This window comes from Vombatus ursinus, unplaced genomic scaffold, assembly GCF_900497805.2.
Source record: "Vombatus ursinus unplaced genomic scaffold, bare-nosed wombat genome assembly UNPS02000582.1, whole genome shotgun sequence".
Classification (NCBI taxonomy): domain Eukaryota; kingdom Metazoa; phylum Chordata; class Mammalia; order Diprotodontia; family Vombatidae; genus Vombatus; species Vombatus ursinus.
The window spans coordinates 11247130-11314513 of NW_020940360.1; the positions used below are offsets into that span (position 1 = coordinate 11247130).

General features: G+C 37.6%; 1 protein-coding gene across 1 annotated transcript; it reads right to left on the reverse strand.

Moving 5' to 3' along the window:
- Nucleotides 1-37375: 37375 nt before the first annotated feature.
- Nucleotides 37376-57954, reverse strand: CNR1 (cannabinoid receptor 1). Its single transcript, XM_027856350.1, has 2 exons — nucleotides 57791-57954; nucleotides 37376-38890 (listed from the first exon to the last, which is right to left on the reverse strand). Exon 2 carries the CDS (start codon nucleotides 38826-38828, stop codon nucleotides 37407-37409), a length of 1422 nt encoding a protein of 473 aa, XP_027712151.1. The 5' UTR covers nucleotides 38829-38890; nucleotides 57791-57954; the 3' UTR covers nucleotides 37376-37406.
- Nucleotides 57955-67384: the final 9430 nt, after the last annotated feature.

Here is a 67384-nt window from a genome sequence, read left to right on the forward strand (position 1 = left end):
AGATTGTTATATAAAATGTAAGAGTATTAATATTGAAACTTCTTGGAAAGAAAGGCTACTTATCAATCAATCGATCAATCAATCAACAAGCAATTATTAAGTGCTTCCTACATGCCAGAAGCATTTCCAGAGGGGATTGTATAAATCTGTGAAGGGCTGCATGCATTTTTAAAGCCTTCCCTGATCTTCTCCTAGGGGAAATGATCTTTCTTCAGAATATGTATGACAATTTGTTGATGCCTTCCTTATGAATTTATTTTACTGTACTTTGTATTGTAGCTATTTTTATACGTGTGGGAACTCCCCCATTAAATTGCAAGGCTCTTGGGAGCAGAGAGCATCCATTACTCATCATTGTATCTCTCTGCTCCTCAGTACCCAACATAGTACTCTACTCATAACAAGAGTTTAATAAATATTTGTTAAATTTAATTGACAGAGGAACATATTTTGAGTCCAGATGATACTGATGAATTGCATAAGGGAATATAGGGATATATAGTATAGGAACAGAAGGGGAAAAGAAAGTATATCGAAATAGGCGGAAACACAAAGAGAAGGGCATCACAAATGTTCAGTTTGCAACAAATGGTGTCAGTTTTTTCTAAGTTGCATAAGTTAGAACTTACTTTTCTTCTGATTGTTTCATTTGAATCTTATTTTTCTCTTACTTTTCTCCTCTTCATCCACAGTACCTAGTACAGCAATAGACTTGTAGTTGATTATCAATAAACTCTCTCAATTGATTTTATAGTATTTTCAACTTTTGAAAGGTTTTTTTTAAGGAATAATTTAGATATTAAAGACTTCATTTCTTAAATTAAACCTTTATAAAAAAATCTTCTGGAACAAGTCAATAGCTAATTACATGCAGCTTGATTTTTCCCTCCTGCTTATCCACAGGGAAATTGAAATAAGCCACCGTCATCTCAGTACCATGGTTAGGGAAAGCAGCAGAGACCTGTGAATTGAATCAACACTATGGCAAGTCTGTGGCAGCACACCATTATTGGTGTCAGGGTCGTGCATATCTTTGCATTATCCAAAGGAGAAAGAGCAGTGATTGCTGCTAGGAGATAATTAGATTAGTGAAAAGGTAGATTTTCATATATTTGGTTGCTCCCTAAAGTTCTCTGAAGCCAATCCCTTCCTCTTACAGATGAGGAGCTGAGAACATGGGAAATGAAGTGACTTGCCCAGGGTCACGCAACAAGTAAATAAATGTCAGAGGCTGGATTAAAGCCTCCATCTTCCTGATTAGAGGTCAAACGTGCTGTCCAGAACTCCACACTGTTTTCCTCACTTCCCTGTCCTAAAAAATATCAGGAAAAATCTATGTAGCACAGTTTGAAATAAGAAATTAACATACTGCCATCTTTTCACATTCTAAGGGGTAGAACTTAAACAGGCATCATTTTGTAAAGTTCTCATAGGTTAACGACTATGTGCCTGCAAAGACCTTGATCCATCCAAAATCAATAAAGACAAAGAAGTTTCCTGTCTCCAAGGGAAAGCCTGCTTCCTTATCCCTGAGCTTCCAGAATATGTGAAGCTCTCCACATAGAGAGTGACTGAAACTTTCATAATTTCAGGTGAAAAACCAAACTGTCCTGGGTAAACACTCTTCCATAATTCCCTTTAAAATATAGAGTAACACAATTGAAGGACTGTATAAAACATTTCTAGTTGTCCCTTTTGCACAAAAGATTTTATTATTATTATTATTATTATATATTTCCAGGAATCCCTTTCACATGTAAGATAATCTCACTGGATGCCCAGACAAAATTTTACTTTGGAGTTCCATACTGAAGGATGCTCAAAGTTGTTTGTGGGGATAGTTGTCAACAAGGGGGAGAAGTATAGCTATATGATGGCTTTCTAAGGCAAAGTCCCATTCTCCTGGTATTAATTACAGCTCTGCCACTGAAAGAAGATGACAAAAGCTGAGCTGGCAGTAGTAATGAGGAGCAAAGAGTGTGCTGGTACCTCATCCTAGTCCAATGCTTTAAAAGGTAGCAGCCAGCACTCGAGTGATTAGGAATACAGCATCTCCTAGAGGAAGCCAGACCTCCATGACCTCAAAATGTGAAGTATATGAGAGGAATGGATATAAGATGAAGGAAACCATAAAAACATTGAGATTTGGCTTCTACTCAAGGTTTCCCCTGGCAACATCAAATTTTGACTTGTGCTTAAGTTTCCGTGACAAAAGGGACAAAATCTTCAATTTCCATGTAAGCACTAAACCTCAGTGAAAAATTACTTTCATCCAAGTCTATGGACAATCAAGGCAACTTTTCATCCTTCTCTAGGGGCCTTCCACATTGCCTTAAGAATCTACAATCCTCCAGATTTATATTGCAATATTTTAGAGTTAATACATCCCCATAAGGGGGAAACTCAGGAATTTGATAGTCAAACCTTCTCTGTCCACTGAACCTTGCCTTCCAGGTACATGTAGTTAACATTAGATTTATAGTATTGCCCTGACTACCCCTTCCCCTTCAAAAAAAAAAAAAAAAAGGATAGAAATGACCCTAGGTCAATAGGAAACCACTCCTCTTCCCACAACTATGAAGCCTCCATAAATCCAGGAACTCATCCAAAGCAAGTCTTCCTGATTCTCCTTGTGGCTTCCTTTCTTGCTACTTCTTCTCTGAACCTTTCATCATGAATATCACCACAAGGCCTAGGAACTTGGGCCTCTAAACTGGTAAATACCTGGTGATCTGGTCCCTAGAGGCCTGACAGAATTAACACTCATGTCTATTGTTATTTCTCCTTCCAAGATGACAAGGAATGATCCATCCCCAGAGCATACCTTGCACACATAGCATAAACTTGGGGGCCTAGTGTCTTAGCTTCTGGTCCTGGACAGAATCTGTCTAATGAGAGACCTGGAGCTTAGGTTCCTGAGGGCTGAGATATTCTTGTTTATCTTACTTGGTCCAGTGAAGAAAAGTTAGGCAAGTTAAATCTCATCTCCATGCATGACAATAGGTTTAGGGACAACAAAACCTCCAAACCTAGGCCCTGGGGCTCAGCAACAATATAGAATTGAGGTATCATTTATTTTTCAGACATTTCCCAATGCAGATTACATATTTATTCCACCAGAGGTCATGGATTCCCTGACAAGAAGACCTATGAATCTAGTCCCAAAAAAGAAACAAGGTTGGAGTAGCCCTCTCTTATGTCCAGAGATAGGAAGGGATATTTGCTGGAACGGGAGGCCACATGTCAGAAGCTGGCCCCTGAGTGATTGACAGCACCTTCCCACCTGTGCTGTCTAGTTGTAGAAGACTGATGGAGAAGAAAAGATATGCTGAGACAGGAGCCTCAGTGGCTGCAGCAGTCCAAGACTGTGACTCCATTTCAACAGTAAAATGGGGATAATAATAACACCAGCTTCTCAGGATTAAATGAGGTACTTTTTGTAAAGCACTTAGTACAGTGCCTGGCACATAGTCAGCACTTAATAAATCTTTCTTTCCTTCCTTCCTTCCTTCCTCCATTCCTCTCTCCCTCCCCCCTCCCTCCCTTCCTTTCTTTTCTTTCATCCTTCCTTTCTTTCTTTCTTCCTTCTTTCCATCCTTTCTTCTTTCCTTCCCTCCTTTTCTTCCTTCCTGCCTTGCTTCCTTCATCCTTCCTTCATACCTTCTTTTCTCCCTTCCTTCCTTCTTTCCTTCCTTTCTTTCTCCCCCCTCCCCAATCTGGATGCTTGGCAGCTTCCTCTGACCTGGGTGTTTGGCAGTGATAGAATGCTTCAACCTTGTGGGCATGCCACAGGACAGAGTAGATGCGACCTCCACACCTGACAACTTCTTACTAGGTGAGGAAAATTCTAAAACAAACCAACTTCCTAAAAAAAAGCCAAGCCTGGAGTACCCACACACCCAACTAGGGTAAAGCAATGATTTTGTGGTTTTAGAGTTACCTTAGAGATCATCAATTCATCCCACTGCTCCCCACCCCATTTAATAGATGAAGACACTGAGGCCTTAGACGTGACACAGGTATTAAGTGACAGAGCCCGAATTTGAATCCAGATCCTGTGATGTGAGATCCAAGGCCCTTTCTGCTGCTCCATGTTGCCAGATGGGAGTTTTGCTCACACTTCCCTCCCTGTCACCATCACATATGCTCCACCAGGATGTGACACAGTCTTTATGCCATTGTACTGCATGCTTCTAACAGGACTGTGTCTAATCTCTGCCAAGGGCAGAATTTGCCAAGAGTACTGTGATCCTTTAAAATGTGAGGCAGTGCCCCTAGAAACTCAGCTTTCCAGGGGGCCTATGGTTTCTCCCCATGTGTGTGGCTGGCAGATATATTGGAGGCTCAGCAAACACCAGCTTTGATGAAATGGGAACAACACCTGCAAAGTGAAATTCAGGACACATACCAATCTTGAAGGGAGGTACAGGAACTAAGAAGACAATTGGGAAATTTCAATGTGGAAACTAAAGGCCAGGCATTATGAAGATTTTCAAAATTGTCCAATCTGCAAGAAAAAAAATAAACTCTGAGGCAGGGCTCTGAGCCAAGGGCACTTAATTAAAGGGTCCATAGTCCCCTCTAATGAAATGGACCTCAGATTTTCCTTATGATCTGAGATGCCCACTTCTCCAAGGCCTTCATTTTATAGTGCTTGATAACCAGACGGTGCAGGTGAAGCAGACCAAAAGTACAGAATTCCATTGCTTGATAGATCTTGCCCTTGGCCTTCTAGGAGGGTCTACACAAAATATGGAATCCCATTGGTTGACAAATGGGCTAATGAACAGACCCTAACAGACCTACCTTGACCTTTCAGGAGGTCCTACCAAACCCATGAGCAGGCTCATGGGGCTGGGCTGATGAGCGGATATCAAAATATCTACATGGGCCAATGGGCTGTTAGAAGGGCAGGCAGTAGGCTGGCAACCCTGGTCACTCATTGGCTATGTGCTCATGGTCATCTCCACATTTTGGGCAATAGAGGGATGACAAAGGATGGAGGGTCAACAAAAATAGCTGGGGGCTTTCCATGTAATTGAGTCACCTTTGTCATGCTGGGCTTGGTCAGCATAACAAGGCAAAACAAGAGTAGAGGTTTTCTAGTTAGCTTCCAATGATTAAGCAAATGAACTTACAATCTTTAGTTCACAGCTCTGAGGTCTACTATCACAACTTATAATCATCATACCTATGTAATCATACCAAACTGATTAATACTGATTGGAATAAAATAGGGGTCCAATTGATCATCTATCACAGTATAGCTAGATTATTTGCATCCTTCCCTCACTCCCAGCTACTTACCACCCATCAAGACAGTAGAGAACCTGGTAGAACAAATGTCTTAAGGTTCCTTTTCTCCCAGCCTCCCTGCCAGTTCCCTCTTCCTTTGCCCCCTGCCCTTCTGGGCTTAACTCTGAGCCCCTCTCTTCTATCTTTACCCTTGAAGAGGAAAACCAGAATCCTCTTCCACTCAGACCCTGAAGTCCTCTTTCCATCTCCCCAATGGTAGTTACTAAGGTCTTTTTGGGATTCCTCCCCTGTGAAGTGGACACCACTTGACTCTCACACCACTTGGATGACCAAGGAATACCAATACAAATCCTCTCAATAAGATAGAGGATCTCTAGGCTTCGGAATCTGCAACTTCATCTTAAGGTCCTCTGGGCCTTTATCATTTGCCCTGCCTTCCAGATCCCCTGGCATTGTAATCAGACCCCTAGATGCACATTAAAGACTTCTAGGCCTTGCCATCCACCCTGAAGGTGAACTCTCCCCCACTTTGTTGTCTCCCCTGATTCAAGAGTGAGCTCTTTGAGATTAGGGACTGTCTCACTTTTCTATTTATATTCCCAGTGCTTAGCATATACTAATGGCTTAATCAATATTTTTTCAATCATTGATTTACCTCTCAGTATTCAGTCCCTCCTGTAAAATAGATGACAAATGTTCAGGACTGTTGTCATCACTTGGTGAAAGCCTAGAGAGTTACGAGCTAGCACCACCACAGATCTTGAAGATTCGACTGAGTTTTCAAATTCCATAATTCAAATTAATCTGTTTTCATTAAACTCTCAAAGCAACAGGAGGAATTGTCTACCTTTCTATGGGTGGAATGACTATGCAGTGCAGGAAATTTTGGATTTCTGACAGAAAGGTAAAGTTACTTATTTAAAAATTGTACAACCCAGAGGACCAATTAATTAAGAACATGTAAGCCCCTTCCTTTTATAGGAATTATTACCATAGAAAGGTCTTAATAACCTGAAATAGTGAAAAGAATGCTGTGTCTAGAGTCAGCTGACCTGGGTTTAAATTCCACCTTTAATGTTTACTAGCCATATGACCTTGGGCAAGTCATTCGATATCCCTGGGTCTAAGTTTCTTCATCTCTAAAATAAGAGGTTTGAACTACATGGTCTCTGAGATTCCCTTCCAGATTTGAATCCACAATCCTATGATCCATAGGGCTTTCAGGTAGCCCAACTGCTCAAAGTGAGTGCTAGACTTGGAGTCAGGAAGACCTAAGTTCAAATCCAACCCTAGACACTTAACAGCGGTGTAACCCTGAACAAGACACTTAACCCTAGTTTGCTTCAGTTTCCTCCTTTGTAAAATGGGGTTAATAATAGCACCTACCTTGCAGGGTTGTTGTAAGGATCAAATGGGTTAATATTTGTAAAGCACTTAGTACACTGTCTGGCACATAGTAGGTGCTATATAAATGTTAGCTAGTGTTAATATTATTGTCATCATTAATATCCAAACGAGGCAAGCTGTCTTTTCTTTGATTGCCAAGGATCTTCTTGTCCCCCTCCCCCATACCTACCTCAAAAAAACCCCCTTCAAAGAGTGTTGGAAAGGGGATATTGTCAAAACTAAAGCTAGGGGAAGCAGTGGGACTGGTGACAGTTGGGCCATGTTGTGTTAACATCATTGGTCTGTAAGGATGGCATATGGTTCGGAAATTTGAGAAGAAGCATGGTGATTGTTCCTGGATTCTGTTACGTGTGGTTAGAGATTCAGATCCAGGTAACGCTTTCTGAGGTTTGTGAAATACGTAGTTGTACTGTTTAGAATCCAATATCCAACACATTTATTAAGAGCCTTCTAAGTGGCAGATGTTGGACTAAGTGCTGGGAATGCAATTAATAAAAAGACAGGAAATTTCCCCATTAGGGTACATCTTTCCAGCATGCCAACCTGTGGGAAGGCAGCCATGAAACCAGAACATGTTGGTGATGTTTTCCACTTTCCCTCAAGTACTTCTTGTAGTCTGGCTGCATTTGGTACTTGCTCTGAGAGCTGAGGGTTAATTTTGCAGTACAGGTGAGCGTGTGATAATAAAGTCATTCTCAGACAGCCTTGGCTATATCTCTAAAGAGACAATTATCTGAAACTCTCCTTCTTCAACCTTGTACCATGTGTGAGAGCCTCCATTCTTACTCCCACAGAGATTCTTCTCAGAGATTCTCTTGTATCTCTGTAAGAATGAACAAAAACCTGACCTCATCCATACCCCCAGTTTTCATGTACAGTTTTTGCAGGGCAATGTCATATGTGAGCAACTGTTTGCTGATAGTGCTGGGGATGGAATGTGGAAAACCAGGATGGTATGTTCTTCAGTATCACCATTGGCTTGCCTCTGATTTTGTACCTCCCCCCAAATATTGTATGCCTCATGCATGTGTGCAAGCACAGACACACACATACAGGCATGCTGATTGCACACAATGTCATGGGTCAGATTTTGTGAAGGAAAACAAACTCCTGCTTTAATATCATTACAATGTGCTGGTCATTCCAGCATGTTTTTCTGTGATTCCTTTTCTCTCCTTTCATTGGAAAAATAGGTGATTGTAGATCTATTTTTAATGGCACCATATTCTAGCATTCAAAGTATTTTGTGGACATGATTTTATTAATTTTCCCAAGTTCAAGAAGTAGATATTCTTATGCTGGTTCTACAGATGTGTAACAGAGATACAATGAAGTGAACAGACTGACCTTATTGACTGGACTCTAATTCAATTTTTAAAATGTATTAAGTTCTTCCTATGTGTATTCATCTATCTATCCATACACACAAATATATGTATACGTATATATATATGTATGCATGTATGTATATGCATATGGGTATGTATGTGCATGTGTATGGTATGTATAAATATATCGTGTGTACACGTGTGTATGCATGTAACTACACATGTGTATATATATATGTATATAACATTTTAAAGTTTTCAAATCAGTTTTAAGTGTGTTAACTCGTTTGATCTTCACAACAACCCTGTGAAGTAGGTGCTATCATTATTTTCATTTTACAGTTGAGGAAACTGAGACAGAGGAAAGTGACATGTACAGAGTTGCATAGCTGGTAAATGTCTGAGGCAGGACTAAATCTCAGGTCTTCCTGACTCCAAGTCCTAAACCTTATTGTACTATACTACCTAGTGGTATAGTGACCTACTACACAACCACCTACTATATTATGCCATCTAGTTGCCTAAAGAAATGAGGAGGAAGTGAATTCCAGACGTAGTGAATGGCTTATGTAGATATATGGAGCGGGTGACTGTGTAAAAGTTCAGTTTGGCTGTAATGTCTGTAAAGGAGGATAGTATGAAATTAAGCTAGACAGGTAGGCTAGAGATAGACTATCAAAAACAATAAAGTCAACCCTAGGAGTTTATATTTTATCCTATAGACTAGGGGAAACCACTTAAGGTTTTTGAATAGGAGATTGACAAGGTCAGTCTTATGACATAAGAAGATTATTTTGGCAGCTGTTTGCTGGATGAATTGGAGAAGAGAGAGACTATAAGCAGGAAGGTCAATTACTAGGCTATTATAGTAGTCCAGGTGAGATACAATAAGGGACTAAATTGGATGGTGAATAAGTGAAGAGAAAGGAATGGATTTGAGAAATATTACAAGGGTAGAATCAATAAGATAAGACAACTGATTGGATAAAGGGTATGTTCAAAGTTCCATAATAATTTCTAAAATGGAATGATATTGGATATTTCTGAAGTAGGATTATAGCTCCAAAGTTATGGATCTTGATGCTTGGGAGGATGGAGGCACCCTGATAAGTTCAGATGGGGAAAAATGATGAGTTCTACTTTTGACATGTTGATTTTGAGATACCTATAGGACATCTATAGAGAAATATCTAATAAATAGCCAATAATGAGTGACTGGAATTCAAGCATGAAATTAGGCTTGGATATATAACTTTGGGAGTTATTTGAGTAAAACTTCTACTTGAACCTATGGCAGCTAAGAGAGTAAGACAGCCCAGGATGGAACCTTGGAAAATCCCACACTTAAAGGAGAGGTGATGGAAGATAATCTAGCAAAAGAAACTGAGGAGTGGTCAGACAGATGGAAGGGACATGGGGGAAAACAGAATGATGAAAATTCAAGGAAAAAAGAGTTTCTAGGAAGAGGGGTGGTAGTTAAAAGTATCAAAAGCTACAGAGTCAAGAAGGATGAAGTCATTGGATTTTACTCTTTGATTATCTTAGAGAGAGCAGCTCCTGTTCAGTGATGGAGTAGGAAGCCATATTGCAAGGGATTGAGAAGTGACCCAATGATGTGGAAATAAAGGCAACAAGTGTAGATCATTCTTGCTAGGAATTTGGCAGTGAAAGAGTGAGAAGATATGGGATAACTTGAGGGGATGGCAAGATTAAATAAGGGCTTTCTATGGTTAAGGTAGACCTATCCTTAAGGTTTTAGGACAGAAGGTTTGGTAGAGCCACTGAGAAGAGTGGGATAGGAGAATACAGAAAGAAAGAATAAAAGTTTTCAAAGTTTTGATGTAAAACAGTGAGTGCCTCTTTGAGAGCAGATGTGATAGATCTGTAGTAGACCTCATAGCAAGGTTTTGTGACTTCTGCTAGTAGTGTTACAAAGCTGAGGAGTATAGAGTGAAGAAAGCACAAGGCGGCAGTGATCCAGAAGATTGGTATCTGTGAAAAGAAGTCATGTGTGGAGGACAATTTATAGTTGATGGAGTCAAGACTAAAGCGAGCAAAAAGAGACCAAAGGAAGATTGAGAGTTGGCAAGAATCATTTTGGTTAGGATGAAGGAGAATGAAGAATCAGTCTTGGTGCATTGAAGCAGAGGGAAAGAAGGAAGGATAAAGGGTAGGATTCAGATGGGAATTTCTGAATTCAAAGTCAAAATAAAAGTATGTAGCCTGCTCAGTTTTCTTGGACTACATTCACTGCTTATCTTGAAGTAATGTGGGATTCCAACCCTATGTGAAAATTTTCAGCAGCAGCAGTTCCCAGCTGCCTGTGCTTTCTGTGTAAATATCACATTCTTCACTTATATAGGCAGTCCCAAACATACAAGCAGGATGAAGTTTAAAGTTGATTTATGTAGTGGTGATATTGTCATGATTTGGAATAGGGAATATATTTTCCCACAGAAACAATGTGAGACTGGTGATATTTGTGCTGGCCAAATGCCTCATAAACGTCAGCAATTTTCTTGTTGGGAATTATACATAATAAATGAAGGAATGTGAAGTAGAAGAAGCAAGGTTGGAGGCCTTTTCACCTAAATTTTTATTCTCACCTCAGCTTCATTTGCATGACAATCAAGGAGGATCTTGGGAGTAAGAGGAGGATCATTACCCCAGTCACCACACAATTCCTGTGGGACTTGGGGGGAAAACCCACAAAATGACTATTGGGGGTACAAACTTATAATGAATAATTTAACAGGAGTCCAGTGGAATTTTCTAGCTCAAATCAGATAGTTATTTAACACCCAGGACCTCTGTGTAAGCATGTACTCCAACCAGAGAGACCCTTCATATATTTCCCTTCACATGTTTCCAGACCACATGTGTTCTCCACGTGTATGCTGTCTAAGTATGTCCCCTGGTATTACATGTTTTCTGTATGTGTGTACTTCCACATTGGTGATGTGATAGCCTGTAGGACAGTGTATTTTATATAAGCATGGCATGGGTTGAGGTAGAGAAATCTTTTCTTGTCACTATTTACCAGGTTATCTTTTGCTTTGGACTAATTCATCCCCCAGTTGACTGCTCAAAGTAAAGCTTTTGCGGGGGGACTAACTAGCTATAACTTTCAATGGTTACTTAGTCATAGAATACCTTAAAACTAGGGTAACTTTTCTGGGCCCACATGCTATAGAAAGAATGATGGTTGGGTTCACAGTCTACCTGTCAATACACACTGAATTCAGTAAAGAGACATGCCATTTCCATTGCATGTAACCACCATTCATAGCTTTGTTTCTCTGGGAAAATGTATACCAAGTTCCAAACCAGAATACCAGGAAAACATCTCTATCCCTGCTTGATGAGGGTGCCAAGAAAGTAGTTGGGGACGGGGGTGTAGAGAGATTGAATGGGGAAGAGGACAGAGATTCCTTGGCTCTGATAACCTATTCACTTTCTTCATCTCTAAATCCATAGATTTATTTGCATGTAAGAGGGATCATTTTTTGATCAATTACTCTTCCAAAATGCCAAATGAGGAAATAAAGATTAATCACTGGGGGTGGAGACTGAGACTTCTCTGACACATCTTGTAGCTGAAATGGTCCTTAGAAATCTTCTAATCCAATACCTTCATTTTACAAGTAGCCCTTCTTGGTACCCTTAAATCTAGTGTCTTCTCTCTGTCGAATATCTCCAATTTATGTTGTATGTATCTTGTTTTAACATCATTGTTTACGTTATCACATCCTCCTCCCCCATTATATTGTAAGCTTATTATGAGCAGGGATTGCCTTTTGCCTTTGTTTGCATTCCCAATATTGAACATAATGCCCAGGCACGTAGTGGAGGCTTAATAAAAGTTTACTGATTGACTCTATGAGGAAATTGGAACCTATAGAGGTGAAAATGACTTGTTCAAGGTCCCCTAGATGAGCCAACTGATAAATAGCAAATCGAAGACTCTAGCTCAGATCTTCAGACTCCAAGCCCAGCACCTGCCACCATGCTTCCTTAGTTCCGTGTGTGCTGAAATTGGGCTGTGATCTTACAGTTAAGGTGGTAGAAACTTTGTACCTTAATGCCCAGTGATTCACATTTTCCATTGAAAATGCCAGACTCTGGTGTTGAGTTGTCTTCGGATGAGCAATCAGTAATATAATATTGCTCAGGCTATGTGGCTGTTCATCTCAATTATCTTAGCCTGCCCACCTGCCCAGTACTCCACATAATGTACCTGGCATGAATACAGGCTCAGTGACCATGGCACAGGCCACTTGGAAAGAGTAAAAGCTGCATGGGTTTGTCAGTAAGAAAGCAGAAACAATTTGCTGTTTAATCTATTATACAGGACCAGAAATATTGTTTTTGGACAGACTGGAAATATTACAGCAAAATGTCAGTAACAATCTCAGAAAATTGTCTTACATTTGGGGCTGATGATTTATAAAACTCCCTAATGCATTTACTTAAAGTCTCTTTCTTTTCCTCTTCCTTCTATTCCTCCTTATTTTTCCTCCTCTTATTTTCCTCCTCCTTATTTTCTTCTTCTTCCTTTTTATCCCCTATTCTTCCTCCTGTTTCTCTTTCCCCACTCTTCCTCCTCCTCTTATTCATCTTCCTCTTCTTTTCCTCCTCATCTCTCCTTTTCTCTTCTTCCTCTTTCTTTTCTTCCTTACTCTTTTTCTTTCTCTCCTTCCTTTTCTTTCTCTTCCTCCTTTCTCCCTTTCCTCCTCCAAATGTCTAGGTCAGTTAGTTTTTCTTGATTACCACCACAAATTGCTAATGTGAGATACTTCTAAGAGAAATCATGATTGAATTTGTTTAACCCCTCCCTTAATTCCTTCCACTTTTCTAGCTAAATTCTGCCATGCTGTGATTGAATCAGATGAAAAAGAAGCGTGAAATTAAATGAATCACAGAATCTCAGAGTTGGAAAGGACTTTAGAAGACATCTGATTCAAGTCATGCCTGAAAAGGAATCCCCAACAGGAGGCCATTCACTTTCTGTCACAGTCTTCCAAAAAGGGGGGGAGAACTCACTGTATTCTGAGGTAGCCCATTCCATTGTTGAATAGCTCCAATTATTGGAAGTCTCCCCTAACGTCAAGCCTAAATTGCCTCTTTGAATCTTCTACCAATTGCTCATAGTTCTCCCCCACTCCTACCCCCCACCCTTGGTCAAATAGAAAAAAAATTAATCTCTTTTGTATGTGGCAGCTCTTCAAATAATTTGACAACAACCCTCCCCCCCCAACCCCATGTCTTCTTTTCTGACATTAACATCCCAAGTTAATTCAGTTGTTCCTTGTATGACATAAACTCCAAGCCCTTCACCATTCTGGTTGTCTTCCTCGAGATAATCTACAATACTGACCTTTCTAAAATGTGGCACACTGAACTGAACACAGTGCATCAGATATGGTCTTATCATAGCAAAATATAACAGTACTATTGCTTTCCTAGTCCCGTACACTAATACCTTCTTTAATGTGACCTAAAGGAATGTGTGGTAGCCAGCCCAACCTAGCTTTGGTTAGCTGATTATTAGATCTTCAGTGTGAATATTTACACTGAAGAAATAGGCAATCACTACAAACTGATGTTTGATTATTTTTTTTAATATTTAGACTTGAGAAAATGTTAATAATGAAGATTAAACTTGAAGTATGTCAAGTTGTTGTTTAATTGTTTCAGTCATGACAGATCCTTCATGACCCCATTTTGGTCTTTCTTGGCAAAATAATGAAGTGTTTTGACATTTCTTTCTCTAGTTTATTTTACAGATGAGGAAACTGAAGCAAACAGAGTTAAACTATTTCCCCAGGGTTACGTAAGTAATAAGTGGTGGATTTGAACTCAGGAAGATGAGTCTTCATGATTCCAGGCCCCATACTTTATCCACTGCTCGACCTAGCTTTTAGAGTATGCTATGGTTGCATTTTACTTTTCCTCTGGAGGACCAGTTGTTGAATAAGTGTTGTTGATCAGAGCGTCATTGCCAAAGATCACATTATCTTTCTTGGTGGCTGTCTCCTAGTGTTGACTCATATTGATCTCAGAGGCCATGAAAACCATCAGATATTTTCTTTACATAGACTACTCTCTAGCCAAGTTTCCCATATTTTATAATTTCAAAGTTGTTTTTTGAACCCATGTAAAATTTTACATTTATTTAAACTTCAGTTCAATATATCAGAACCAATGTTCTAGACTGTCAAAATCTTTTTTTTTTTGATCCATGGTCTGTCAATCCCCAGGTTAGACATCCCTTCTAGCTCTGTATCATCTACAGATTCATGAAACATGCCAAGGGATTTGTAAAAATGTTAAAGAACACAGGCAGAAGCACAGATTCCTGGGACACTTCACTAGCCTTCTAAGTCAATGCTGGAATATAAGTTACTCTTTTTAGTTCTAGTCATTCAAATGATTTTTGTATCTACCTAATTGGGCTATCAGCTTGTTCCCATATCTCCATCTTGTCTGTAAGAATTACATGAGAAACTTAGTCCAATGTTTTGCTAAAATCAAGATTTAAACTATATCTATGCCATTTACATGATCTAGCAGCCTAAGTAACTAACAAAAGAGGAAATGAAGTTAGTTTGGCATAAGCTTTTCTTAATGAAGTCATGTTAACAATTCTTAATCATCACTTTCTTTTCTAGATGTTCACTAACCATCTCTTTAATATGTTCTAAACTTTAGTCAAGATGATTGGCCTATAGATTTTTTGAAAATAGGGACAGCATATTCCCTTTTGTTTCTGTAGTATTACATCATTTCTCTATGGTCTTTCAAAAATCACTGATGGTGGACCAATAATGATATTTGTTAGTTCCTTCAGTACCTTGGATTATAGTGCATCATGATCTGTTGACTTGAACTTATCAGGGGCAGCTAGGTGCTCTTTTACTATCTTCCTATTGGCACAGTGGGTAGAGTGCTGGGCCTAGAGTCAGGAAGACATGAGTTCAAATCTAGCCTCAGATACCTACTAGCTGTGTGATCCAGAGCAAGTCACTTAACCCCGTTTGCCTCAATTTTCCTCATCTGTAAAACAAGGTAAAGAAATAAATGCAAAATATTCCAGTACCTTTGCCAAGAAAAGCCCAAATAAGGGGCAGGTAGGTGGCACAATGGATAGAGCTCTGGCCCTGGAGACAAGAACATCTGAGTTCAAATCTGGCCTCAGACACTTGACACTTATTTGCTATGTGACCTGGGGCAAGTCACTTAATCCCATTGCCTAGCCCCCCCCCCAAAAAAAAGCCCAAATGAGGTAATGAAGAATGAGACATGACTGAACAACAACAAAAATTTACTTTGGCTTCCAACTTTCTATTACCCATTTTTGTTTAGCCCTTTCTAGTCCAGAGTTTATTTTTCTTGATGGAAAAAAGAAGACTCAATTGGAAAAAAAGAAGTTGAGTATCTCTCCCTTCTTTCAGTCATCTATTATCACTATCCTAACCACCCAGAGAAATGTTTTTTTTATCTTCTCCTACACTCAAAAGGAACATAGTACTATTGACACTTTAAAAAAATCATTGATGTTTTTGTTTTTACCTATATTATTACCTATATTTTACCTATATTACCTACTATATCCCTCCTCCAACCTCTTCCAAGAGAGTCTTTATATTCCTTATATTACTTATTATAAAAAAAATTTTTAAAGGGTGGGGGAAGTTCAGTAAAACTAACCAAAGTATCAAAAAAGTCATACTTAACTAGCACTTTTTCCATACACACACAAACACACATATACATGCACACACATATATATACACATAGACACATATATAATATACATGTATATGTATATATATTTAAAGACACATTGGTGCACTTATATACACAAGCATATGTATGTATATATGTATGTATATTGTGTGTATGCATGTGTATGTATGTGTATGTGTGTATATACATAATACATACACATACACATATATTTATATATATACTTAGCAAAAGTTACACAGCTGTGGGAACATTAAATATTTCAATCTTAAAATTCAAACTCGACAGTGAATTAGGAAGGACTCAAACAGAAACTGCTTCCTTTAACCTTGTTATGAAATGTTTCTTTTATCCTCTATCCCCTCCAATCTCATTTCCTCTTCAGTTAGAGCAGGTATAAACCAATGACCACTTCAAGATTAGCAATGTTGAAGTGTTGTGCGACTGGAAGTCTCTTCAGTTTCTAGTTTTCTATTACTTTCAAATATCCGAATCTCACTGATACGAATGTTGCTTCTTATGATCCGTATAATAATCAATCCATGCCTGTCCATACTACAAGTCTCTTGTCTGTGTCCTTCCATAAATTTGACCCAGGGAGTAGACCTTACAAAATTCTGGAGGCCTTCCTGGATTTCTCGGGACCTCATGAGAATACAAGTGGAGCACATAGGTAGTAAAATAGTTATCACTGGCTCTCTTCAAATGAACAGACTGTCTTTTTCTTATCTTACATGTACGTTTCTCTGATAAAATCCTTAACCCTGATTCTTCTTGGTAGTTGCTCATTTGTTATCTGTTGGTTGCACCCTGCTTAAACCAACCATGTGCCTCTCTTAAATATTATGTAATTACAAAAGGCAAAATAACATTTGTTTCTCATCCTCCTTGTCTGCTATGATCATCAAAATTAAAATTAACAAAAATTAACAAATTAACAAAAATTAAAATTAAAATTAACAAAATTAACAAAAATTCCTACTGATTATTTTCATTTAAAAATTGTTTCAATATGGTACCAGTAAACTTTTTTCTTCTCTTGAGAATGAAGGGTAGAGTTGGTGGAGATAAAGAAGTGCTGCTCTTTACTCTGTAAAGCCTGTAGCTTAAAGGACAGCTTTATGAGATTCAGGGTTTGTTCCTTATGTATTTATTTGGCCTGTGGAGATATAATATTTATTTTATTTTATTTATTTTGGTGAGGCAATTGGGGCTAAGTGCCTTGCCCAGAGTCACACAGGTAGTGAGTGTTATATGTCTGAGGCCGGATTTGAACTCAGGTCCTCCTGACTCTAGGGCTGGTGGTGTATTCACTATGCCATCTAGCTGCCCCCACAGTATTCATTTTAAAGGTATTATAACTGGAATTCAATTTAATATTTGTGAACACTATCATATACCTCTATGCTCACATTCTGTAGCCTCTTTTAGGGATAATCATTTTGTCTATCATTTCCATATTCTCCTGCCCCTCACTTCTATGAACTCATTTGTGGCTCCTTGAGCCCAAATAATACAAAACATTAGATGGTATCCTTCCTTCTGACTTTTATTTTGAAAATAAGGGTTTCTTCTCATGAAATTCCCATTGTCATTTCTACTTTTTTCTGAATTTTCTCCCTTTGACTCTATGTGCCATTTTTCTTCTAGTGAGGACTCTCAACTCCATCATCTTCCATCCACCCTAAGTTCTGGAATAAACCTAGATCATATCTCAAGCCAACTAGTCATGTATACAATGCAACCAAAGGAATACTGAATTTGGGATAGAAGTTAGAAGAATTCTTTTTGTATATCATTTCCAGTTTAATTTTTTTTATCCTGTTGAAATTTATATTGTTCTATTAAAATGTTAAAAATATTTTTTATTTTCCCAATTATAAGCAAAAACAATTTTTAACATTCATTTTTTAAAATTTTGAGTTCCAAATTCTCTCCTTCCTACCTTTCTTTTCCTCCTCTCTGAAATGGTAAGCAATTTGATATAGGTTATGCATGTACAATCATGAAAAACATATTTCCATATTAGTCATGTTGTAAGAAAAAAACAGAGACAAAAATGAAAAAATAAAGAAAGTGAAAAATAGAATGCTTAAATCTGCATTCAGATTCTATAAGTTCTTTCTCTAGAAGTGGATAGCATTTTTCATCATGAGTCCTTTGGAATTGTCTTGGATCTTTGTGTTGTTGAGAATAGCTGTCGTTTACAGCTGATCATCATACAATACTGCTGTTACTATGTACAATATTATCTTGGTTCTGCTCACTTCAGTCTGCATCAGTTCATATAAATCTCTCTAAGTTTTTCTGGAATCATCTTGCTTGTCATTTCTTATTATATTTTGTAATGTATCCATTACAATCATATACCACAACTTGTTCAGTCATTCCCCAAATGATGGATGTCCTCTCAATTTCCAATTCTTTACCACCACAAAAAGAGCTGAAATAAATATTTTTTGTAAAAATAGGTCTTTTACCTCTTTTTTGATCTCTCTAGGATACAGATTTGGTAATGGTATTGCTGGGTCAAAGGGTATGTGGAGTTTTGTAGCCCTTCAGGCACAGTTCCAAATTGCTTTCCAGAATGGTTGGATCAGTTCATAACTCCATCAGCAAAGCATTAATGTCCCAATTTTCCCACATCCCTTCCAACATTTATCATTTTCCTTTTTTGTCACATTAGTCAATCTGATAAGTTTGAGGTGGTACCTCAGAGTTGTTTTAAGTTGCATTTCTCTAATCAATAGTGATTTAGAGCATTAAAGTTGTTTTAAAGTTTTGTCATAACATAGTATAGTATACTATAGTATAGTATAGTATAGTATAGTATAGTGTAGTGTAGTAAATTGTATAGTATAGTATATAGTGTGAAGCAGCTAGGTGTTGCTTTCCATAGAGTAATGGACCTGGAGTCAGGAAGATTCATCTTTGTGAATTCAAATGTGACCTCAGACACTTACTAGCTGTGTAACCCTGAGCAAGTCACTTAACCCTTTTTGCCTCAGTTTCCTCATATGTAAAATGAGCTGGAGAAGGAAATGGCAAACCACTTCAGTTTCTTTGCCAATAAAACCCAAATGGGGTCACAAAGAGTCAGAAGTTACTAAAACAACTTGAAAACACCAAAAAAAGGGATATTTCTATGGTCAAAAGCTAGCATTATTTGCAGTGGAGCAACACTGAAGCTTTCCCAGCACACACAGATGCATCTAGATGGTACATTGGTAGGGTCTGAAGTCAGGAAGACATGAGTTCAAATATGGCCTCAGATATTTACTAATTGTGCAACATAAGCATTAGTTTCCCTAAAGTCAATGTTGTAATTCCTTTAAAAATATGAAGGTGATTTAATACAAATTTCCATCTGCTTGAATTATTGTTTAAATAAACTCTGGGATCAAGGAACTTATTCATATCTTATTCAAAATCTTTGAAAAATAATTGAGAGTCAGAAACCATATAGTTATAAGGCTTATGGGGCCTATATTACAGTCCCTATTTTCAAAGCCTATTTCTGTACTACACAAATACAGTATTAAAATTCCTCTTTTCTTAAGATTAAATACCATACTATTTTCTTCTAATCCTCTTTCAGATAGCTTTATCTCATCTCTGAGAAGCTTAATAGGCTGCTGTCATAACCTTCCTCTAATTCCTTTAAAGCTTCTAGAGCTCCATCAAGAAAAATGTGCTTCTTGCCTGATCACAATTTGGAATGTCCTTTTGTAAAATACTGGAGTCAGTTCTTTTAAGGAATAAAAGTGATCCATGATGATCTTGATGGACTCAAGTACTTGAAGAGCACCGCATCCTTCTGTAATTAACAACAGTCCTTTTATACATCCGTGTGGCATTTCCTACTTTGTAAAGTGATGCCACCTCATTTGTTAGTTGCAGTCAGTTGGGTGCATTTGCCTTCTGATCCTTATGGGTCAGGATGCAGACAAGCTTTTAGACTGTAAGCTCTTTGAGGACAGGGGTTGTCTTGTTAGCTTTTATATGCATCCCCAGTGCTTCACGCAGTTCATAGCGCATAATAGATGATTATTAAATGTTCTATCTATCCAATAATTCCACCACAGAGTTTATATTCTAAGAGGGTCAATGACAGAATAAAGGTAGTGTGCATACCAACATATTCATAGTAGCATTACCTATAATAATAAAAAGTTAGGAATTTTTTTTTGGAGAAGGAAATGGTAAACTGCTCCAGTACCTTTGCCAAGAAAACTCCAAATGGAATAATAAAAAGTCAGACATGATTGAATGACTGAACAACAACAAAAGGAATATATTTGGGTATCCAACAATTTGGAAGTAATTCAACAATTTGTGAAATATTAACATAATGAGGCATTATTGTGTCATAAGGAACAATGTACACAAAAAGGGCAGAAAACATGGGAAGACTTGTATGAACTGATGCAAAGTGAAGAAAACAGAAGGAAAAGAGCAAGATATGCAAAGATTGCAGTGTAAAGACTTCACTAATAGGCAACAACATTGAGGTAATACAATGGTAAATGTTGGTTCCAAATTCTTAAAAGTTAAAGTATACATTTTTTCCTGTTACCAGTAAGTTTTAAAAAGGCAAGTAATTTATTGTTAGTTGCAACTATTTAATCAGATTGTTTTGTTCAATTGTTTCAATTGCTTTGGTTTTTTTTATGGAAAGATACAATAGGAGCTTTTGGAAGGCAAGTGACTGATGTCAAAATTTATGAATAAAAAATTTAGAAATGTTAAACATAAAATGAAAAAAAATCTATGATTTTATCAGTAACAACAATAAAGATTAAAACTGGTCTATTGTTTAATACATAGATCTGAGAGAGCTGTATGGTTTCACAGCTAATAAATGTCAGAGGTATAATTTTAATGCCTCTCCCCCTAATCAACCTTTGAAAGTGGTTCTGTACCCCGATAGGGCTCAAAAAGACAAAGACTTATCACTAAAGTAGAGAGAATATTTGACATCAGGGAATTACAAATCCATGAGTAAAACAGGTCTCTTGTGTATTACAAGATACTATAATGGAAGCATCCTAGCTTTTCTGAAGCATATTTAGTTGCTTTTCCCCCTCCAACAGGAGTGATGATAGCCATATTTATTCATAGTTAGCATTTTTTATGGTGCTTTAACTTTTGCAAGTCACTTTAAATATAGCTCATTTATTCTCACAATATCCCTTAAAGATAGGTGCTGTTATCATCTCCAGTTTACATTTGGGGAGACTTCAGCAAACAGCAGTTATTTGCCCAGGTTCATACAACTAGTAAGTGTCTGAGGCAGGTTTTGAATTTGGGTTTTCCTGACTCTAGGTCTAACACTCTATCCACTGTGCCACCTAACTGCCTAATATTTTTTAAAATAAGTTTTTGTAATAACCTTTTGTTCATGCCTTCACACCCTCATATTGGGAGGAAATAACTGATTTATACAAAGATGGACTGAACAGTATTACCAGGATGGTGATTTTTCTATGCGCTGACAGAAGCAGTCACAGAGAGTCCACTGACTACTATGTGAATTAAAACATCATAAGATGACATCTGCTCTGTGAAAGTCATCAGATTATCCTGTTCTGTTTGTGTAGTAAAATGTCCAAATTTGATTCTTCGTTTTAGATGATGCTGATTCCAAAAAGTAGCTCACAAAGCAGAGCAGAGAATACAGTGCTCTTTAACTGGGAGGAGTTGCAGTGTACCTCAAAACCTGCCAGATATTGTTTCTTTCTTAACTTCAGGGCTGTTACTTCATAGCAACATGCATTTAGGCAGTGTAGACCAGCTGTCGGTCATCTCTGGGAAAAATGATGAAAACTGAAAAGGGGTAAGCTTTATGTACAAATTCTGGGCACATAAACTGACTGTTACTGAGTCACCTAGAAGACCCTGGGGAGATCTCAGTGGCACTGAAATTGATGAAATAAGACAGAATCATATTTTTCCAAATAAATCTCTCCAGTAACTCCCAGAAAGCAGGGATTTGCCACTTTTGTCAGTGGAGTTCCACAAACACTGAAGCATTCCTGCTGAGAGGAAGGGATTGAGGTGAAAGATTGGCCTATTCCTTGGTTTGAATAGGGGGTTAGGACCTTTGGGGGCTTGTGTGAAGTTTTAGATTATGTCAAAAGGATACAATATGTACTTCTGAAATCCCGTTAAATACTCTATCTAGTAAAGCAGCATAGTGAAGTGGAAAGTGTGATTTTATTGGCGTAGGGAATTCCGTACGTGGGATCTCCCTTTGAAACAAATGGTCACCTTCTGCTTTGTTTTGTAAATTTGAAATTTTACTAGTAGGTTTTCTAAGATACATTTTATTGACTCTCTAGTAGACAATTTAATTAATTGTGCAAACAATATGAATTTATTATGTTCCTACTATGCGACACTCACTATGTTAAATACCATGGATGCAAATATAATAGTGAGTCAGTTCCTGACCTCAAAGAGCTAACATTATTTAAAGGGATACAGCACAAATAGGGGAATAGGGACAAGGAAAGGAGGAGCCTGGGGAGTCCTAGGGATGGGGAGAGAATCTGTAAAACAGTAGATGGACTTACCTTTTCTAGTATCACAGGTGGTATTGATATGATTGCTGTTCTCAGAGCAAGAACAAGAAGTGGAGGGGTGGGTGATATGCATTCACCCCCCCAGGGCAAGATGGCAGCACTTGTTGGTACTGGGTAGATATAGTGGGCTGAGGTGAGTTTTCATTCACTCACCCAATCAGGACAGCTCAGTTCCTGACTGAGTCCCTTACCGAGAAAGGATTAAATCCCCATGGAGAAAGGTGGGGAAAGGCATGGTTTCTGGAAGATTGGTCCACAATCATCACCTTTTCTCCTTGTCTCAATTCTCTATTTCATTTTACTTGTGTGGAAGGTCTCCATTTTCTAAGAAAGCACCATCAAAAACAAATAAAATTTTAAAAAATGGAGTAAATCTTTTTTATTCCAATTTTTACTTGGCCTCAAGCCCGACTTTCATTTTATAGATCCTCGATGCTTTTAGGCCTTGGATGTGAACCTAGGTGCCTCTGTCTATGGCTGCTTCATTGGGGCCTTAGGCTTAGAAAACTGGCATTTGGTGCCCATCTTCCTGTCATTCCTAGAATCACTTCTTACATCTAAAGATACGTATTTTCTCCTTGACTAATGTTCTCACATGCATGCCAGCACCTTCCAGAAGGTGACACAGCTATCTTTGGACCCAATGATCCTAGGGATGTGTCCTCTGCAGAAGTCAGGTGGAAGGACTACATCACCTTTAAAACCTAAAGTGAACAATTTGAAGTAAAATATCAGAGAGTGGGCAAACATATTATTATGACAACCTGATTTCTTTCTAATTCTGAACACCCAAGATACCATATTTCCTTTCAAGGAGGTTCCTCTTCTATTTCAATCTTCTCCTGACACCACCTTGTTAAAGAATTTGCTTTTATAATAGGTTTTTCAAGAATTAGTTTGGCTTTTTAAAAAAATTTCTATTTGATTTGTGGCTGCAATGGAACACTCCTTATATCTGGAATTGATTGATATGGTTGCTAGAGAAAAGGCTGCTCATTAACCCAGAGATATTTTCGCTTTTTTCTCTATCCATTTACTTTCCATTTTTTGACTCCCTGAAGAAAGTGAGAAAGGTATGGTTTCTAGAGGACTAGTCCTGGAGCAGTGAGCATCCTTATTTCTCCTTATCTCAGTTCTGTTCAATTTGGTTGAATAGGAGCAGGGGAGCTGTCTGGATGATCCCTGGGAAACTGCAACACTCCTTAGGACCCTTTGTTTATTCCTGAAATAAAGGCCTTTTTTTTTAATCAACAATATTTGTCCAGTGGTGCTGTATATCTGTGAGGCACAAACCTTCTCAAGATGGAGGCCAGGGACCCTCCTTAAAATGGAAGTTACAGGACGAACTGACCAATTAGAGGACTGAGTGGCAAGAAGAGAGCCTGCACAGTCTCTCTTGGTTATTATTGTCAAATTAGACAGATTGAAAATTGATGGCTGTGGCATAGAAGACTGAAGTGAATAGTTAGGGTATTTTTTTTTTCCCTTCGTAATATAAGCAGAGGATTTCATCTGTTGTGGAACTAACAGGAGAGATTGATGACTCAGTCCATTTGAGCAGAAAATAAACTGTTGAATAAACAAAAGTACTTAAGCATATCAAGGTTTTGTTGCTGTTTAACCTTACAAATGATTAGATTTGTGCAATTTTTTTGTGAAAATACATTGAATGGAATCTTTAAATGAAATAAAAACAGAATCATTTCAGATTTAGAGAAAGGTAAAAGAACTTCAATTTTCAGATTTGGAGAAAGGTAAAAGAACTTCAGTTTATGTTATAGTTTTATTGTAAATGACAGAGACTTCAAATGTGAGATTCAGGCAACTGATTTTTTTAACCAAATCTATATTCTTCTCCCCATAATAAGAACTCACAAGATACTGTCCCTTAGAAAGAATACACTTCTCTCCTCTTCTTAAAATCTGAATTCCAACTGAAAAACAGGACCTATTGTTTATATATATGAACAAAATAAAAAAAATGACTGAACTTAGTAAGCCTTGGAGCTGAGTGACTTTGGGGTGGGGGTTACAAGATAAGGTTACACCTACCCTTCCTTATTCTGTAAATTGCACAAAGATTTCAACATCCCTCTAGGCTAACCAAGTAGCAGTGGAAACAATATTATTTATGAGGGGGTAAGAGGCCACTCAAATGGATGTCTCCAGGCTTTGGAATTCACTCTGGGTGTTTAATCCTGGCCCAAGTGATTACCATTCTGTTATGAAGCTAGTTGATGCCTCTATTATTCCTAAAAAACAGAAACTAATCCACTGTCAGTTAGACACCTCTTCCTGAATGGCCAATAGGCATATAAAACTCATTATGTCTGAAAGATAGCTCACTATCTTACCGGTAGGCCCATCCCTCCTCTAAACTTTCCTATTTCTCTTGAGAGCAATCACCTAGTCTTGTAATCATAAAATTATCCTGATAATTTCTTCTTCACTCCCTATGCCAATTCTTAGTGATTCTATCTCCACAACATCTCTTGAGTTTGTACCCTTCTCTCCAACTGTCATTGCTGTTCAGATCCTCATCACCTTTCTCCTGAACTTCTGTAATAACCACTCAATTGGTGTCCCTGATTCTAGTCTCTCCCTTTTGTGAGTTTATTCTCTACATAGCTGGCAAAATAATGATCTTCCTAAGGCAAAGCTCTGACCTCCATGTAACTCCTTTGCCCTCAAAACTTTCAGTGGCTCCCCAAGGCCACTAGGATAAAATGTAAACATCATCTCCATTTTTCTTTTATAATTCATGTCTTTCTTCTAACCTCAGCTCAAAAAATTACTTCCTAAATGAAGCTTTCTCTGATACTCTCTCCCCTCCAATTAGAGAGTTCCAGTAAAAATTTCAGTAAGGATTCACTTTTCCAGTAGACACAATCAAAAAGTATAGGACTTGGAGTCAGAAGATGAGTTCAAATTCCATTTCTTTCTGAGTTTCAGTTTCTTCATCTGAATGAGAAGGTTAGATTAGACAACTTTTAAGGTCCATTGCAGCCCCAAATCTATGATTCTATGATCCTTTCTAATTATAAAATAATTGGATCTCTGCCCCACCCCACCCCACTCCCAAATTACAAATTCCATAGTGACACCATTTGATTGTGTTCGTGTCTATGGAGTCAGCAGTTGACTGCTCTTAACTTGTTCTAACTAGCTTGTTTCTCCATTGAAATTTGCACTCTCCTTAGGAAGACAATAACTACTATGCACAGAACTCTTTTTAAATCTCTCATATACTTATTAAGTAGCAGTTTGTATTAGTTAATTTTTTGTGGGTCATATTCTCCTTCTAGACAAAAGCATCACAAGGGCAGAAATGCTTGTTGAATTGAATGAGTAATTAACCCCCAATAAAATAGTGCCTGATATTAAGTCAGTGAAGAGTTCCTGAATATTGGGAGGGCTTAACCAAAGTAGCTATCTTATGTAATGGAAGCATTTTAAGGAACCTTAGGGGACCCTAAGAATATTCTGTATATAAATCTTAATTGAACAAGCAATTAAGCCAAAGGTTATCCTGATTCTATGACTGCTAGGTTAATCCCCTAGGTTCCTGTAGGTTACAGTGAAGGCATGCTGAATTTAGTTATCTCTGAGAAATTTACAGTATTGTTCTTCAGATTAAAACTACCCTGATATCCAAATCTCCAAGGTTTTCAGGCAATTCGCATATATAACAAATGGCCTAGGACATCTAGGAAGGGTAATACAGAGTAATGGAGGAAGTGTTAAGAACTGGAGTTAGGAAAGATGTGGGTTCAGAGACTATCTCTGAAATTAAATGACTATATGACTGTGGCCAAGTCACTTAACCTAACTTTCCTCCTTAGTGATAGTACATATCATGTACAGTTATACTTGTCTAGAATGGTTGTTGCAAGATTATTTTTACATGAGAATCATATAAAATAACATATTTCCTTATTATTATATTATATTATATATTAAGGTTCCTAAACCTTAAAGCAAAGATTCTTAACCATTTTTGTATCACAAACTTCTTTGGCAGTCTGGTAAAACCTATGAACCCCTTTGCATAATAATCTTTCTAAATGCATCAAATACATAGGAATGCAATGGAAACCAATTAGATTGAAAAAATTCTCAAAATACTAAAAATTAAGTTCACTGATCCTCTGAAAATCTATTCGTGGACTCCAAAGGGGTCCATGGACCCAGCTTAAAAATCCCTGCCTTAAAAATATTGAATCTAGATTTGTGATTTCATTGGTATTAGGAATTTCCAGGTGAGAAAAATTGTTCTAGCAATCAAGAGTTTCTTTGCAGTTTATATTCTCAGAGAGTTGTCTAGAGTTTGGAGAGGTTAACCAGGGTCATTTCCTTTCCTTTCTCCTTCCTCCCTCCATTCCTTCCTTCCTTCCTCTTTCACTCTTTCACTCTCTCCTTCCTTCCTTCCTTCCTTTTTGTGCTTTCATTGATATTGAGAACTTTCAATGAAGAAATTCCACTTATCAATGCATATCAGCATACATTATATAATTTATAGTCTTAGAATGCCTAGGGTCACTGAAAAGTTAAATTGCTTGCTCTGGGTCACATAAACTGTGTATCAAAGGCCAGACTTGAACCCAGGTCTCTTTGATTATGAACCTGGCATACTATCTGCTCTGCCACATTGCCTCTATCTATATAGAGGCCTATGTAACTGAGGCTTAGAAAGGTTATATAAATCATTCATAGTCATCTTGCTAAGAAAGGCTAGAAGAATCCCTAAGACGAAGGATTAGTTTGGTTCTTCTTATCTCTATAACAGTGGAATGTTTCAATGGGAATTCTTTTTTTTTTTTTTGGTTGGGCAATGGAGGTTAAGTGACTTGCTCAGGGTCACACAACTAGTGTTACGTGTCTGAGGCCACATTTGAACTCAGATCCTCTTGAATCCAGGGCTGATGCTCTATTCACTGATGATATTCTATTCACTGTGCCACCTAGCTATCCCAGGTTTCTTTTTTAGGGATGGCTTAGGCTAGATGACTACTTAAGTTCTTTCCTTCTCTGAAATTCTGTGATTCTGTGAAGAGTCAGAGATCCAAGACATATATATATACACACACACACACACACACACACACACACACACATATATATACACAGAGACACATACATACATACACATATATACATATACATGTATGTGTATATACATATATGTATATATGTACTTTACAACAGAAATCTTGAATTCATATGTTATGAAATGAACTTGTATTTGTAACATAAGAATTTCACAGAACAAATGTGTTAGCACTAGATACTTAGCTTTTCTTTTCTGTTTTTTACACTGATTAATTATCTTATTTAGCTTTTTGTTTTCCACTTACTTGTTTGGTGTTAAAAGAAGAACAATAATTATCTCAATTATATACATAATACCCCTGGAATTAGGTCAGAAGAAAATCCTAAGGGCCAGGCTTAGTTAGATGAGCCTGATCTCCTCTAGTATGCTAGCAACCAAACTATGTATTCCAGAGTACATAGGATCTCACTGGGCTTTATCTCATTTTAAATGCATGAAATAAAAAGAATATGGACTTGTCACCCTGTGAGAGCAAGGGATAACTGATAGAGAGCCCACTGGTATTCTCACCCCATCGAAAGAAAACAAAAGGAGCTCCTACACAGGTTCACTTTACTCTCTGTAATGAATTTATGGGAAAACATGCAGGTATTTTCAGCCTTGGTTCCAACTCACCTTTCCAGCCTTATTATACAAGACTCCCCTTTCTATATATCCTCAGTCCAGCCAATGGTCCTGAACTGTTAAGACTTCCATAAACTTGCAACCATTCCCTCTTTCTTTATTATTTTTAACCTGTGCATATTTTCCTAAAGTCCTTAGAACTTGTTGATTGACTGGGTCTGGCAAAAATGGTCCCAGTCACTTTACAGAATGTATCTATTTATAGTATCTCATCTGATCTTCTCATAAACACTGTATAATAGGCAGGGCAAGGAAATTATTACTTTATATGTGAGAAAAATTATTATTTTCTCATTATATCAATAACCAATTTTATATTCAGGACCCAAAGATCTTCTTTTTCATTATTAATAACCAATTGTTAGTAGGGCTTTTTCTGTTTTTATTCCCTCATTCAAAGCCCAGCCCTTGTGAAGGACAAGGCTGACAAAGAGACATTCTCCTCAATCTTGGGGGACCCCACCCAACTAGGAGAGCTCATTTCTCATTAAAGGGGAAAGAGAATCTAATCCATATGAATCCTAGCCCATTGTTCAACTATTCATATGGTCTGACTGGAGATCCATAGGTTTCCAAAGTGGGTGATATCACCCCATGGGGCGCACTGAAACAATCCAGGGGGTCCATAGTAGCTTTGGGTGCAATTGGGGGGCATTGAATAAAAATAAGGAAGTGGTGAAAGCATAAGGAAAGAAGAGAAGATAAGAAAATTTTGACAAAACATTACATGGTTCATCTGCTGTGTAAGATAGTTAAAGTCATAGTGATTACACTATTTTCCAAATAAACACACAAAATGAAAGTTATAACCAATCAGTGGTCAAGTCTGCCGACAAGTCTTAGCAAGCAACTGTTGGAAGATGAGCGTGTCTCACATTGTTGGGAAGTCCAGCTTGCTTTGGCAGGAATATGTGCATGTAATGACTTGTTTACAATATGATACTCTATGATTACATTATACAATGTTGCATCATCAAAATTTCAATGCAGGAAAAAACCCACAAATTTACAATAAATTATTAAATTTAAGATGCATCATTTTAAAAAAATATTTTTTTGAAATGATGCCCATTTTTAAAAAAATTAAAGGGTTAAAGAAAATAAATTTCTAGGGAGGCACTGAGTAATTTTTTTTGTTTTTTGAAAAGGGAGCAGTAGGCCAAATAAGATTGGGAACCTCTGGTCTAGATTGTCGAGGTAGGAGTGGTCTGACTTGAGATGAGTCTTTTTTGTCCAAGAGCAGTGACAGGATCAGAGTCACATTCCCCAGACCTTCATTAGAATAGGCCCACATCTCATTATAATATTTATTTTCTTATTAATTGTTAGCCAATCAGAGTTGATTTCTACCTGTCAGGGACAACCTCTTTTCCTAAGGTATTTAAACTGTGTGGCCTCCACACAGGTTCTTTGGCTTCTGAGAGAACCACTGACCTCAATTTATTGATTACATACTAGCCTAATTAATAAGTTGATTAATAATTACTTGGAACCTATGTCTCTCAAACTTTTCATTCATTTCTTATGTAAGGAAACTGAGGCTCAACAAGATTAAATGATGTGTTACAAGAAAATCTTTCCATATCACATTGTCTGTGCCCCGAAAAACTGGATAATTTTAATATTCACCTTAATTCTGATTTTAGACAAAAAGACTAAATTTGTTTTGTATTTTAAAAAATGGGGGGGAGTCTTCCAAATAAAGAGAATCATGTAAAGACTGAAAATATTCTTTTTGACTTTCCAGAAGGAGAAAAAAAATCAAAATTATAATTTTGTTTTATCTCTTTATGTATTGGTCTTGCAAGAGGAGTAATTCATTTATTCATTCTATGAGTACTGAGCACTTCCTATTGGTAAGACTCTGGGCTAAGTGCTGTGATGGAAAGTGTTGCAGCACTATGCTCATTGTGAAGGAGTCATAGTATTTAATTTTTACTAGAATCCTAACACTGAAATTTCCTTTCCTTAAGTCCTCTGGGTGGGGGAAGAGCCTGCTTCCTTTCTCACAAAGTCCTCTTGACTACCTTCATTATGTTTTGCAATTCTCCACTGGGCATACTTACATCCGGTCCTTTGGCAGCTCTCTTACTGGCAGCTCTCACTTAGGGTCTTGCCTACCCCCATCTACCTGCTGGCTGGCTCCCCTCACCCCTGACCCTTTCTAGGGCTTGAGAAATTGGGTACACTCAGGGGAATGAACTTCCCTATCTTTAGTACTTTTCTTCTTTCAACTGAATTTGCAGAAATTCTTAGCTATAACTGGTTTTCCCTATAATCTTCACTCATTGATTTAGTTTAAAATAAACCATTCAACCTACTGCTTTTTTCATTCTTCTTAATCTACACCATGCCTCCTCATTACTGGTTATTGAGGCAATGACTTAAAGCAATTTGTCTAGTTGTACCCATTCTGGCCCTCCCCTGGGCAAGGTGTTACTTCTTAACCAAAATGTTGTTGGTGACATAGTATGCACTACATGCAGGATATATGGATTATAGTCAGGATCAGGGTTCAAAATCTGGCTCTATACCTACCTGTGTGACTTTGGGAAAGTTATTTGCTCTCACTGGGCTTCAGCTTTTTCATCTGGAAAATGAGGGGAGTTGGATTAGATGTACTTTAAGACAGGTCCCTTCTAACTCTAAATCTATACAATAGTAATAATAATATCACATAGTGCTTTAATAATCATACAATCACATACTGCTTTAAGGTTTGCAAAGCATTTCATATGTGTTATCACACTGAATGCTATATGTGAGAAACAGATTACTCAGGAGTGAGATCAGATTGGACCTGAGGGTGTCAAGGCAAGGCTAAAAGATGTTTCAGGCTATGACTCTTTAAGATGTAGAACGAGAAGAAGGAAGAGTTGGGCTGAAGCAGAATGTACTAGGAGGACAATCATTGATGACTGCTTAACCTCTGGACCTCATTTGTAAAAATTAAGGGATCAGGCTAGATGTCACCCAGGTCTCTTCTGGTTTTAGGTCTGTAGACATTTAAGTGACTTCATGTTTCCATGTAAAATTATCTCTCTTTCTCTCTGTCTCTCTCTGTCTGTCTCTGTCTCTCTCTGTCTCTGTTTGTCTGTCTGTCTGTCTCTCTCTCTCTGCCTGTCTCTCTTCTTTCTGTCCACTGCTGAACTGGCACTGAAGTTTTCCCCTGTGCTATTTCTGATCTGGGTTGGTTTGCTCCCTTTCTTAAGGAGTCCCATTGCCCACCATGTCCCAGGTGGCTTACCATATTGGTGTTGACTTAGTATGGATACTTGGATTGACTTTAGCCCTACCACAGCTCTGAACTTTTGAATTCAAGCAATCCACCAGCCTCAGGATGAGGAGCAGAAACAGGGACTACAGGCATGCACCATCTCACTGGTTTCCACTTAATTCTAAATGTGTGTGTTACATTTGAGTTACCAGGACCTGGGTACTCATTATTGCAGTTGTTGGGTTTTGAATTTATGTGATGGGGCACTGGTTGTGATCTTACTGAGGATGATATCTAGGGAGAGAGTGAACTCAAGGATTTGATCAATGTGTGAAATTCCTGAATTACAAGATCTTCTTGGTTTTTAAAGATTCATCACCATCAACTATATCTGATAATAGGGAGAGCAATGAATTTGGAGATGGATGTAAGATTGCAGCTTTTTAAAGTCACAAAGTATACTTAACCATCAACAGTCACCAGTTTAGACTCTGACTATTCAAGTGGTTTCTAATTTGATTACATGTTGAATTATCTTCTCCTAGAAAAGTATGGTAGATAAGCCATAATGTGGTTGTTTTGTGCTTTTCCATATCAAAGTTGTGCTACTAGATTAGTGTAGAGGAAAAGGCCCTGGATTTGGAAGCAAAGGGCTCTTTGCTCTTAAATTTGAATACTGGATCTGGCACTTTCAACTTGTGTTGTTTGTTTTTGTTTAGTTGTTTCAATCATGTCTGACTCTTCATGACCCCTTCTGGGGTTTTCTTGGCAAAGATACTGGAGTGGTTTGCCATTTCCTTCTCCAGCTTATGGTTGTTTTTTTTTTTTTTAACAGATGAGGAAACTGAGGCAAACAGGGCTAAATGACTTGCCCAGGGTCACACAGCTAGTGTCTAAAGCCAGATTTGAACTCAGGACTTCCTGACTCCAAGAGTGATACTCTATCTTCTGTGCCACCTAGCTGCCCTTAAAACTTGTGTGACCTTGATAAATTCATTTTATTACTACCAGTTCCAGGTTCTTTGTCAGTAAAACGGGGAGGGGGAGCAGGTAGGTGAGATGACCTCAAAAGTTCTTTCCAGTTTTAAATCCAATTAAGTTATTTGAATAAAATACTTAAAGTAGTATTTAATTACCATGATCTACCTAGCTAGATTTAGCAATGTATAAATGCAAGCTATTTAAATTTTATTGAATCCATTCACACTATAAATAGTAAATTTATTGTAATTTATTGGGTTATGCTCCTAAGTCTCAGTGAATAAATGCTCTTTGGTGACATGATACATTTTCTTTACTGTTGATCAAGAGATCAAGTGAGTGTGTATGCATGCAAGCATGTGTCTGTGTGTGTGTGTAGACATGGACATGTCATTGCCTAATTAAATTTCACATATTCCTTTGCTCATTTCCCCAGGAAATGTGTGTGTCATTTTGGACCATGCTAATTTTTCTATAAATCTGGAAGAGATTAATATGAATGTCTTATTCTTCTAATGTCATCATATAAAATGAGAAAGTAGCTTCCAAGGTCACTTTGGGTCCTCCATGATAATCTAGGGTTTTATTTGACTGAAGTTTTAAATTTTGAAAATTGTGGGTATGGTTAAATATTTCCTCTTTGTATAATAGAAATAAAATACAGTCTGGGCATAGTATATGTTGGAGAAATACTAGTCTGCCATAGGTAGTTGAATGGTTGAAGCTACTTTTAATGACAATTTTACCAGAACTTGTGTACAAAGTTTCATACAGATTACTAACAAGGATATTGCAGCGGTTGCAGGGATGTTACCAGCTCAACAAACATCTAACAATACAATACTCTTCTAAGAGAAAGCAATAATGTTAGATTTACAGACAATAAAGAGTTGTGTTCTTCACTTTGAAACATTAGAAATAAAAGTTCAGATAATCCAGCATCTCAGCTGCTTATTATTACAAGAAAATGTTTCCCTTCTTGGGGAACCATATATCCCCAGCACCCAATACACGGAATCTATCTGAAGATAGCTTTTAGGCGGCCATAGCCACTTAAACACACTGCCCTATCTGAAAAGCACTGATTTTGAGGCCACTGCTAATACATCTGGCTATTTGTTTTAAACTTATTTACATACATTCAGCCCAAATCAGTAGATAAAATGTCTTGTCTATGTTACAATAGGTAACATTAACATTTCATCAGAGGGCCAGTGCAAGAAAAAACCATTTTAGCCATAGCACAGCATTTAGATCTTAAAATATCATACAAATATACAATTAGATCATGAGGAGTCTAATTTTGCACATGATATAGGTGGTCTCTTTTACAGATATGGAACACCTGTAATGGACAGACAGAATGATAACTACAGTGCTATTCAAGCAGGGCCAAATTCTCCCACAGTAGATGGTGCTGCTTATTTCTTACAGAAGCGATCTGAAGCACCAGAATCTCATTGGCTTCTGATGGTGCCATCTCACAGCTTTATGGGGTCCTGATAATTAGCTGGTGTTTAGGTAAGCAATCTGCATGATTCAGTCCATGATAAACCTCAAGTTTCTTTTACATATACATATGTACATATAATGAAAGAAATTTGGGCTTGGTGACCAGTTACTGGGTTGATTGCAGCTGTGAAGACCAGGCCAAAGGAACTCTGTGCTTGGGTCAGCTCCTAAAAAGAAATAAAGTCACCTAGGAGTATGGTCCTTCATGAACTATGGCCCATGATGGTGAAGTGCTCAGGACTAAGATTTGTGAATTGTTTGATAATTTTTAATCACCAATGGAAAGCTGATGACTGTGAAGCAGGATTGCTTAAAGCACACTCACACATAAACCACATTAAAGAAACTAGTTTTGCTTAAGGAACTGATTTGTTAAACTAATTGTCATTCTAGTTACTATATTCAACAGGGAGTATGTTTTAGTCACTTGAGTTAGCAAGTGATTGGAAAAAAAAGGCAAAGTGTGCAGAACTAGTTTAGAATGTATGTATGTAAGGTATTGTAATAGATACATGATAGTATCTCACAAGATGCTATTTCTTATTATATAGATAAGCACCGAGTTTAGTGCTGACAGCCCATTGTCCCTTGATTTACTACATACAATTTAGATCTTGAAAGCACAACAAATTTACAAAGTCTGCATTGAATTCACAGGAACACAGTTTCAAAAAAAGGATCTTAGATTTTTTTTTAATGTTTGGCCTTCCTCCAACTCTTCCTCCCACTGACTTTCACTGAGGCCAGAGTTTCATAACAGAGTGGAGAGTGAGTAGCTTACCTGGTGAATTCTGAACTGTGCAGATAACCACTTTGGATAATTCAGGGCAAAAGAATGGTTAACTTTTTTAAAGGGCTATTAGGCCCTAGTAGAATTTATTCATAAATCAACCTTCTATTTTTCTACAGAGAAATCATTACTACCATAGCACCCTAACGCCTCATTTGCACAGACCAGAGATACAAAGACAGAGATTTTGAGGCAAATCTGGTCTATGAAGACAGCCAATTCCAGTTTTGCCCAAGGAGCAATTTGGTCAGAGACCGTAATTGTGGGATGGGAGAATGGGGATAAGAATAGTAGGGCAACTTTTTTTTTCACTGAATCCACCAGATAATTGCAAACTTTCCACTTCACCTTGTGCCTACAGACCTGGCCTCAGGGTGCTGCCAGAATAATGATTTGTCTCTGGAAGGAGAGAAGATTGTTTATAAATAAAATCCATCAGGGTTTATCAGCCTTTTAAGAAATCCCATTCTTTCCTGGCAGAATGTCCATTTCTGGGCCCCTATGACATTGTGAAGGAATAAAATATTGGGGCCTAAAAAAAGCCTCATTTTGACCAATCTCTACTTGTCAATAAATCACAGTCAACTGCCTGGATTGGGACAGCAATCTCATAAAAACAGAGTTTGCACAGGAAGTTCAAGAGAGGTCTGCATATCTACCAAGCGAATCTGGGCTAAAGAGAAGTGATCTTGCTGATTTGGGCTCCAAAAGTGAGTCAGACTGCAATAATCAAGGCTGCATCTCTTCAGTATCTAAATAAACTGCCCAGCCCACCACATCCTTGTGCCATGTAGGCTGTGACGAGCAGTCATGCCTCATTAGAGGTGAATTTGAGGAATGCCTGAGATCTCTTTAGTGCCATTAAAACTAGGATTCACAAGGGCTAGATGAACTATTACTTTTTTTTTTAATGATTTCAGGTTTAGTGAGGCACATTCATCTTTTATAATGAGGTCTGCCTCCTTAGAGATAGATAGGGATAGGACTCTCAAATGAGGAAATTCCCTTTACCAATGCAGGTAGGCAGCTAGTCTGCAGTTTATCATCTTCCACATTTGCCTAGAGTAATTAGAGCTTAAGTGACTAAGTGGTTTGTTCAGGGTCATGTAGCCAGTATGTGTCAGAAAAGAACCTTGAACTCACATATCCTTGGCTCTGAGGCCATCTGTTTATCCATTCATTCTACCATGCCTCCTCCTTAAATATATATATATATATATATATATATATATATATATATATACACACACACACACACACATACACACACACACATATATATGTATATATATATACATATATATATATATGTTCTGTGCCCTAAGCTGGAAAATTAGAATGATTTTCTTTAGCATTGAAAATACAGAATTTTTCATTGAATATATTTAATCAATTGCTCCTTGATAAGTATTGTTCTTGAGTAACACCAAAGGATACTTTTTAATGCTTGGCATACTTTCTCAAAGTGGATGAAAATTTTCTGATTTTTTTTCTTGCAGTTTGTAGTTTCATTAACCAAGATGTTGAAAAGAACTCAATTTTAGAAACTGAATTCATGTGCAAAGAGCGCAACAATACAATTTACACCTAGTCACAGTTTTCTAACTTTATAATATCACTGTGACACATACACACATTTACGATCTACGTACATACACACACACACACAGAGAAATTCACACTCACATAGTATAGTTTTGCTAATCCAGACAATACTTCTTTTCAATTAAAATAAATGAAGACTCTTATTTGACCTCCCAGGCACAGAATCTACTTAAACCTGGAATATAAGAATGCAATACTCTTCAAGTATACGTCAACGGCACAGTGATAACACCTTACATTAAGATTGACACATGCTGTCTTAAAGATCTGGGGATAGCTAAAGACTTAAGGAAAAGACCAGGTATTGGTTAGAAAAGCCACTAATCCTTTGCTCTTCAATTCTTGGAGTCATACATTACAAAATCAAACAGCAGTAGTCCAGAAGATCCTAACTAAATGTCCTTATAAGAAAATGCAAACTAAATTACTTTAGAACTCGAAATTGCAACTTCAAGTTGCAAAGCTGGGGTTGATGAATATTGTTCAATGTGGGGAATGGGTCTTTATTCTTCTGTTATTCTTATGTTATGTTAAACAGAAAAATTAAGGGTTGAGGGTATCTGAAATGTCAAAAGAAAAAATGAAAATACTGGAGACAATAAAGTGTAAGATTTCTAGAGTGGATGATTGACAAATAAGGTTTTTTCACTGGGACTTATCCACTGTATATTCTGTACTGTTTCCATAGAAATCTGTATCTTTCCATATTGCCCAACTAGACAAATATAAATAACATGTAATAAACATCGGTACACAGTTCACAGGACAATACAGTTTCACAAAATAGTTCTAATTCTGTACTGCAGCTTTTAGGGGGGAAAACGGAAACCTCTTATTTATAGACATCAAATACATTTTACATTAGCATGAAAGTTATGGTTACAAAGGCTTTACTCATTTGATGAAATTTTTCAAACAGCTACTTAAAGTTTGGATTATGTTCCCCCATAAGTTTTCCATTTATTTCACCGGAACTTTTTTCTTTATGTAGTCAAACATAGGTGACTCAAGCAACATGCTTTAAAAAAAAAATGAACAAACCAACTTTCTTAATTGTAAAACCTTTTAAGAGTTGTGTTTCGATTTCTCATTGTTTAAATGACTAATGATCATTGTGACCATTACCTTTTAACTGAATATGCTAAACTTAAAAATGTGAGAGGATAGACTCCTTTAAACAAACAAATAAACAAAAAAAAAAGCCTAATTTCTTTTCTCCCAATGTGGCTGAGAAGTCTTCAGCTCACAACGCTTCAGCTGTGGTATCTGTAGACACAGACATGGTTACTTTGGCAATCTTAACTGTACTCTTGATGCAACTTTCAGCAGCCCTGTGAACGTTGCCTGCACTATTTGCATGTTTGTGCGGGCAGTCGGATTCCCCCATACTGTTATCAAGGGGCTGTGCCGTGCCTTCACAAGTAGGGAACATGCTCCGGAAAGCATGCCTCAGGTCCTTGCTCCTCAGAGCATATATAATAGGGTTCACGGTAGAATTCAGTAAGCAGAGCATACTACAGAAAGCAAACACTGTCTTAATGAGTTTGTTCATTTTCCCAAAGACATCGTAGACCATGATGGCAAGAAGCGGACCCCAGCAAATGATCAGGACCACCAGAATAAGGACAAGGGTTTTGGCTAACCTAATGTCCATGCGGGTTTGGTCAGGCCTAGTGACCTGGACTTTGCCATCCTCTGACGTGTGAATAATGATGCTCTTTTGAGTACCCCGTTGAATCATTCTGACCGCATGACTGTGTGCTTTCCACAATATATAAACATAAGCATACACAATGAACAGAAGTAGAATACTAGTGACGCCAATCCAGAACATCAAATAGGTTTCATCAATAAGAGGAAAGATGTCTGAGCAAACTGACTGGAGCTTCTTGCAATTCCATCCTAGCAAAGGGAGCACAGCAATCACGATGGCGATGGTCCACATGACACAAAATGCTACCACAGCCTTCGGTCTGGTGACGATCCTCTTATAAGCAAGTGGCCTATGAATGGATATGTATCTGTCAATGGCCGTGAGGAAGAGGCTGCCAACTGAGGCCGTGAAGGAAGCTGTCACTCCGCCCAATTTGAACAAAAATACATTTGGGCTATCTTTCCGGTGGAACACATGAAAGTCGACAAAGCTGTAGACAAAAATGACACTGCCCAGCAGGTCTGCCACTGCCAGGCTACCAATAAAGTGATAAGAAGGCCGACAGCGGAGGCTACGGGAGTGGAGGATGACACACAGCACCAACAGGTTCTCCAGGACCGTGAAAGTACCCAGTGTGAGGGACAATACTGCAATGGCCAGCTGCTGACTAGGATTTAGAATCATGAAGCATTCCATGTCCATGAAGTTCTCTCCACACTGGATATTCTCCTCATTATCCTTGTATGAGGATAAAGATTTGTTGTTGTAAAACTCTGTGATATTTATCTGGTCCGATGGAATTAACTGGGGATTATCTCCCACAGTCATTTTTTCTTGGAATGGGCTACCCCTAAAAGAAGTTAAAGGGAACTTCTGTGGGAAGTATCCTAGTTTGGATGCCATGTTGCTTTTGATATCTTCGTACTGAATGTCGTTAGAGCCTGCGTAGAGGAGGTCTGTTGTGATGGTCCGGAAGGTGGTGTCCGCGAGGCCATCTAGGTTGGACTTCATAACCTCTGTCTTCAATTACGCAAATTTGGAATGGACCCCAAAGAAACACAGGGGAGGGAATCCTAGTGGGAGAGAAAACAAAAGAAATAGTCAAGGAAGATGAAATCAAGGAGACACAAAATAATACTATAAACAATGAGCTCTGAAGTTAGGCAGCTAGGAGGCACAGTAGATAGGGTGCTTGGTCTGTAGTTAAGAAGATCGGATTTCAAACCTAGCTTCAGACACTTGCTAGTTGTGTGACCTTGGGGAAGTCACTTAACTGCTGTTTACCTCAATTGCCTCAATTGTAAAATGGGGATAATAATAGCATCTATCTCCCAGGGTTGTTATGAGGAACAACTGAGAATAATTGTAAATCACTTAGTATGCTGCCTGGCACATAAAGATAATAAGTACTCTATAAACACCACCTATTATTGGGTGTTATTTTGTGATATGGTTGCACAACATACAGAATCAAGTAGGAAGTTTGATCTCACTTAACAGCAATATGTTGAAAGAGCATTGGACCTACAATCAGGAGAGATTTGAGTTTGAATCTTGCCACTGATAATAGTCTAGATACGGATCAAGCTGTTCTCAAGACCATTAAAAATTAATCACTGTTTTGTGAGAAAGCCACCAAAAGATATGATAGACACCACTAAGCACTAAAGTCATCATTTCTCTAGAATCATTTACTCTAAACCTCTCCTCCACAGGTCACAGCTCTGTCAGATCACGCTCTGATAGAATTTTGTTCTTTATATCTTTAACTCCTACCTATTACTGAGATCTTAAGGGATGATAGCCCCATCGCTAAAACAGACCTCAAAGACATCTAGTTCAACCTTCTCATGTTACACAAGAGGAAACTGAGTTCCTGGGAAGTTGTGATTTACCCAAGTAGTAAGCTTTCATTGATCTTCCATCATCTGCTCCCATCTTACTTTGCTTCTATCTACTCCCTTAAATACAATCTCTACTTTGGTCAGATTGATCTCTTCACTGCCCATGAATGCACAACTGAAAGTTGACAAGTAGAGGACTAACATGACGAAAGGAGAATTTAAGGTAGTAAATGATGGAGAGAAGATTCAAATCCAGATCTCTGATTCTAATACCCACTTTTAAAAAAAATTTCATTATGCTGACTCTCTAGGCATCATGGGGGACAAAATAATATGAATGAATTTTCTTCATTTAGAGTGAACTTACAATCTAATTGGGGAGGCAATTCAATATAATAAAATGTATTAAGAACTTTATTTGAGCTCAGCACTGTGCTAGGTATTGGTAATACAAAGACAAAAATGAAATAGCCTCTGCTCGAGAGATTTCTCCACAATCTGGCAACTAGCAACAATTCTAACTTTTTCTAATACTGCTTCCTTTTGTGAACTCTCTATTATATTTGGACTTGTCTACTCAAGAAGTAATAAGGTAGAGCAGAAGGAATGCTGGCTTGGAGTCACTCAACCCCTAAGTTTAATGCTCACCTTCAACACTTATTAACTATGTGACTGTGGGCAATTTTAATAAGAAAATTAGAAACAGAATTTTACTAGGGATATGAATGCTAGAAACAGTACAGTATATTTTATAGTGGAAAATGGAGGGAATAGTTTATTCATCCCATTCCATATTGGTTTCTATTTTATATCCAACACAATGGTAATAAAAAAACTACTATTGGATGTACATTTTCTCATTTGATCCTAATGACTTTATAAGGCAAATAACCACAAATTTTGCTATCACCCCCATTTTGTAGATGAGGAAACAGGTTCAGAGAAGATTAAATGACAACAAGTTCACAAAGCTAGTAAATGTTGGAGAGTAAATTCAAAGCCAGATTTGATTCTAATACCAACATTTTAAAAAAAATTCATTATGCTGATTCTCTAGATGTTATGGGGGACAAAATAAAAAGAATGGATTTTCCTCATTTATGGTGAGCTTACAATCTAATTGGGGAGACAATAAGCTTTTATTAAGACCTTGATTTGGGGCCAGAACTGTGCTAGGCATTGGTGATACAAAGACAAAAATGAAACAGTCTCTGCTCAAGGATTTCTCCACTATCTGGCAACTAACTACAATTCTAACTTTTTCTAATACTGCTTCCTTTTGTGAAAACTCTACTACATTTAGAGTTGTCTACTTAAGAGGCAATATGATAGATAGAGCCGAAGGGATGCTGGTCTTGGAGTTACTCAACACCTGAGTTCAAAGCCTATCTTAAACACTTATTAGTTATATGACTGTGGGCAAGTCACTTATCTTCTCTAAGGTTGTTTCCTCGTCTGAAAAATTGGAATAGTAACACTTGCAGTATCTTCTTCGAAGGGTTATGGAGAAGATCAAATGTTTTGTAAAACTAAATGGTTTTATAAACTTATAAAGTTATTATTATTTACAGGCAATTCCTTTCTCCTCCCCAACCTGTCTTATGCCTCCTCACCTTTCGCCTTTGTCCTCCTTCCCGAAAAATCATTTCCATTTTCTGTACTTATTTCTTCCCCATCCTTCAAGACTCAGCTGAAACATCACCTTTCTAGGAAATGTTTCCCTAACCACAGCTGGTGCCATTTTTCTCCTCTAAATTTCAATAGTACATCTTATGCATGATGCTTCTCATGATTTGCTTTGCATTTTCAGTTTTTTCAATGTATATTCATCTTGTCTTCCTAACTAGACCATAAACTTCTTCAGAACAGCAGTCATCTTTTATATTTCTTTGTGTACCCCCACAGTGCCATGGTGCACATGCTAGGTTGATAAGTACCATGAAATACCCAAAGATCTATAACAAAGATCATTCGGCTATCTTATCTTTCAGGTAAGTCTTCCATGCATGAAGATAGATGCCTCTCTCAGGTATTTGGCCAACACTAGCCCTAAAGAGTATCATCTGCTCAAATACCATTTCAATCTCTACATAGGAAAAGATGTACTTTAGCTCATGCAACTCATTAAGAGTGAGGCATCAGATCTGAGTTGGGTGGCACAAGCCTATAATACCTGCTCCTGGGGAGGCTGAGACTAGTGGACCACTTTGGCTTGGGGGTTTTGAACTTCAGTAGAGTTTTTGGAAGTTTATCAGGTCTCAGTATTAGATAGAGCACCAGATTGATGAACTCCTGGGTATGATGGCCCACCAGGCTGCCTAAGGTGGAACAAAGTGGCCCAGGTCAGAAACTGAGCAGATCAAAGCTTCTGGACTGATCAACAGGGGGATTGGACCATTCTGCACTTTCAACCTGGGCAAGTAGGAAGACCTAATCTAAACAACAACAACAACAACAATAAAGTATGATTCCAGGAATATACATTTTAGATGACAAGGGTCTACAGCTTCAAAGATGTTTGAGCAAAGAAAAATATAAGAGACCAAAATTATCCATCTAACGGTTTTTATCCCTATGATTCAATTTGGTTACTGCACATGTGACCAAAATTCCAATTTAAATGCAACCATATACTCACATTAAAGCCAACTTTAGAACCTTTCAGTTGTGGCCTACTATACAACTAGTCATCACCCAATAGAAGATAGGGTTGGGGGGATGTAGGTAAAATCATATGATTTTCATGCTATTTGAGCATTCTAGTAATTTTAAAATGCCACTGTTCATATGCTATGGTAACAACAAAGTTAATGGGATCATGACAGACAAATCCCTCTCTGCATTTCAATAATTCTTTCTTCTATTTCTACGTTTGGATTATTACAGTAATTTCCACCTTATTGTTTTTGCATTGAGAGTTTTCTTTGAGAGTACTTGGGAGTTCATTAGTAATATAGTTTAGGCTTTGGGGGGTGCGGCTGACATTAATTTTGTTTGTGTTTGCTACTGGGAAAATCATAATTGGAAATCTCTGGCAAAATGTGTGGCTGCACCTATTAAATTGGCAGTTGATTTTTATTAAAGTTGCAGTAAAACTGTGACTCAACAACATCTAAGTGGGTTTTACTAGAATTTTGCTTGTTTTAATATAGACAGTATATTGGGTCCATTTGAGCTATATATGGTATCTACAGTGCCACCCACACACTGTCTATTGGGTCATATTGGCAAAATGCATTGATTTCTGGGTAATTGCCTCTCCACACCTCCACACTGCTCCCCTCAAAAATTGTCAGCATATAGTACTGTCAAAGGCATTTCAAGATTGCAGTATCAGTTTGTTTAATTGAGTTTCTACCCATAATTTCTATCAATTTTCCACAGTATTTAAAATGATAATTCTGACAGCTAGGCAATAGTAGGCATGCCAATAAAAATACTTTATTTGGGCCCAGGGTTTTTTTTTTTTGCTAGTATAATTGAATGGCAAGTGATTTGTTTTAGCTTTCATGTTCTCATTCTAGAGATGAATTTCTTTATGCCAGCTAAATCTTCACCTAAATCATAATTTCATTGAGGTGGCTGTTTTGAGAAATAGAATGCTAGTATTTTTTTCCTTTTAGAAAAAATGTGTAGTAGATATCTGTATTACATTAGGTAAGCTGCCATCTTTACTTCATGTAGTTTACTTTCACATTTTGTCAGACAGAAAGCTGACAGATGGAACAATGGAATCCTCTATAGTAGCAGTTCTTAACCTTGGGTCTACAAACCCCTAAGTCACCCATGGAAAAATTTCAGGAAGTCCATTAATTTGAATATGAAAACATTTTCACTAATCTCTAACTAAAATTTCATGTTTCCTTTAATCATGATTTAAAAAAAACACACATTATTCTAAGAAGGGGTCCATAGGCCTCACCACACTGCCAATGGTGTCCATGACACAAAAGGTGAAGAACCCTGTGCTCTGTAGGTAATGCTATCCACACTGACATTGACTTTTCAGGGTTTATTTTAATCCAGTATAGTGCCATTTCAAAATAAAGAAGAACCAACATGGGAAAGTTCTATTTTGAAGTCTGATTGTTACCAAAAAAGAGAACACTGGTTGATGGAAATGATGGGAACCTTGGGAGGAAATTGCCATTCAATTTTAGAGTGTATAATGGAACAGATAAAAGCTGAGAGTAGTCTGACATGAGCCCTAAATTGTAGGAAAGCAGATTTCAAAGCATTCATAAAAGGATAAATAGGGTGCCATGGATTAAAATTCTATTGGAAAAGTCAGTCCACAGGGGATATAAAGTTCTCAGGACTGAAATTCTAAAAATGCAAAGAGAATCAGTTCCCATGAGGAGAAAAAAAAGGAAATTAAGACACTAATGTGGATGCACGGTGAACTCAAAACCAACTTTCTAAAAAAAAAAGTGTTTACTAAGATATGTAGTGAAGATGGAAGTTAGAGCAGGCTAAATACAGAAGTGTGACACAGTCCTGTAATAAGTTTCAGAAGTGCTGAAGCTCAAAATTATTTAAGAGGCCAGCAAAGAAAATGAAAAATAATTTTTAAAGGAAGGATTTCTTAAGCTATATTGGAGATCAAAGATGAGATAGGACTTCCATTGGTATAGATAAGACTGATGACAGATCACTGCTCCAATCTGCTCCTCTTTGATTTTTCAAGAATTTTTGTACTAGAAAAGATAAAACAAAAATGGCATTTAGGAAGTTGATACTCAATAAAAGGACAGTAAGAAAGCAGCCCATTGCCTTGATGAGTTCAAAGAATCTGGCCCAGATGAACTACATTGTAGGGTATTGAAAATAGCTGATTGTTTAGCCATAGCCAGAGATCTTTGAAAGACTATGAAGAATAGGAGAAGTACCACAAGTTAGGGAAAGAAAAATGTCCCAGTTTTCAAAAAAAAAAGAAAAAGAAAAAGAAGAAGAAGAGAAAGAAGTATATAATCTCGGTACCTTGACTTTAATTCCTAGAAAAATTCTAGACCAGGGGTTTTTAACCCTTTTTTGTGTCATAGATACCTTGGGTATTCTGGTTGAAGTTTTTGGCCTTGTTCTTAAAATAATGGTTTTAAATGCATAAAATAAAACATGTAGGTTTATCAAGGCAATCAATTATACTGGAATAAAGCTATTCAAATTTTTTTTAAAACAAGTTCATGACCTTAGAGTAAGAACTTCTGTCTTAGAATGCATTATTAAATGAATTAATAGTGAACATTGAAAAAAAAGAGATGGGGATTATAAAGATTTAGGATGTCTTCATTAAGAATAGGTCTTGCCAGACTAATCTCAATTACTTTTTTTTTGGACAGGGATATCCAACTTATTTCAAAGGAAAGCTATAGATATGGTTTACCTATGTTTTAGCAAAGTGTATGATAAAGTCTCTCACTGTATTCTTAAAAGCAAGAAGATGCAATGTAGGCTAGGAAAGAGTATAATTAGATAGATTTGGAATAGGTTGATGGCATGATGTCAGTTTGGAAAGTCTTCAGTATAGCCATCTAGCATCTTTGCTTGGCCCTATATTATTTAATATTTTTAACAATGATAAAGACATAGAGAAAAGCAGTATGGTATAGTGGGAAAGGGCTCTGGAGTTGAAGTCATAAGCCCTGGGTCTAAATCCCATCCTTGCCATTTACTACCTTGTGACCTTGAGCAAGCCACTTAAACCTTGCTTTGCCTCTGCTTCCTCATTTGTAAAATGAGGCATTTGGACTAATGTCTAATGTCTCTATTGTATTTTCCAGTTCTAAATTTCTTATCCTGTCATACTGTAATAAATGCCATACTTATTAAAATTTCAGATGACATAAATTTGGGAGGGAGAGTGAACATGCTGGATAATACATTCCAAAAAGGTCTTGAAAGGCTAGAAAGTTGAGTGAAACTGGATAAGATGAATTTTAATAGGGGTATATGAAAAGTCTTACTTGGGTTTAAAGGATCACTTCACAGGTATAAGATGGGGGTGGTATTTCTTAATAGCATTTTTGTCTGAAAAAGTTATGGAGGTTTTAATGAACTGTAAGCTCAAAACTTATGCAATCTTAGCTTGAATTAAGAGAGGCATAATGTCCAAGACTAGAGAGGTGATAGGCCTGCAGTATTCTGCCCTGGTCAGATAAAACCATGAGTACTGCGTGTTTGGTTCTGAGTACCACATTATAGGAAAGATATTAATTAGCTGGAGAATGTTTGGAGGTGTGGACAATGAGGATGGAGTGGTCTCAAGCTCATGCTACATAAGGATCAACTGGAGGAAGTGGATATAATTAGCCTGAAGAAGAAATTAGGGTGGACAACCAAATTTGAAAGACTATCACCCAAAAGAAAGATTAGACTTGGGTTTTGTTTGTTTTGGGGTTTTGTTTTGTTTTTTTGTTTTGAACATTGGAGTATAATTAGAAGCAAAGAGTAGATGTCAAAAAGAAGTTCATTTATGTTTGTTGTTAGGGAAAACTTCCTAAAAATTACAGCTATCCATAAAATGGAATGGAGGTCTTCAAAAACCAGTGTGGATAATCACTTCTCAGGGACATTATAAAGAGGATTCTTATTCAGAAACTGGATGGATTGCATGGCCTGGGAGGTACATTCCAACTTTTAGAAATTGTGATTCTTGATTCACCCTCCACTAAACTTTGTGAGTTCAGAAACACTAGGGCAACATTTTTCATCTTGCCTAAACTGAGAACTGAAGTAGGAGTTAAGAGACTTGAGATACACACCCAGGTTGGCTGCTAACTATGTGGCCTTGGGGAAGGGGTTGGACAAGATGACCTTTAAGGTCCCTTTTTGCATTTGAAGGGTCTATAGCACCAAAATAGAAAAGGTTCTGGTCCTACACTAAACTTATTTTCCCCTGCTCAATGGTTCTGTATTGTTTTTAATAGACATATGAAAAGCTTAAAAGAATGAGATATCTAATAGACATACTTATTAAATGAATTAGTTCCTTAATTTTAGAGTCCAAATTCCTTCTAATTCAATATTGTAAAATCTCTTGCTAATACATGTCCCCCAGTTAATAAGGAACATTTTAGTAAGCTATTTTAAATGGATTATATCCAAATCAGATTCTCAATAGATATAGTAGAACTTTTTTTCTCCCTTGGGCAAAATTCATCACATCAAAGACATGTATTTATTACTATTGGGACTGTACAAGTCAACAACTAAAATTTGTTATGGAATTGTGCTCATTCAATGTAGTTTAATAATTCCATGTAATAATTAATCAGGTAACTTGATTAGATTGTTTCCTTTTCCTCCAGAGACAGAGTAAAATGGAAAATTGAGTTAATTATTCAGATATTTCAGATAAAGTATGTAATCACTTAACTTGAATCATTACTAACATCTTTTCCAAAATTAAAAAGAAATCTCTTATGCTGGGCATAGTCTGTTGACTCCTAAGCCATTAGCTCTCTATAAACATTTCAATGGTGGAATGAAAGTGATAACTATATCCTCTAGAAACAACATAAAACCAACCATTGGAGACTCTTCATGGAGATGTGGAAACCACTAATACATAGATACATACATACATATATATACACACATATATGTATATGTATATATGTATGTGTATTATATATATGTATAGACACATAGATACATATTTTACTAAAGATAAAACTCGGTCCTTTAAGACCCAGCTATAGAAATACAAATCAAGGCTCCTAGGAATCTATTTTTCAATTTTACCTTAATTTGAAAGTATTTCCAACCACTTTGTTCTTAATGCTGTCCACATGAACTCATGAAACTCAATACATAAAAATGTTTTCTTTAAAACACTTAGACAAACATTCCAATTTAGAAAATAACACTAAAAACCCCTAGATGTCTTACACAATTAAAATGACAGTGAATCAGCCCTATAAATTGCATAAAACCATCCTTTCCAATGCCCACCTTTTACTTATTTCTGTCTTTACATTTGATGTTTCATAATAAAAATATATGAATAAAATATTAATAATATGAAGACACATCTTCACTTTATCCTTCGCAAGGGAAAGTAATCAAGCGTTACTAATATGACGTATTTTTAAAACAAAAAAACAGAAAGGGTTTCAACTTATTAGAGACAATGGCTCACATAAAAAATATTCATGGACACTGGACTTCTTAAAATGAGATTTGGTTATTAAAAGTAAAGATATATCAATTCTTTTCTAATAACTAGAACAAATATAATAAATACACTCTCTTATTACAGTTTTGACTTCTCAGCATTTAGTAATAAAGATTCAACGTAAAAAATTTTAAATGTGCTACATGCGCCACCACTTACCAAGAACATATTTTTACTTCCTTTCTTTTTGATGAATTAGCATCAGGTCCTAGGACCTGAGGTCCTAGGAGACACCCAACACTTAAATAAAGCCCAGCTTTCTAGAATGTCTTGTTGCTTAGGCTTCAGGAAATAATTGTGGAGTATGATTTGTGCAATTCAAAACATGAATTAAAAAGAGAAAGTTTTTGATTCCCAAATTCTCTCACTAAGAATAGGTGATTTCCCACTACCAACAAATCACTAAGTACCTGGAGGGCTCAGGAATCATTTCCTTAAGATATCTAGCTTTTCAATTCTGGGCAAGAGAGGCAGAATTGGATGGGGTGGGGATGAGAGCACTTGAGGCCTTTTCCCTTTTATCCCCTACTCCCCCCCCCACCCAATCCCAAGCATTGGTCCAAAGGCAAGCCTCACAGAATACTGGAAGAGCATGCACCAGGAAAATGGTGCTTGCTTGTCTACATACTGCAATAGACTCAGAATTAGAGATAACTTCATAATTTGGAAGTTCTAACCCTAGATTACCAACTGATTTATTATACAACGTTTGATCTGCAAGCTTTCCATTTTGTTGTCTTGCCCACCAAAAACCAAAATTTATTAAATCTGACCATTTCATCAACAGTTTGTAATAAAGAGTTATTGGAGGGGGGGCAGTTTATTACATTGTGAGAAATACCATTTGATGGTTTGTTTTAGTGATGTCTCTGAAAATCACAACAAAACAAGAGTAGGGACAACATAACTAGGAACAACTCCCTGAAGCCTCTGCCTTTTTGGCCTAGAGATCTTCTCAAGGTAAAGGATGAAGTAGATCATAGGTAGCACATGGAAAATTAAAAGAGACTTCTAAAAATTAAGAAATTCAATCAGTGGTAGCTTCACTCTACTAGAAAAGTCACTACTCATCAGTGACTAGAAGGGAAAGAAAAGTTTCTCCCTTTATTCCTTGCTGGAATTAGACAACAATTTAGAGTGAGCTTCCTTCATCTTGCCTTCATTGTCAATGAATTCATGGCTATGACAAAAATATACCATTTATATCTATTTAGTGTAGTAATGTGACTACTGCTATGGTCCTTAATATTTTCTAGTCCACAGACCTTTTACATAGTATGTGGCCCAACAGACATATTTGAACAGTAATATCACTTTCCCTTGGAGGACAAGGAAGTAGGTACCATCAGGCCTTTCCCTACTTAAGTATAGTCCCATTGCTTGGATTGAGCAAGAAAACCTAGTTATTAAAATATTCAACAATAACAAGATCTGTAATAATGAAATAATGGTGCCTCTTATCAATCTATCCATGGAGGGCTTCTCCCTCTTAGCTGTGGTTCATGCTGTGCTGAGTCATCATCCCTTGTGACCCAGGAAGTGCATATGCAAGACATATGACTGGGACAAGAAATTGATGCTTATTTTTCATGGTCTTGAATGGGAATCAAAACCAAAACTGCGTCATCCACACCATGACCCAACCAAAACAACTAAGTCACCTGAGTATGAAGTGATTTCATGGAAAGGATCAATACTATCAACCCACAGAAATTTGTCCTTCACTGTAAAAAACTAAAATGCCTGCAAGTAGTGTCTATGAACCATCATTAGGTAAATATTTTGTATTCCAATCTTTGCCTGGCTTGTACACAAGTAATTTATTAAAGAGAAATTTATTCACATATGTTTATCCAGATTGTACACACATCTATATATCTATAACTATATGCATGTGTATAATATGTATATACACATACACACGTGTATGTCTCATTAGAAGTTACAAGGACAATCACTGGCACTGATATAGGGGCTTATATTGTGTAAGGTATACTTAGAAGCTTAATTATATATTCCTGAACTTTAACTTCCAAGTTAATGCACAGTCAATCAATTCTTTCTTTACAAAAATGTCCATTAGTCTTTATCAATCTTTCCCAAATCAGTTTCTCTATACGCAAGGGACTTTTCCCAACTGCCAGAGAAGTTGTGTAAAATGCCAACCACTAGATGGAGTGGCATTTACTGAGCGGCATTTACAAATCCACAGTGGCCAATTTGGTTTTTGTTCAGTGGCCATGGGTTTTGTTCTATGTGGATGAGCAATCTATCTTCCTGCTGCAATGTTTTATGCATTTTATGAATGAATTAATTGAAAGCTAAATGACAAAATGCTATTTGGGGGGAAATGGGCAATTGTTACTTGTTGCCTATAAAATAACAAATCTAATTGCCTTTTTCATCGGCAGAATGGTATGTGGAAATTCTAATATATTAATAAACAAAATAAATCGGGAATATTTGAAATTTGGCATCAAGAAAATAAATGAAAGTAAAGCAAACTGTTTCTTCCTCTGATGATATACCTATGCCAAGAGCAGGAGGGGAAGAATGTCTCAGAGGCCAAAATCAATTGCAGGAATAACAACATCACTTTTTCTAGGAGACACTTAGGTTTCCATTCTTTAGAGCTTGAAAAAAATCATGAAAGTCACAACATAGGTAATTTTTATTTCTCGAAAGGGCCTTGGAGGTCATTGACTGAAGCCCTCTCATTTTATATAATAGAAAACTGGGGCTCAAGGCACTTAAATGACTTGTTTGAGGTGACACAAGTACTAAGTGCCCCAGGTGGGATTTATACCCAAGTTCTGACTCCAGTTTCATTGTTCTTTCTATTATAATATGCTGTCTTTCATACAAATCAAAATATGTCTTAGACAAGCCAGAAGGCATCCTTCCTATAATACTGCTTTATACAACTCAAACTCTGAATGGAAAGTGCATTGGAAACTTTTGAAAGGGTTTAGAAGAGGGTCTCAATGATGAAGGATTTTTTTTTTGAAAATAAAATGATCACTACTTAGTTAAAAGGACTGATGTTATTCAGTCTTAGGTGAGAAAAGGCTGCGAAATAACTTAATAATAGTCTTTTTAAACATAAAAGGTGTTATTGTACAGATGGCGACTGTAAAAGGCAGAAGAAGAAATGAGATTAAGCTATAAGAAGACAGCAAGTCAGAATTAAAGGAAGACTTCCCTGGTAGTGCAGGTTTTTGGAACATTGGGATGGGTTGCTAAGGGAATCTGCTTATTTTAGAATGTCCTTTCCTAGAGATCTTTTTTAAAAAATTAGAAAAATTCTTATCTAATTGGAGTAGTATTGAGGTAGTCCTGTCTAGGGATAAGGGTAAAGAGGAGATGTTCTCTGAAGGTTTTTCTAGTCTCTGAATTTGTTTCTAGACTTATCCAAGAAGGATGCTATCATATACTTGGTCTAGAAAATGAAAGTGGCTTTGAGCACTAGGGTGTATATTTAGTTACAAAATACACAGAAACAATTAAGAACTCCCCACAGCAAAGTTTTCTTAATTCCATTTGCAAAATCTATCCAATTGCTTTTGTGTATGATTCTGCCAGAACATATGTTTACTGTCAATAACTTTGCTTAGGAGCTCATGATTATTTTTTTTTTAAAAGCAAGGGTGGAAAAAAAGTAAAAGTAATTACAATTCACCTTTTCATATTATAAAATGCATAATTTTCAAAACTCTGGCTAAATGCTGCAATGCAGAATATAGAACTAGGGCTATACAGTCAAAGTGAAATAAAGGACTTTGTGATTCCCCAAGTAATTCAGGCCCATAGCCAATGGTTTTGCTTGAATTACCCAGTTAATTATGCAACTCTTAGTACTTCAGAGAGAGGGCCAGATCATTGAAAAAAAACAAAACTGAACTCTGAGTTAGAAATATATGATCAGGGTCTCAAAGTTTAGGCAGTGTGACTCCAGAAAGGATTTATTCAATAAATCAGATAATTTAAGCAATCATTAATGTCTTTATTAATGAATTAAGATACAGCTACTATATGTGTATATTAGATAATATACTGTATATCGATAACATACAGGTATTTCAATAAAAAGGATTCACAGAAGATAATATAACTCTATGTAATGTTTCTATATTGCTAACCCATATGAAGTGAAAAACAGCCATTTTCAGAAGTGGCCAAGCCTTTTTTTCCATAACTAAATTCCTTTGTTTGCAAAAATGCTTTTTGACAAATATTTGCCTGCATAAACTGGGCAATTATATAACTTTTTTGTTTTGTTTTTCCCACACTGTGTACACTCTCTGTTCACCTTAACTGGTATTAATTCTCAAGGCAAAAATTTTCCAGGGATAAAGAGATAGGATTGACAGTATTTTGAAATTTTGCTTCACTTATATTGGAGTAAACAAAACACCTAAGAGCCCAGTAAGGACCAAATCAAGCTGACTTTTAAATTATAAATAGTTTAAAAGAAAGAACAGTGTGACAAGGACTTGGGTTCATAGTGATACTGACTTTCCATACACTGGAATTTTCCTTTTTTTTTTTTTTTTAAGGCTCTTCCCCTATCAAAGTTCAATTCAGAGAATCACTTAATGTATGTGTCTAGAGATAAGAGGTTTAATCAAAGTACTGGAATATATCACTGATTTAAATGCACCTCCTTCCCCCTTGGCACTCTCAGCAGAAACAAAATCCTTTTAAATTACATCTTCATTTTAGTAAACAGTCTAAAAAAAAGGGAAAGGACAAAAAATGGTGAAAAGGTGATAAGGGAGGCCTCACCTATGTGTTCCTGGGTTCTTTAACATGTAAAAAAAAACTAACTTCTTCATTCTATTAGTACTTCAATGCCATTTAGATACTCTCCTGACATAAGTAAACAACTTGTTAAAAGTATTTGCCAGTATATTAAGCCACCACACCAGATTGCCTGGCAAGGGTACACATCTTTGAAATATGCCTCTGCTTTTCTTTAAAAAGGAATTGCATAGAATTTGTAAGAATGGTAGAAAAACAAACTATAATATATGCCTACTTTAAGAACCCATGCTACACTCTATCTATTGCCATAAAATACATAATGTAATTCAAAGTCATGCTAATAAATAATTAACCAAACTGAAAGATTACCAATATCTTTTATCCAACCAATCCAAACTACTAATTCTAACTGAATAACATGCAAATCTAGAAGGGTGGGGGGAATTGACAAAAGAATACTAAAATAGGAATACAGTACTGACCTCAGAAAAGTCACAAACTACCTGTCCTGGGGGGAGGAAAAGAGGGGAACAAACCAACTAAAAGCCTCCTTGTTTTCTTTTTTACATTTGTCAAACTCCAATTTCATTTCATTTTATGAACTAACTGAATCGTGGATCCAAAAGCTACTCACTGCACTAGTACCTTCTAAGAGGAGAAAGTTAGCTATAAATGATGACTATTTACATCAGCCACATTTCACATATTTAAAAAAAGAAAAACAAAAAATAAAACACCCCCCCCAACCATCTTTGGGAGCTTTCCTAAAGTGCAGGTGTGAAAATTACTCCAGCTGGGTCTGAAATAGAATTCATAGTATTCCCTGAACAACTGCTAAAGCTCAACATCAAACATTCACTCAGGTTGGGTGAGTAAACAATGCTTTCCCCACATTTTTGAGAAGTCTGAACCACAATAAGATAGATGATAATTAATCAAAATCCAATATCTTTAGAGTTGTGTGACATAAAACTAAATAAATGGTACTGGGTGACAATATATCATTAAGTAATTTGGATGTAGAATGCACCAGATGGATGCTTCTACATGAAGGAAATTAAGATGAACATTTGTATTAAGGGTATATTTGCATAGCCACATTGTCTTTGCAAATTTAATGGAATGGAATAAGATGTATTTAAATGCTATGCATGTCTGTGTAAGATGGAAAGTTAACTTTCTTCAAGGCTCTTAGAAGAGTCTTTAGACTCAAAATGGAACAATCATGTTATGGGAATACCTCTGACCTATCAATACTGAAACAAGTTCTAGATGAAACTTTTTCTATCACAGGATTAGGGACATCAAAATATTAGTCAGAGGCTATGAGGAATCACTAAAATTTTTCTTTTTTTACAGATTTGTTTATAGCTATAATTTACTTATGATCATGATGACATAATTCTATGAAGTATATCATGGCATAAGTTATCTGTTTTTCTGTGCAATAACCATCTTGAATGTCTCTTCACTCCAGGAAAATACTAGTTTCTAAGTAAATCAAAATGACAGGCAGACCTGAAAGAGATAGAGTTGCTGCATTAAAGCATTTAACATCAAATTCACAATAGAATGTCATCACTGTTCATCTGGCATATTTGTAAGAATGTTCTTGGACAGAGGAAGTTTAGAAGGATTTCTATGTAAAAATGAATAGCTTTATTATTCAAGGTGGACATTGTCCTTTAAACCCTGCATGTCCATTTGCACAGCTGCTTTGAAATTGGCCAAAATCCAGCGTATGCAGAATATACTTTAAATCAGCCCTTAGTACTCTAATTGTAAAAAATGGTAAGGGTTTTTGTTGTTGTTGTTGTTGTTATTTTGGTCATGACACTTGTTTCTGGAACATGTCATATGTGGATATGCATGAAGTGGTACAAAATCGGCTATGGAATTTATATCCTGTACAATCTGAGTAACCTTTATGATTTCTACCAGTTGAGGATATTTTAGAGAAATCTATATAGATGCATCATTTCATAAGGATAAAGTAGCTTCACCTATGAATGTTATATGTATGCATGTATGTATCAATGATTTAGGTGGAGGCTAAAAACATACTGCCACAGAAAGTTCAAAAAGCTGGAGTTTCTTAAATTATACTGATATGTGTTCTGAAAGAAATTGATTAGAAAAAAAACATAAATCAAATAAAAGACAAGAAGTTAAATTTGCCAGTACAAAATACCCAAATTAGTTTAAATTTTTTTCTTTGCTTTTTAAACTTCTTCACTAATGTTTAATCAATCAGAAATAAATCAACAGAGCAGGCAGTCTCAAAGAAGATAGATATTTGATAGTTAAACCTTGCCTTTAAACACAGTTTTCAAGAAATTTTTGATCCATGTTGCATCTGAGTCAAAAGAATAGAATTAGAAAGAGCAAAAAGCTGTCTCAGTTTCTAATATTGTTTGTTTGATTGGAAAATCATGCATATAAAAATCAGAAGAGACAGACTTACATTGGTTGAGACATGTCATCTTTTTAGTAGAAAGGGAACACTCTCGATCTTTATGCAATTGGGCTAACACAATTACCCTCAAGAATAACAGGCACCAACCCAAAGAACAGGCTTCATCTTACTAACCAAATTCAAGAAGCCATAACCCAATCCTGCCTTCCCTAATCACATGTTGTGAGCTATTTTCAAATTCAGTTTATTACTTTTCTTCTGTAGCATTCCTGGATAGCTAATGGAAAATAATTAATTTCTATTTGCCAACTTGTTTTCCAGGCAAGAAACATACTCTCTGTGAAGAGTATGCTGCAACTATTAATTCAATTTCCAAATTGTTAATCTTATACAGCCTAGTACTTAGAGTCTAATTCCATATGCTAATCTGCAAGGATATTGAGACTATATCTAAATTTTTCCCACAGTTGTGATGCTAAGGCTAAACCAAAGCAGTTTTTTTTAATGACAAACTAATGTCATTAAAAAGTTTTCTAGGCTCTGTTTCAGTAATTAGTAAACTAATACTCCATACCCAATAGTTATCATCAATCTAATACTTAGGGCTTTTCTTAAGGAAAGAGAAATGGATATGCCCTCCAAGTAGTTCCTTGCTAAGTAGGCTATCACATGATAAATAATAATTATCTTGGAAGATTTAATTTCCAACAGTTTCATCTTGGTAACATTTAATAATTTCATTATTTTAACAGTTTGAAATGCCAAAAGAACACGCTGATCCTGCAACTAAGCTTGTTAAAGGACAGCCTCACAAGCAACATAGAGAAGAACATATTCCACTGGGAAAAGGGTAACAATTAAAAAAATAGAAATAACAGCTGGACAAAACAGCACACTTTCACATTTAAGCTTTCATTTTAACAATTACTACTTTAGAATTCCAATCAAACTAGATGCCTTACTCTTTAAAAGCTATATAACTATTTACAAGAGACTATATATATATATATGTATATATGTATACTGATATCAAGCATTTTGCAAATGCACATGCAATCTCTCTTCTGGTACTATGTATGCAAAATAGTAATTCTTTTTTTTTTTTTAGTAAAATGGGGCAAAACTATGGACTTCCATTTTCTAGCACCATCTTACCCACACTGAATCTAAGGAAAACAGTGAGGTTTCTTTCCCATCATATATTTGATACATACCTTGGCAAGGAGGGCTCCCATGTTGAGTAGGAGATATCTTAGAAACAAAAAGAGGCCTTTTGTAGTAAATCTTGTTAATAGCTTATTTAAAATTAACAAGTTTGTTAAGATTAATATAGGACCAAGTTTAAATCTCTTGCTCAACTACAATACTATTGTACTTCCAAACTGTCTTCAGGCTTATTAATGTATATATTATAGAAAGGGTAAGGTCATTTTCATATCAATATTTAATCTAAAATAATTTGGTACCACTTAAAGAAATATAAATGACATTTTGATTAAAAAAAATGCCCAGAAATGAGTTTTGGGAAAGAGAAAAAGAGGTACCAAGAAAAACCTGAGAGAAAAATCAATAAGAATGTCTTCCATTGTAAATTACCAGTAGGATGGGATTAGAAAAGCAACACTTTAAATCAGATAAAGTCCTTTGGGAATCTAAAAGGCTAGTTGCTATGAACTTCTCAATATACAGGGAAATAGATTAATATTAGTGGTGACATCATTGGTCCTCAATGTGTACTGAGTTTCCTCTAAGAAACTGGCTTTCCCCCCTATTGTTCAAAAGATATTAATTTAGGTGGTAATAAAAAAATGAGGAGCAGTCACAGAGTCAATAAAACTCTTATAACATATTTAAGACCATAAAAAACCTGTCCTAATCCTTCATTAGATTAAATGCCTGAGGCGTCTTAATATGCCAACATAGCAACAAAAGCAACACTATACGGAGGAAAAAAATACACGTGTACATGCATGATCAGGAAATTAAATATTTTATCTCTTCCCCCCCAACTATATCTTAATTTAAAAGCTTTAAAGAATAACAATTTTAAGATTAGAATTCATATATGTTTTAAACTCTCAAGTGATCACAGATTTCCTTTTTCCATGTAAACATATACATTTAGTATGCAATCATCTGTGGAAAAGTAAAAAGAATTAAGGGTTCCAAATTAGCATGAAGAAAGAACTTTTAAAAAAAATTAAATGTGTTAAATACCAGGTTATGAGTTAGTCAAATTAGTTCCATTTTTTAGTATTCTGGTTTTAGTTCAGTGTTTAGTATCTGTTTTCTCTCTCTACTCATTTGCATTTGGTTATCCAGAAAGTTTATTGTTTCCTATGTATGTCTCACTTTATCTGTGTTCTAGGTTTGGTGCAGAGATCCGTTTGAATTAAAAAGACATGCTTGTTCATGTTTATAGATATTCAGTAACAAACCCAAGAACCCAATTTGCAAACATTTCCTATTATCCATTTTCTTCATCAATATACAGATGCATACAGATAAATATTGGTCAGTGCACATTCAATAAAGAAATGGGAAGGGTGTAAGAAACATTAGGAAGAAAAAACAGGGGGACCACTGATAGGAATATTAAAAAAGACTGACAGCTAGATATTTAAATAACCATATGGATGTATGAATTGTACATATACACACGCATATATTGAACAAGAAAAGCACGCACCCGCCGCTTCAGGGCTCACCCTGGTCAGCACCACAGGGGCGGGAAGCAGAAAAGTATTGCCAGTGGAACTCTTCCAATCCTTACCCTTCTCATCCCCTGGTTCTCCGCCGGGGATCCGGTACCCTCAGTCCCTCTGGGGCTCTTGACAAACGTTGTGGATGGAGACTTCTCAGCTAGAATGAAAGATCCCACACTTATTCTACAGACCCCGCCAGGGCAGGGAGCACTGAAGGTGCCCCGCCCCAGGCCAGGGCCAGGGACCTAGGCACTAGGGGAGTGAAGAGGCGAGTGAGCCCAAGTGCAGAGAAGAGGAGAAGAAGGCAGAGAAGGGAGGGAGGCGGTGCCGCTGGGCGTGAGGAAGAGAGAGAGGGAGAGGAGGGGTAGGGTGGGCTAAGCTAGGGTGGAGTGGGGTGTGTCCGTCAGTCTGGCTGCCTGTCTGTCCAAGCCCCTGTCAGCACTCTTTTTCTCTGCAGTCTCTTCTCTCACTGATCTAACCCCCTACTCAAAGAAGCTACTCCGTCTCAAGCTTTTTGCAGGGAAATGAGCAGAGAAGCTTCGTCCTCCTGTCGCCCTCTCCCCTCCGTCTCTTCTCAATCCTCCTCCTTCCCCTTCCCCTCCTCCTCTACGGTCTCCAAGTCCCAGCTCAGCTGGGGGACGCCTGCCTCCTCTCCTCTCCTGGTGTACCTCAGCCAGCCTGGGCCAGTGCGCCTGGCTTCTGCTGCTTGCCTGATCCCTGTCCCTGGCGCTCTCTCTCTCTCTCTCTCTCTTTCCCTTTTCCTTCCCTTCCCTCCTTCTCCTCCTGCTCGCTCTCTGTGTCTGTCTCTCTTGCGCTCTCTCTCCAGTCCCATTTATGAAGCTCGGGTCCCATCACGTGTTAATGAGCCTTTGTCCTGTCCCTGGCAGCGGCCGCCCAGACACCGCCGCTGCCACGGGAGCTACGAGGGGAGGGACAGGGGAGTAGGGGAGAGGGAGCAAAGAGCCGAGGGCAGGACGAACTGGAGGTGGCTCCGAAGCCTCCAAACTTCGCTCCGGCAGCCGCCGCCGCCCCCTCACGCCTCCGGGAGACCTGCTGCTGCTGCTGCTGCTGCTGCTTCAGCACCCACCAGCCCTGGGGCTAAAGATCCTCTGGCTTGACCTCCTCCCCAGCTAGCCCGAGGGCTCCCAGGGGCTTTGACCCCTGTCTGCTCACAAATGTGAGCCAATACTGGGGCGGGGGGGTCCCCGCGGGGCTTGACCCCCGGGACCATTCTTGATCGCCACCTAGGTCAGACACATCAGTATCACCTTGCTGCTGGAGCAGTGGCGCGCTTTACCTCCCGGGACCAGACTGAACTGGGTGGGCTGGGGGAGGCAGAGTGAGAGGAGGAAGGAAAGAAGGAAGAGACTCCCGGAGCCTGGACCACCTCTCCCTACTCAGCGTAGGCCAGCAACCTAGGCAAAGGCATACGATGTCTTCGGGTCTCCTCGGGAGGGCCTCGAGGTGCTACCTGGGCTGCTGCTTCGCCACCTGTCCTCCTTCCTCGAGGCACCTGTCCTCTTTCCAGGGCGCCAAGCCTCCCCACATCCATCTCCTTCTCCTCCCCCTCGGGCCTCTCGGTCTCCCCTCCTCCATTCCTTCCCTCGGCCGTGCCTTCTCACTCCCACACCTTGCTCCCCCGCCCCCCCCTTTTCACTTCGGGGCTCAAGGCCTGGAGCAAATTACTTAAAGACTGCCCACCTGGCCAGCCCTAGCCGCAACCTCTTTTGATTTGCATCCCCCAGGTGCGGTTTCCTGCATTTTCTTCTGTCTCTCCCAGCCAACTCCCTCGCCCCACCTCACGGACTGCACACACCGTCTGCCCCGACACCCTGGCCAGGGGGACTGGCTCCGCTAGATCAGCTGTGTGCTGCGGGGCAGGGAGCTGCCACTGAAGACGCCTAGAGATGCGTGTTGCACTCGGAGGTGGCGGCAAGAATTAGGGGACATGCTCGTTAATTGGTTACAATATCAACCGCCGTCTGCCTCCCCTGTGCACGGATCAAACCTTAATTGGTCTTTACATTTATCATAGCGAATGTGAACCTCCAGCCTACCCCCATATCCCCTTCCTCAGCCTATCTCTTAGCTATAGAGGGAGCAGCTGAGAAAAAAAAAATTCCCCGAGGACAGTGCTGGGTGGTTTCGGCTTCTTCTTCTTGTTGTTGTTTAGACATCTTCATTTCTAGTGTGCTGGCTTGTGGGGGAGGCTCAATCTCCTTCCACCTGATGCGAGCTCCCAGTCACTCAAAATTAGTGCACCGCAGAAAAGGAGATGTAAGCCCAACCAGATTGCTGCCTCTACGCTTTTGTTGTTGTTGTTGTTGTTTTCACCCTGCAAAGGGTCCGAAGTTCACTCCTTCTCTCCTGTTACCATTTTCACTGCCACCTGCAGCACCAAAACAAACAAGCACTCATGCACAGTCTGAGAGCTTTTCTCGTGAACCCTTATTTTGTAGCCGTTCCACATTTGGGGGTCCCAGGAAAGTATGGGACTTGCCCGAAAAGTAAGAAGCTGAAAGATATCGGAGAAGGGAAAAAATTTGGAAGGAGCAGTCTGATGTGGTAGTCCACAGCCCTTTATATTAGGAAAAACTTCCGGCCTTTTTTCCTTCAATGGTAAGTTAAGATAAAGGTGCATCATTAGTAGTTAATCCAAATTTAATTATTAAAATATATGAAAATACTCCAAAGGGGAATTTACCCTTCAACAAAATGGCCAAGGAAGGGCAAACTTCTCTATGTAGAAGGAAATCCTACAGCAGTAGACACCATCGGATCTCCCCCAGGGATCTAGACTGGAGGCATCTTCCAAAGGTTACAGACTGCTTGGAGTTCCCTATTCTGAACTCTGCTACCCTCTCTTATCTCTTCCCTTTATTGTCACAAACTAGAGTCAAGGGGGACACTGCCAGGCTTTTACCCTTTCTGTAACCTCTCCCAGACACTACCTTCCAGAGTAATTAGTGTCTTAGTCTCTGCTAAGGGAAGAGATGGCCTGAACGTCATGCTCAAAATATCTAGACTGCCTGGTGCCATAAAGTTCAAACGGCAGCAAATAAAAGGAAAAGGATGCCCAGGCAGGACTTCCTCTCACTCCTTGTTAGAAGGACATCTTTCAGATGACATTATAAAAGGTTTGTGACTTATGCTCACAGAGAGCCTTTAGGTAAAAGTATTTTGCCCAGAAGGTGCTCCACTTCCAATACCACCCTCCTCTATAGAAGGGACTGTTAGTTACTATATATAGATAATACATCCTCAAAGGACCAAATCTGCTACATTTTTGTGAAGTAGGGTTTTATTACAAATTTATTACAAATTTAAAAATTTGTTTACAAATTGTAAAATTACAAATTACAAATAAATTTATTACAAATTTATTACAAATACTGGTGGCACTCGTCCTATTCAGGGCAGTGTTGCCTCACCCACTCTCCCACTACTGACTTGTTAAAGCCTAATGTGTTATGGAGGGCAATTTACAGTCTGTGGTGCTCCATGGGGATTTTCTATCTAAATTATGAGAAAATATCTGCCATCCCAGCCCTCAATTTGCTTCAGAAGAGCAGTCTAATTCTTTCAGGTTTTTTTTTTAATCTAGTTCATCCCAAATCTGTTTGGATTAACTCCTAGAATTTCCATGGAATCCTGTGGTTCCAAGTGAAAACTGAACTGTTTTTCAGAATTGTCTTAAGAATGATGAAGGGATAATTGTAGAGTGACTGGTGAAGGTACCTTGGACACTAACCAACCATTAAGCATGGGACCAAGTTCCCAATTCCATCAGCCCTTTATTCTGTTGCCATAGGGGTGGGAGTGGGAGCAGAAGCAATCTGAAAGATGGCAGCTGGTGAATAGAACTGCCTCTCCATTTTAGAGATCAAGGTTAGTACTTAGTAATGGAAACAAAATATGACTTCTAACCTAGTGTTTCATCAAGGCAAGTAGTTGAAAATGAAGAAATTATATTGTTTTATGACCATGTATGTATATCTTTACTGTTTTAAATATAACCAGGGTTCTTCAAGGATGCTAGATTGACAGATGATGAGATGACTTTTCCCCTCCTTGCCAGCAGTTGCGAGTAATATTAAAGACTCTCCCTAGCACCTCAATACACATTTTTATAAAGAATAGCTTTCACAAGTGAGAAATGGCTTAGTCTCCCACATCTGGTAGACCATTCACCTCACTCCTGAGAGACTCAGCAAAAATGACAAATGTAATCTGTCAATATACCTATTAGAAACATTATGTTGAGGCCACACATTAATTTAACACTAGGCATTGAATGCTCTTTGGCCACTACTAACTTGGGCTGAATTTGAACCACTGACCTTCTGGGGAAGGACCCTGGTGGCCCATTAATAGTAAGTATGATGCCATTCAGTCCCCCAAACTAGCTTTTTTGGTTTCTTTTTTCCTTTATCCTTTTAAAATTAGAGCTGAGTGATGATGAGCCAATTTAACTGCTGTTCTGTGTAATTTAGGTTATTCACTCAGTGAAATTAAGAGGATGAGAGCACAGTTAAGACTGCATATTTCAACTTCAAAGAAAGATCTCATTTATTCCTGACAGAAGTGCTAATAGTTACACTGGACATAGAGTATTTGGAAAGAATCTTCTGCCTTGGCAAGATCTTTGTTGATCTGAAAGGTACTGTATTTTAAGTTTCTTCTTTTACAGTACCATGATCTTCCTCCTAATCCTGCAACATGGTAATGAAGGGGAGGCAGGTTGGTACCATGGAAAGTGCTGGATTTGGAGTCAGAGAACTCAGAATGATTTATTCCACCTTTTCACCTCAGTTTCTTAATGAAGACATTGGATTGGATGACCTTTTGAGGTCCCTTCCATCCCCAAATCTATTATCCTTTCCTTTAATCCTTCAAATCAGTACTGAAGAAGACACAGGGTGGAAAGAATATTCACTAAATCTAAATTTAAACAGCCTCAGTTCAAATCCCAGCTCTGCCCCTAAAAAACCTGTGTGTCCACTCTGGGCCTCAGTTTCCCTTCTTTAATATGAGGGGATTTATGGAGTTGTCCTCTAAGGTCCTTTCCAGTTCTAGTCCTAGGTAGCGAGCAGCCTGAGAATAATGATCAATGCCTTGACTAGTGGATAGCTTAGAAAACAAAAGCATAATTATACATACATACATATTTATGTATACACACATATATGATTGATGTTCAGACCTCATCTCTGGCTAATTGCATTGAGACACTTTGTTCAGATGGGTACGACAGCATAATTTTATTCTAATTTGGAGTGTCTTATTCATTCATTCAACAAACACTTATAAAATGCTGCTACGTGTCAGATGTCATGTAAGATCCTGGGGCTTATAGAGATAAAAAAAGAAACTCTCCCTGCCCTCAATGAGCTTGCACTCATCTGGGGGGAAGGTGAACAACATGAACATAAATTAGTAAATTAAAGCCATATACAAAGTAAATATAGAGTATACATTATAGTTTCATCAGATCTCATTGACTCTCCATTGAAGGCATGAATGAATTTGAGTTTTCAGTGTCCCTAGTGTTGCAGGATGGCAATGTATTTCACTTCCAAAACAAGGGACAAGTGTTGGCAATCCCAGGAACTAGAATTCAAAAGCAGAATCCCATAGAGCTGAAGGAAGTTAGTGCCTACCTCACTGCTAGCTAAGAGCTTGAGAACTGCTCCATTTAAAATCCTTCCTATTTGAAGGATCCCATGCAGTATTTCTACATATTCCATGGGAACCCAAAGCTGGGGAGGGAAATTTAATTTTCTTTTTGACTCAACCATCAGACATTAAACTTCATGAAAAACAGCTCAAAGTAGAAATGCTGGTTGCCAGGGAGGGGATTGAGTGAGCGAGGAAGGATGGGTCTCTCTGACCTTGGGGAATACTGCTTTAACATTCTCCAGGCACAAAGGAAATCATGCCAGCTCCTAAGTGATCTTTCAGTACAACGAAACACCCTCATTAGGGTGGTTTTTTTCTTCACCTTCTCACCTTCTTTCATTAAACCCCTACTCTCTTCAGTCCCAGCTGAGCAACAGCAGGGAGCATTAAGAACTGACAGGAAGGCATTTTCCTTTGTTCCCGTGTTTTGTTTTGTTTTGTTTTTATCACTGAACAGTGGATCTGTAATGAGGAAATAGATCATCTTTTCATTTCAAACCATATGAAAAGTGCCTTCTAAAAGATCATAAGCAAGTATATAGCACAAATAAAGGGAGTGAGAAAACAGGTTGGCAAAGCTCATTTCCCCATTAATCTATAAACTGTAGCCAAGTCTGGTCTATGAGTACTATATTAGATGGCTAGAAACAACTTCTTCCTTTTAAATGCCCCATTTTCTAAAACCAAATAATAGTATTGTACCTAAATCTTAGCACAGGAATATTGTAAAAGAATAGGAAGAGAATCCAAAAATAGATTTGTTTCTGGAATGTCACTTATCTTATTTTTTTTGCCTTTGTTTATTTTTCTCCCTCTTAATCTTTTATAGTTTTCCCTCATATATTAAAACTAAACAACTGCCTTGACTGGAAACTTTTTTCTTTTTTTCTTTTTAAAAACATGGCAATGGCTACATCTATATAAAAAGTATACAAAGGACTTCACATGACGTTATAAACTTAATTCCGATTACATGAGAGTCCTGTTCACACGCACAAAATCCAGTCTGAATATTTATTGGTCTTGACAATGACTTCTTAACCTTATCCATGCTTACCTATGTAGTAGTCTTCTGCCATAGTGATATGGATCTTGAGGTGTACCCATTACTTATTCCCTTAATTGCACTATAATTTTGTGAGCTTTTCCTTAGAATGAAAGAGAAATGAGAATTGGCAAATCGATGGGGATTTGTAACCAAGGAGGTTCCCTGTATAACTGGAGTGTCCAAAGTATGTTAAAGATATAAATAGAGCTTTTGAGCTATTTTTAAGTGCTTTGAAGAAATTTAGAGGATAGTTAAGTTCTCACAGTGGAATAAATGAACTGTTTGGTTAGATATGATTGATTCAGCAGAAAAAGTTGGGAACTCACAGAAGAATTGAGATCTCATTCTGGTTCTGACACCACTCAGGCAGTTCATTGTGTCTCAGTTTTTTCTTCCACAAAATAAGGATAATGTAAATTATCTCCCAGGATTATCATGAGAAAAAATAAAATAGAGGTAGTACCTATAATTCCATTATAATGGGTTTTCTGTCCACTAATACCAAACATAATATCCTCAATAACTCAGTAAGCAGTTATTGAAAATTGCTGGAACTGAAAAAGTAGCTATCAGCTCCATACCTTTATAAGGTAGGATGAATCATTGACTCTTCTTTAGGATCAGTACAATTGTGAAAGCATTATGATTGCTTCACTAATTCCTAAGGATGCACATTGTAGACACTAGTCCTTGGTTCTGGAATGGCAATTCATTTTCTATTGAAAGCAGAAATAAGAGTAAATATGCCAATAACTGAATAGACATGTCCTAAACAAAAGCATTTTCTGTTTGTGCTCTGTGTGTAATGTATATTAAAAGGGGCTACTATTGATGGCAAAACAATATTTCTCTATAGGCTGATAAAGTGACTAATAGCTGAGTTTTCTCCAGCTACAAGCTAAAAACTTTATTGCCCACTAGAGGTTCTATTTTCAACTTAAGGAGAGATAGTTCTCATGTGCATATGAAGTCCCAGAATACATGTTTTATTTATACTTTAATATGACTTTCCTTTTGAAATGAGAGGTAATATGGCATTGTAATAGCAAGCCAGCTTTGGAACCAGGAAAACCTAGGTTCAAGTCTTGTGTCTAACATGTACTGACTGTTTTTCCTTAGGCAAGTCATTTAACATTTCAGTGCTCTAGGCAACTCTCTAAAACTATAAGCCACAGAGAAGATATGTCAACTTGCATTAGTAGAGGGAGTTACCTCACCTGGGAGTTCCCAGCACTGATAACATAACAGGTCAACTTTCCATCCCAAATGATCCCTCCTCCCCAAAAAATATGTTGCTTTTTCACTTGCTGCTTGCTTTTTATTTTCATTCATAGTGATCATCTTGGACAATAGTAAAAGTCTTAGAAATAGCGGTAAGCTCTTTCCTGTTTAGTGCTTGAGATGCAGAAGTCTAATGGTTAGCATGGGCTCTTCTCTTGCATGAAATGGATAATAAAGTGTCAGAAAAGTGCCAGTGGGGCATTCACTGGAGCCCAATAACATGCTTATGAAACCAAATATTAAAAGTGATATGATAACTTTTGGAGTTTGATATCATAAATGACACATTGAAAATCTTGTGCTTCGGTAGAGCTATAACAGGGAAATTTTGCATGTGGGACAAGAGGCAAGAAAGGCACCCTTATTTGGTGGAAGGAATCAGAGACCCCAGGACATGAATGTGAGGTACAGGGCAGGGAGGAGTTCACTCCTGGGAACCATTTGTTAGCTTCTAATATAGCTATACCTGTCACAGTGAAATCTAGCCAGCATTTATTTAATGTTTTTAGTGCATTTATTTAGTATGTTTAGTATGTTGATATTGTACTAGGAGGGCAGTTAGGTAGTACAGTGGATAGAGCATTGGGCCTGGAATCAGGAAGACTTATCTTCCTGAGTTCAAATTCAAATCCTAGCTGTGTGACCCTAGGCACTTGTTAACTTAACCTTGTATTGCCCCAGTTCTTCATCTGTAAAATGAGCTGGAGAAAGAAATGGCAAACCACTCCAGAATCTTCTGCCAAGAAAACCCCAAATGGGGTCAGAAAGAGTCTGACATGACTGAATAACTACTGAACAACAACAATTGTGCTAGGCACTGGGGATTCAAAGACAAAACAAAAAATCTCTCTTTACCTCAAGGATTTTATTTTCTACTCAGGGGAACATCACATGTAAATAGATAAGCATATATCTTTGGAAAAGCCACCACCGCTGGGGGCACCCTGGAACAACTACACAGTAGCAAGAGTTATCAGCAATTAGAAAACCCTACCCAATCTGCTTTCCCCATCTCTTCTGGATGTGGGTTGGATCTGAACCCACCTAGGTTGGGCAAGTAAGAAGAAGGCTATGTCCCTGTCTTCTCCCTTGCCTGAGCTGCTTGACTGCTCACAGGATTAGAATGAGATTCCATTCTTTCTGATGAGATAGAAGACCACTAGGCCTTACTGTCTACCATGAAATTGTCTCTTAAGATCTTCTAGGCCTTACTCTCTACCCTGCCTCAGTTTCTTTCAGTCCATTAGCACTATCATCTTAACTGCTCAAGTAAAGACTTCTGAACCTTGCAATTCTCACTACTTCAGTACTCACAACTTCTAAAACTTTCCTGCTGCCCTGAAACTGAACTTTCTTTTATGAATTGTTTTCCTCAATTAGAAGGGGAGTTCCTTGAGAGCAAGAACTGTATAGTTTTTTTTATTTGTATCTCCAGAACTCAACACAGTGGCTGGCATAAATACTTTTTCCTTCATTAATATCTGTGATAATTTGAGGAGGCAAAAAGTACTAACAGAAAGAAAGGAAGAAAGAAGGAAGGAAGGTAGGGGGAAAGAAAGAAAGAAAGGAAGAAAGAAAGAAAGAAAGAAAGAAAGAAAGAAAGAAAGAAAGAAAGAAAGAAAGAAAAAGAAAGAAAGAAAGAAAGAAAGAAAGA

What these genes read in the sequence shown, in the direction of transcription:
- CNR1 (XM_027856350.1), bottom strand. Translation starts at nt 38,828, where the DNA reads ATGAAGTCCAACCTAGATGGCCTCGCGGACACCACCTTCCGGACCATC.